Source organism: Ambystoma mexicanum, chromosome 6p (assembly GCF_040938575.1).
Source record: "Ambystoma mexicanum isolate Mex_15411 chromosome 6p, UKY_AmexF1_1, whole genome shotgun sequence".
NCBI classification, from domain to species: domain Eukaryota; kingdom Metazoa; phylum Chordata; class Amphibia; order Caudata; family Ambystomatidae; genus Ambystoma; species Ambystoma mexicanum.
Genome location: NC_090935.1, coordinates 4,693,028 through 4,765,116, shown reverse-complemented (window position 1 = coordinate 4,765,116; position 72,089 = coordinate 4,693,028). Strand labels below are relative to the sequence as shown.

The window sequence follows — 72,089 nt, the reverse complement described above, 5'->3', positions numbered from 1 at the left end:
TTAATGGGATGACCCCCCCCGAAACCTTTCAAAGACCAGGTCGACTTCCCTCCTGAGGAACAAAAGGACAGACGCTGCTGCTGCAGTGTGCCATGGGCACGGGCCATCTCAGTGTCGGTCTTGATGGCCTGGAGAGATTCATCTACAGCCTTCACGAAAAGATTGTCTCTGAACGGCATGTCCAGGACCCTCGTCTGGACCTCTTGCCTAAAGTTGGTGGCCTTGAGCCAGCCACAACGATGAAGGCATACCCTGTTATCCATCGGGCAGAAACATGGGCCTCATTACGAGTTTGGAGGTAGCCACGGAGCTATTAGCTCCTTGGCTGCCTCCAAACCGGGCTCCATTACCGGGTTCCTGCAATGGGGACTTACCGGGTCATTCCAACATAGGAGGACCCAGTAAGTCCTCCTTGCAGGAACCATGCCCCATTCCCATGTGAGCCCCCATAGGGCTCAATGGGAATGGGGAGGGAGGTAACAACGGGCACATTACAAGTGTCCCATTGTTACCACCCTCTTCCCCTCGCGGGACCCAGAAAAGACGTCTGATTTAACCAGATGTCTGATCCAGGTCCTGCAAAGGGAACCTCGTAATATGCGCTCCCGTAATGAAGGGGGCCGGTCCCGTACCGGCCCCCTTCATTACGGGAGCGCAAGCCTCGTAATGAGGCCCCGTGTGTCCGCAATGCCCAGGTCCGACACTACCTAGCCTTCCTGAAGAATTTCCATTGCCTCTATCCGTTTGTCCTCAGGGAGGAAATCCAGGATGGGAGCCAGCTGGTACCAAAGCTCCCGGTCGTACCTGGCCACGATTGCTAAAGCGTTGGCTGCCTTCGTTGCAGCTGAGTAGAGGACCTTTCTACCCACTGAATCCAATTTCTTCCCCTCGCTGTCCAAGGGCGCAGACGTCATCTAGGAGTGGTACCGACAGGATGGTCTTCCTTTTCGCATCCCGGTGTTGATAAAGGAAGCCCTCTTCTTTTCCTCCGGGGTGAGCTGGAAATGTTCTGATGCCTTGGCGATCATGGAATGAAATGAACCCACCTCATCTGGCGGAGAAGCTCTTAGAGGTGGAGAGATGCCGCCGCCGTCGTTGGTGTCTGGCGTCACCGTATCCCTAGGGGGGGAAGGGCAGTGGCGGCCGGAGCCGAGGCATAGGATGTCTCCTCCTTTTCTTATGCAATGGCGGCCCACGTGTCAATGGGTCATCGCCGGAGGGGCCGGTGGAGGTGCTGTCGGCATCCTTCTCTGAATCTCCGACACCAGTGTGTGGAGGGTCAAGAGAATGTCATGTGACAGATCTCTGGGAGGTGCTCGGGGAGTAGGGTCACTGGGCCCAGGGACCCTGTCCTTGTCCCCACAGACGTCTTCGTCATCTTCAACGTCTCTGTCGGGCATCTCAACGTTTTTGTCATTGTCATCCCCACCCTCTCCGGGATCGTGTGGACGCAAACTATGTCCTCCTCATCGGAAGAAGAGATATCTGTGCCCTGGAGCTCTTCCATGCCCCCCCTTTTTTAGTTCCTGAGTGGTCGGTCTTGAACTAAGGACCGGCATCCGGAGTCTTTTCTACTGGTTTGGTCAAAGCCTCCTGCCTGGGAGGAAGAGCCACTCAGATCGCCACCAGGGCACACTGGACCAGGTCAGCCCCTTTCGCCTTTGCAAGGGAGGCCACCACTAACTCGATAGTGGAGGACGACGTAGCTTGGGTCACCTGGGCCTTCGCAGGCCGGTCGGCCATCTTGTCCTGCTTGGCCGTCTCCGGTTTCTCCTGCCGTTTCCCCGTGGTAGCAGACTTTGGGCCTCATTACCACCCAGGCGGTAAGTTACCGCCTGGGTCGTACCTTTACCACCATGGCGTAAACTACGTTTACGCCATGGTGGTTGGCGGACTTACCGCCCCATTCCGAGGTTGGCGGGGCGGTAAGTCCCCATTTACCCTTCCCCATTCCCATTTTCGCCCCATAGGGCATAATGGGAGTGGGGAAGGCGTTAATTATGCCACCGTAAATTACGGTGGCGTAATTAACAACAAGGTCCCTTAGCGCCATGGATTTTAACACCTGCTAAAAGCAGGTGTTAAATCCGCCATGGCGCTAAGGGACCTCGGAATCAGGCGGTAAGGGTCGGCGCTGTTTACGCCGCCGTAAACCCCTTACCGCCTGGGTCCTAATGAGGCCCTTTCTCTTCGACGATGACCTGGAGCAGTGACTGAGGCCGATGGGGACGATGATCGCGCTCTGGCCGTCGTGGGAACCTCTTGGGCGACGACCCCGACGGCAGCAGACTCTCCGTGCTTATCCTCATCTTTGGCCCCTACGGGTGGAGCGCCCTCACAGGATTTAGAAGCCCGCTCTGACTGGCTGGATCCACTTAGGGTAGAGGCCCTGGTTTGAAGCAACGCCGCCAGTTTGGCGTGTCGATCCTTCACTGTGCACTTGGGAAAGGCACAGCAGATCTTGCAATCTTCCTCCTTGTGCTTCGTGGTGAATACAATAAAGGCACTGGGAATGCTTGTCATCCACGAAAACATTCCTCTTACCACAGCTGGTGCAGAGCTTGAAGAGGGATCCTTTGTTCTCCTCTGCCATGGTCTGGCATGCAGTGTAGGCCCGATGGCCTGCTGGAAACTTTGAAGAGAAACACTCAATGATTGTGCCCTTGAGAGCCGATGAAAGATGCCGACAAACGGATCCCTGTTAGTCGGATGAAGAAACGATAGAGCACACAGGCTTGATCGAACAATAATAGGAATGTCGTAGCAAAAAAGCGCGAAAAACACAGAAAGGTCTAAGAGCGCAACACAAGGACTCCCAACACTTGGACGTGCAGTAAAAATCTGAAGATGGCTGCCAGAGGAGTACGTGTATTTTGGGGGTGCGCGGGAAGTTCTACACACGATTGGCCTTGGGCGAGCGGGGTATGTGTATTTCGGGGGTGCGCAGGAAGTTTTACACACGATTGGCCCTTTGCGAGCGGGGTACGTGTATTTCGGGGGTGCGCGGGAAGTTTGCGAGCGGGGTACGTGTATTTCTGGGGTGCGCGGGAAGTTTGCGAGTGGGGTACGTGTATTTCGGGGGTGCGCGAGAAGTTTCACATGCAATTGGCCCTGTGCGAGTTGGGTACGTGTATTTCGGGAGTGCGCGGGAAGTTTTACACGCGATTGGCCATGTGTGAGTGGGCTACGTGTATTTTGGGGGTGCGCGGGAAGTTCTACACGCGATTGGCCTTGGTCGAGTGGGATACGTGTATTCTGAGGGGTGCCTGGGGAGTTTCACACACGATAGGCCTTGGGCGAGTGGGGTACGTGTATTACTGGGGTGCGTGGGGAGTTTCACACGCGATAGATCTTGGGCGAGCGGGGTACGTGTATTCCTGGGGTGCGCGGGAACTTTCACACGCAATTTCGCTGTCTGAGCGGGGTACGTGTATTCTGAGGGGTGCACGGGAACTTTCACAAGTGAATTCACTTGCAGAGCGGGGTACGTGTATCCTGTAGGATGTGCAGGGTGTTACACATGTGAATTGCCAGTGTAGGTCCTCCCAGGTGTGCCCTCGACCTCTCCCCAGCCCGTGCAGGCAGCCCACACCACAGGGGACTACCCTGCACCCCTGAACATGTCCCGCAGGCAGCCCATCCACCATGGGCATGCCCCCCAGGCAGCCCACATGTCACCTTGCACTAGTGATCACCGACTCATGTCCCTCAGCACCCCCACCCACCCAGCATTGAGGGGCACCTGCCAGCAGGCCCCGACCCATGTCCCTCAGCACCCCCACCCACCCAGCATTGAGAGGCACCTGCCAGCAGGCCCCGACTCATGTCCCTCAGCACCCCACCCACCCAGCATTGAGGGGCACCTGCCAGCAGGCCCCGACTCATGTCCCTCAGCACCCCCAACCACCCAGCATTGAGAGGCACCTGCCAGCAGGCCCCGACTCATGTCCCTCAGCACCCCACCCACCCAGCATTGAGGGGCACCTGCCAGCAGGCCCTGACTCATGTCCCTCAGCACCCCCAACCACCCAGCATTGAGGGGCACCTGCCAGCAGGCTCCGACTCATGACCCTCAGCACCCCCAACCACCCAGCATTGAGGGGCACCTGCCAGCAGGCCCCGACTCATGTCCCTCAGCACCCCCAACCACCCAGCATTGAGGGGCACCTGCCAGCAGGCCCCGACTCATGTCCCTCAGCACCCCCACCCACCCAGCATTGAGGGGCACCTGCCAGCAGGCCCCGACTCATGTCCCTCAGCACCCCCACCCACCCAGCATTGAGAGGCACCTGCCAGCAGGCCCCGACTCATGTCCCTCAGCACCCCCACCCACCCAGCACTGAAGGGCACCTGCCAGCAGGCCCCGACTCATGTCCCCCCAACATGTCATAAAGATGCACAATCATGGGCCTCATGTGCACCAAAATCCCACAGCACGCCACCCCAGTCTTGAGAGGCAATCAAGTCCCCAATCCACCCCACACTGAAATGGCTATTCCATGACACAAACCAAAAGTCAACTATGTACATCAAAACACACACACACTGGGTGCAAGTGATTGTCTAAATCTACTTTTTCACATGCAGTAACCCAATGAGCGAATACCACACATGGAAGTAAGAAACAAAAATGTATTATGAACAAAATGAATGAAATGAAATGAAAGCATAAAACATATTTCAAACGATGAAATGAAATGTATGTCCGAAACAGAATAAAAAAACATATGAAGAACCAATCCAAAGTGATGAAAAAAAACATGTGTCCAATCTCACGGTCCACCAAATGAAATCCAAAGGAAACGTAAATTGAAAAATCCATTGATCCATGGTGATAAAATAAAATAAAATCCTCACATGATCCACTGTTCAACTATGTACACCGAGTTCATCCAGGGTCCATGAGCCCAACAAAAGAAATGAAACCTATCCAAAAAACTACCTAAGAAAAGAACTATATACAAATGTGTGGGGCATAGTCCAAACACCCCAAATCAAAGGAAAACGAAAATGAAACCTAACACTAAAAACTATATACAATGGTGACGGGCTAGTCCGACGGCTCATTTTCCGATTTCCCGGGCCACGGCATCATCAAACTCCTGTTCAATGTCCTGGAGGCGGTCCTCTTCCATGGCCCGAGGGTTCGCAGGGACGATGCCATGTTGACCTCCAACTCCCTGCGAATTGCCTCGGGGCACTCGGCCCACCTTAGTGCCCTCCGCATGGAGTTCTCCGCCCTGACCATTGTGAGCCGTGCCTCTTCCGCCCGCCGCCGCTCTGCATCTATGGCCTGGCCCAACCGCTGCCACACGGAAGACACTTCCAATCCTGGGTCCTCCTGACCTCTGGCCGATGTCTGCTCCTCGGATGTTGAAGGCCCCGAGCCATCATGGCTCCCACCTTGTTGCTGCTGTGTCCTGTGCCCTGGCTCTTGCTGCCTGCACGTCCTCATCCGGCTGGTGTGCAGTTGTTGTGGTGGCCACCCTTGCTGGATGTCTGATACCCGACTGTGGCAGTGATGTGTCCTCCACCAGCCTGGCCGCTGGGTCAGAGGCAGCTCCATAGGGTACCCAGGTGATACATGGGTGGGAAGATGGCATGGAGGACGACTGGCGCATAGGGGGTTCAGGTGAGGAGGGGATCGGAAGAAGGTCCAGAGTATGGAGGAATCCAGCCCTGGTGGTCCGTCCCAGTAGGTCAACGCGGTCAACGATGCATCCGAGATGACCTGCAGTGTCTTCACAAAAACACTGCAGGTCACCTCGCATGCCCCGTTGACGCAACGCTATCCCAGCCAGGACAGGCTCAACTCGGTCCCGGATTGCCACGTCCGCAGGGAGAGGAAGGCCAGTTGTTGTGCACTCATCCCCTCCCTGAAAACGGGTCTGGACGTAGGCATCCCTGCTGGTGCGGGATTATGCAGTCACAGGATCGGGGACAGGATTACACACAGGCACCTCGGCGGAGGCCTGTGCTGCCTCCTGTCCCTGCCCTTGCACTGCACCACTAGCACCAGTACAATCCCCACCTCCAGACCCCGTGTGTGTCCATTCCACGGCCTCCTCCTCCTCCACAAAACCCCCCACCAACCTGGATGACTCCGTGCCATCTTCCTGCATCGGACCCTGTGGGATCTCAGCTGCCCCTCCTGCTGCCGAGGAGTCCACCTCTGACCTCCGCCTCTTGGACCTTCCCTCGGCAGCTGTGGCCTGGAACGCGGCACCAGACTCCTCACTCCCCGACGAGATGACAACCTGGGAGGGGAGCCGGGCCTTGCTTCTCCGGCTGGTGGTGCGAACCCTACCGCCTTGCTCCACAGCACCCTCTCTGCCCTCTTCATCAGTTGACACTGCAGACAGGGAGAGATAGGACACAGGCATCAGGGCACTGTACAATGGACTGATACACACATGACAGTTGTACATGAGTGGCAGTGTCAAACTTCAGACAAGGCATCACACTCCCCAACACACATGTCATTTCAACTCACACACTTTAGCAAATCAACAGGAATATCGCACCAGGCAGCACCATCCATACACATACAACAGCACGAGCAGCCGAAGGTGAGCCTGACGTCACATGCAACACGGGGAGCGCATAACACATGCACACACACCACCAGACTGACATGCATCTGTACATCTCCACCACTACAGTGACAATGTCATCATCCATGTCACATCTGGCAATCAGCCTTCTACATGTCAGTGTCACATGCATCCATGTTGCATCACAGTTGCACACTTGTCAAATACATCCACATGCACATGTGAATAGTGCAGATACATGCAGCATGAACCAGCATCCATGTGTGACACCACAACCATGCCACAGTACATACTCATAATTCATTACATGTGTGCACCCACACATACATTTGCACAGCATGCTTACCAACACATACACCATCGATGTGACTCACACTTGATAGGAATCACATGTGGCAGGTTCATGTCCCTGTACATACGCAGCCATACATGTCCCTACAAAGACATTCGTGCAACCTGCACACTCCTGGCACACCACAACACGCACAGCGTCCGATCAGTATGCATGTACACTTACCACTCGACTCCAGACGGGTCTGCCCCTCAAGGACCTGGACGTGGAGCTCTGGGGGTATGCATTCCAGGACTCTCATCTGGTTGTCGGTCAGGTGGACCCAGCACCCCGTGGCATCCGCTGCCTTCAAGAGGCGCCGGGCCTTGTTGAGTGTCCTCCTGAAGTCCTCCCAGCGCTTCCGGACATGTTTGATCTCGCAGACTGCCACCCCCTCCTAGTTGATGGCAGTCACGATGTCCATCCAGTTCCTCTTCCGTCCTTCAATGTCAGCGCGCAAACTTCCAAAGAGGGCATCATACTGCCGCAGGACTTGCTCCACCAGGACACCAACTTCACTGGCACTGAAGCTGGTGGCCCTCTGCCTCTCTGCCTGGAGGTTGCCAGTGGTGCCAGATGGTGTAGTGTCCGACATGGCAAGCCCAGAGGCAGGTGTGGGTGGGCAACTGGGTCCTGGGGCTGGGCTGTGGAGCGATGGTATTTATTTATTTATGTATTTATTTATTTAATATTTGTAGTGCGCCGGTAGCTCGCGAGCCTCGGGGCGCAGAGATAGGAACACGATAGACAGACTGACAGTGAGACGAACATATGAAGACGGGAGGGAAATACAAGGATTACTCCGGCTGAGGTTTGAACATGTGGAGTATTATTTGAAGATGTGGGTTTTTAGAGATTTGCGGAAACGGATGTAGTTAGGCTCTAATCTTAGGTGGTCCGTGAGGTTGTTCCAAAGGTTGGCAGCAAGGGTCAGAAAGGCTCTGCCTAGGCCGCTTTTAAGTTTATGTGGGGCTATAGCAATTTTGCCGAGTAGGGATGATCTCAGTGTTCTGTTTGGGACGTATGAACTGATCCTCGTTTTTAGGTATGTTGGTGCTTTTCCGTGGATGCATTTATGGACGATAGTTAGGGTCTTAAAGTGCACCCTATCTTCAATTTTAAGCCAGTGTAGCTCCCTTCTGGAGTTGCTGATGTGTTCTGTCCTAGATTTAAGTTTGACGGTTCTTACTGCGTTGTTCTGTATAACTTGGTAGCTTTGTAGGCACCGTTTGGAGGCCCCCAGAAGTAGGGCATTGCCATAGTCGAGTCGTGACAAGATGGTGGCTCTAGCTATGGTCGCGCAATTATCTTCTGATATGAAGGGTCTGATGGCTTTTATTAGACGGAGGTGGTAGGCACAGTTTTTCTTAACGTATAGTGCTTGGGCCTCTGCCCCTAAGGATGCTTCAAGCAGCATACCGAGGGTTTTGACCTTGCCTAATACTGGAATGGGTGTGTCTTTGATCTGAAAGGATGCATAGGATGTGGGTAGCTTAGCTCGGGCGTGTGATGAGCCAAAAATCATGAGCTCCGTTTTTTTCCCATTAAGGCACATCCAGTTGGAGTCCATCCATTGCTCTACATAACTATAAATCATGTTGAGTTGCTCACTGTCCTTTTGATAATCGCCACTTAGCTCAAATACCAGCTGCGTATCATCAGCGTAGTTAGTGAAGTAGGTGTTGATATGGTCAAGAACTAGGCATAAGTACCTCAGGTAGATGTTAAACAGCAGTGGTGACATGCTTGCCCCTTGGGGGACTCCACAGAGGATTTCTTTTTCCAGTGAGAACTTGTCCCCCCAGTGCACCCTGGATATTCTATTTTTTTTAAGAATGCCAGTCGGGAGTCTTCTGGTCCAGCAGGGGTGGTCACAGCAACTGCACCCGTGGCTGACGTGCAGGCACCAAATAGCAGGGAACGTGGGCAGCAGGCAGGCAGGCAGCAGCAGATGGCAGGTGGGAGCGTGCTCGGGGCTCTGAGGGGCAGGAATATGGCCTTCTGGGCAGGAGCGTGGTCTCCCGTGTGTTTTCGCGTGGCCAGCTTGATACAGAGTGATTTAGCACGTGCAAAAAGTGCACATCAGCGTGAAATCCGAGGAAAGGCCCTTAGCGTGTAAGCGCATCTGTGATGTTATGCGCGCGGGCGTTTCCCTCGTGACATGTGCATAGTGGTTCAGCCCGTGAAAAAACTGCACGTCTGCGTGTGAATGCGTGTAATCCGAGGAAAGGGCCTACGCGCGTAAGTGACGCGACGCGTGCGGGCGTTTCACTCAGCACGGGTTAAAGGTGAGCGGGGCCAGCAGTTCGCTGTACGTGTCTTTCATGGAGACTGACGTGTGTGTTGCTACTTCGTGTTGTTTCGCGTGCCATCACAACTTCACAGCGGATCAAGGATGTATCTCTTTTTTTGGCGGGGGTATTGGCTACGCGTGTTTTTCATCATCGCCCTAGTCTGACGGTGAGTCGCGCACGCTATTTGTCCCACTGCGGGTGCCCCTGTGTATCGCGTACCCATTTTCAAGGTCATAGTATCCTGCGTGTCCCACGCGTATGCGTTTTTCGTGTTACTGGGTGCCACCGCGTACTGCGGGAGCCACGCACGTAGGCTGCAGGGGTTGCGTGCACGGTTTTACTGCAGTTTTGGGGGGCCTGAGCGTTGTGTGACCCGTCACCTCATCACCGGGGTCACATACAGCCTTGCAGGTGCAGGGGTGCTGTTAACATCTTGCATCCCACCCCCTTCACCCCAATTGCCCAGGACAATTGTGGTGTACACCTCCCATTGGCACTCCTCCATCTGTGCTGGCACTACTCCATCTGTGCCATGGTTGGGAGGCCACCAAAGGTGAGGGGCGCCTCAGCTGGGCATCCTCCTAGTGGCAGGCGTGGACAGGGATGTGGCTGGGGTGACCAGGGAGTAGGGGGACTCCAGGGTGGCCACAGAGGGGAAGAGGCAGGGGTGCACCACTTGTGCACGATGTTGTGCCATGTGTCGGTGTAGTCATGCCACCACACCCTGTGGTTCCGGGAGATGCAGCTTCTGCATCTGGCACTGGCGCCCGTGTGACCTGGCAGTCCGTTTCATCGACTGCCATGGGCCCAAGGGTAGTGGTAGCTGCAGGTGCAGCTGTGGAGACCACCGCCCCAGGCTCAGGGTCTGCCAGCGCAGGCTGCGTTGGCACTTGAGGAGTCCTTGTTAGATTTCCAACAGGGCAGGAGAGAAACCGTAGGTGCACGCAGGGCTGCCCTGACCGAGACACGTGTCCCTGGGTCAGTAATGTCATCTGCTGCCCCGACCAGCGGGGTGTTGGCAAGTACAGGGGCAGATGCAGTCAACAACACCCCGGTTGTGAGTCTGCCAACCAGGACAGTCGCGGTCAATGACCCTGCCACAGCGGATGTTGCTGTGCAGGGTCCATTAGAGGGCACCCAGCTGCCACTGACGCAAGTCAGGCCTTTGGTCGTCCCTCCACCTGCCACTCCCTTGGCACAATCCACCGGTGCCACTGGCCATACTGATCAGGGTGGCATTTGCCAGCCAGGGTCTGCGCCACAATCCAGGAAGAGGAAGGTTACACCTGCAGCACAGGCTGGGACCCCACACACAGCCACGACCTCCTGCATGTTGAGGAAGAAGCCTTTCTGAAACCAGGAACTGGACTTTCTCGTGGACTATGTGCGGGACCACAGCCGTGACTTGCTAGTGGGGCCTAATTGTCAGACTTCGGCTGTCCACCGTGATACCCACTGCGCGAAGGCAAAGCGTGCCTCAAATTACAACTTGACTCTGGTTACTGGCAGTGGGCCTGCACCTGAGGAGGAAGACCTCACTCCGCACAAGTCACTCGTTGCGAAGTTCATACCACCTGAATCGGTTGAAGGAGTGGGAGAGATGCCGGACTTTGATGCCCAGTCCAGTGAGTGTTGCTGCAAGTTTGTTGAGGACAGGTGTGTTTTACTTGTGTGATGTGTTGTGCATGACTGCCACTACATGCATTGCAGGGAGCCTAAGTGGTTGTCATGCACTTTATCTGTATATATTGTATATTGATTGTCTGTTTTTATGCTGTTTCATGATGGATTCAGTACCATATGTTACGTGATTTGATATGTAAACAATAAAGATTAATTGATTTTATTATCCTTGACCTGGCCTATCCCCTCATTTGGGCTCCCATACGATGGTTACTTATTTTGCTTCTTGTCTAATTGCTCTAGTTACTCCCCAGGGTTTACGCGGTAGGGGATGCCTATCCTTGTTCAAATGACTGCCACTACATGTCATGTGTACATGGTTCTGATGTGCAAGTAATGCAATGCTTCTGTGATGCATGGCTGCTCTGCAGGATGGTGGACATGTGGAGCAGACGGGGACTGTCTGCATCAACACTATTGCACCCTACTCACATGCTGGTCACCAGGATGCCCCTCCGGTCCATGTTCCAGCTCACTGGCCCTTCTGCATGTAGCCTGGGGTGACCTTCCTCTCAGCCCTGGGACTATGTCATAGCATGACTGATGTGCATGTGTCCTCTGCCTGCATGCGGGTACTCCACATAGGCATGGTCCCTTGCCCCTCCACCCCCCTCTGCACCCCAATTTCACCTTTGCACTGTTCTGCTTCAATTTTGCCATTGAGTACTTGCCTGTTCATGCATCCTGTGTACATGTTAACTTCCACCAGCCAATCTGCCAGACATATGTTGTGTGGTACATCCTTTGTACTTGATGCAGGGTGTCTCACTTGGACTGTGCAGAGGTCAGATGCCCCGCAAGGACATTTCATGCTCCATGTGGATTCCATGCATGCCCCTATGTGTCCTTGACTCGATGATCATTGTAGTACGTTTCCAGGGTGACCTACATTGCATGGCATTTCATCAGCCTTCCCATGGCCACTGTGAATCAGTCCGGCGTCGCACACAGGTTTAGGGTGTGACAGTCTGTGTGGGTCACATGCCTCAGCCTGTTTCATGGCCAATGACTCTGTCCAACTGGTGTAGTGTCTTCTTCACACGTGGGTGTACTCCTGAGGTTTCATCATGTGTCCTGCTTACTGTCCCATCGTCATCTGCTGTGTTGTCACTTGACTCACATGATGCAATTGATGCTATTCAACACTCCTCTCTGTCAATACACAGGTGTATGGTCATCCTTTTGATACCATGCAAGGCATCCCTGCATTTGCACTTGGGGGGAGGGGTGGTTTGCTTGTAGCCATTCTACCCATTGAATGCACATTGCACGTGATGGCTGAAGTTGACCTTGCACTGCCTTCACATTTTCTGATACACATCATGAAGTACTTGTACATGTGGATAGTGAGTAATGTACAAATGTGCTGCACTGCATCGACCCACTTCAGAGCGATATAACACCCTTCTACATGCCTAATCACAGAAGCAATGTCAAGTTGACCCAGCATGCATGGCAGGTTCTCTTTTGTGTGTGACATATCTGCTTCGTGTGTTTGGTGTCTGTGTGATGTCTATGTGTGTGTGTGTGTGTGTTGTGTGCTTCTAACATGTTTACTGACCTTTTTTCTCTCTACTTTTCAGATGATGACACAATGGAGCCAGAGGATGGTGTTGTCATGCCAGGCACAGGCTTGTTATCACTGCAACCCAGCACAAGTGGGGGTAGTGGGGTGGTAGGCCACGAAAACCCACATGTGTACAGTCCATCTTGTCTTTGGCTGGCAATGAGTCCAGCTCTGATGACCACTCTGACGTCCATGTCGAGTTGGATGTGCATCAGGTCCATATGTCAGGCAGGTCCATATGTCAGGGGTGAGTGATTCTGATGTGGGCACTCCTCTGTCCGTGACACCTGCACTGAGGAGTCAGACAGTCTTGGAACCTCCGCCTCTGGTGGATCGGGACGCAGGGTCACCCTCCACACCAGTCACTGATGTGCTTGGGCCATCACGTCGACGGGGGCATGTAGTCGTGCAGCCGCGGGCGGTGCCAACACAACAAGGACACCCGGTCCTAGGGTCCCGCAGATGTCAAGCCCAGCAACGCGGTTACCGCGCGCAACCGCTGTATACTGAGTGGGAGAAAGACATGACTGCCAATTCTGAACGCCAGGGGGCAGCAATGGAGAACATCGCTATGAGCATGGAGCGTGTGGCCCAATCTGTGCTCCCCCCTGCTAGGCAGGTGCTTCTCCAGCAACAGGCGGCACAGTCCACGGCCCGCTCACTCAGGCTGTGCATGGCGGCCTCATACAGGGCATGCCAGGCTGAAATGTTGTCTCTGCGTGAATCAATTGCTGCTCATGCAGAGGCACACATGGAGGCCCTGAGGGAGGAGTATGCTTCCCTCAGATCCACTCTGGGTGTCCTTCTCATGTCCCAGGGGGAGTGGTCAGAGGAGAGGTTTACGCATCTTGAGCGTACCATCTTGGCTGAGCTACATACTTGCCGGGAGGTGCATCAGTTGTCCAGCCAGGCCTTGCAGGAGGAACTCTGTGTTACACTTGTTACCTTGCAAGAGGAAGAACGTGTATCACGTGAAGTTCTGCATGCAGACCTACGTGTCATCGCCACACAGAACCAGGCTCACCCGTCTGGCAGACTTGCTGCCGATGAGGGGCAAGCTGCGGCTAGGCGTGGTCAGGCTCCTGTGACAAGTCCTCCTTTCCAGGAAGAGCCAGACTCGGACGGCGAGGTATCTCCCACATAAGTCGGGCTGTGCAGGCGTTGAGCCCATGGAGGTTTTTCTTTCCTCAACATCATCGCATGTGGGTGTTGACCAGCACCCTGTACCTCCCCCCTCCTAGGTGCCTCCCCCCCCCTGGGTTGTATGTGGCCATTTTTGATTTTTCTTTTAGTTTAGTTAGTTAAGTTTCTATTTGATAGTTAGTTTAATTAGGTCATGTAGGTTTTTGATAGTTAGTGTAATTAGTTAATATAGTTTAAAATTGCTTGTCTGTTGTGCTTTCATGTGATGGTGTGATGCTTTGTGGCTTTTGAAAGCATCCACTGTCTGATCCAGCTGGTCCCTTCAAGCTTGTCTTGTGTATGTGTTTGCAGCTTGGGGTCCAGACTCACACATGCCACACCTGCGTCCCTTATCCATGGGCTTGCAAGTATGGTTCGGTGTTACAGCCTATTACACAAGGGCTTTGGACTGTCATATCTGTGGCATGTCTGCTGCTGTACTACTTGTGTTGACACCCCTAGTGGGGATGATAGGGGTGATTTTGACCACAGTTCTTCCTTTACTAGATGGGTGGTTTCATTTTTCATGTGTGCATTAATTGCTATACATTGTGTAGTGTGTTTCTTATCTTTGCTGTACATGTGCTTGATGCAATTCATGCTGTAGACAGTGGCTGACACTCTTTGGCTGGGAAAGTTGCACTGATGGAGTGATTTCTGATGTACGTCTCTGACATGGTCCACTCATGACATGCCTGAGGAGACACACAGGGAAATTTCATGCATTAATCATGTGTTTTTTGCCCTTTCTGCAGGGGGATGAGACTCCAGACCACCTTTCCCAGCAGACATGGCCCATTGGATGTCTGGAAGGTGGCCACATTCGGTGGTGCAGACATGCACATGTGTGTGCAGGCAGAGCCACAGGGATTGCGCTCATACATCATATAGAAGCGGACGTGTTTCAAGGAACTCCAGGAAAGGTGAGCAGCACAAGGGGGCCACACCGCAGCCAACCGTCCACCAGGACCGTTGCAGATGCATGCTAAGTAGCACCACTGACGGTGAGCTTGAACAGATATTGGTGTTGAAGCGCACAGTACAGCTAAGATGCGTTGGTAAGTAATGGATAGTTGATGGGAAAGTTGTCAGGGGCACATGCAGGGGCAGTGGCACATATCCTCTGGTCCAACATGGTCCATTGAGGCAGTTGTATTAGCCATGTAGCGTTCCAAGACAGGGAAAGAAGCAGTTCACAGGGACAGACAGCGAGGGACAGACTCGTGTGCAGTGAATTTCATTTACAGGTTTGAATTGCCACATGCACTTTATTTAGGTTATGCTGGAACACGACTTGTTCTGAAGTCGTACCTTGCTAAATGCGTCTGGATGCTTACCCAGGGAACATTGGATGCTGTGTCAATCTTGACACATTGGTCTTACATTTGCCACACACCCACTGGCGCATTACTTACTGCATTGACTGTGTATGAATCATCAGGGGGGAATCTTACATATGGGTACGAAGCACCACACCTGTGTGCGTGTGCGTGCGTGCGTGCGTGCGTGCTGGGCACGCACAGATTAGTGACTCTGGCTCTCTTTGCAGAATTGAACTGCTCATGTTAGCGGACCTGAGAGTGCGCAGGCAGGAGGCCAGCACTCACCCCAGAGATAAGTTTCTCTTTGACTTCAATTTTAGTAATTTTGTACTATGTGCATGATGTACACGTTTGGTCTGATTGTGTATGTGTTAATGTGATTATTATGTTTTTGTACATTCCCTACTTTCCCTTGTCAATCCTACTCCCCTCTCCTGCCCTCATTCCGGTTATCCAGTATACCAATGCCTGTCCCGACTGCGTATCCCTGACCCTCCTTCCCCACCATGGTCTCAGAGGCCTGTGTGAGTTTGACCTTGCAGGCATCCAGACCACAGTGGGGGTGGTTGGTTTGTGCCACTCCTGCGCCTGTACACGGGAGCTGTGACAGTACACATCAGTTCATGGTGCATCATTCGATATTATGTACCACACATGTTACACATCCTGTTGTGACATTGTTTTACTGTGCTACCTTGGTTGTTCCATCATTGTGCTAGTACTTGGACTTTGTGATGTACTGCTACTTCAAGTCATCTACTGGAGGCTCTTCTGGTTTGTTTTGCTGACTGCAGGCTTTTTGCTTGGCTTATGTGTTGGCAAGTCAAGGTGGCCTCTGAGGGTGATGGACACTTTTTACACGCAAGTTGGAAGATGGAGACAAAGGGGAAGGGTGATCCTGTGGCCAGGTGAACTTCAAGGATGAAGGCTTCATACCCCATGTGCAGTTTTTCAGTGGGTCATGGTGATATGTGAGGGAGGGGGGTATTTTGTTGTTGGACAGTTGCCTTGCCCCACAGTGTGATGGGCACCCCGACATTGTAATTGTGGTATCCTATGTACATGATGTGTTCTGCTGATCAATGGCTATTCATGTGTTGTGTTTACCTTTCAGGTGTGAGGGTATAGTTGTGGTTTGACATGCTGGGGTGTACACATGGGCAATGTTCACATGTGATGAGGACACTGATGGTCACTTGATTGCACATGCATGTATTGAGTGCATGTCCCTACTGACACACACACTCGCAATATGATCCACAACATGTACAACCACCCTTCCGTGTCCACATGTGCACACAGTTAGCCTTCTGGGGACCACTGTGTCTCTACAGCACATGATCTATGATCATCTGTGGATCCTGTACATGCATGATTTGTTTTTTTCTTTAGTTTGTCATTTTCATGTGATGCTCAGGGTGTGCATCACACACAATGACTGGTCACTATGCTGTGTGCTGAGCAGTGTGTTGCAGGAGATGGACACAGCACACATATTATGCAGTGTTTATTTTGCCGTGCACAATGTGCATGGGAACAGGCATTCATTGTTATGTTCAAGCTACAACTGTTGGTATGCATGTGGGTATGACTTGCTTTGTGTGGGAGGTTGTTGGTCAGTCATTTCATCTGATTCCATGTCAGGCATCATTGTCTGACGCCACTTTGCATTTTTCACATGTCAATGTGTACATTATTGTTATTGTGTTGGTGTTTTGCTATTGCTTGCCATGTCATGTTGTGGTTTTGGTGGCTTTGTGTGACATACCAGTGATTGTCATGGCCTGTTTTGCAAGTCTGTGTGATACACACCTTGCATGTGTACCTTTTGGTCACACAGGATTGGTTAGGTTTGAGTAGCTAGGGATGCACACAATGTGGCACTTCCATGGCAACATTCTCAGGGTGGTAAAGTTGTGACAGTTGACTGTCTCTTTGTCATCATCGATTGTCACCTGGTATGTGCCAGGCCTGTGTGCACTCCACAGGGGTGGGAGTTTAGGTGAAAAATGTGGCCACAAGCTGGGTCCGGGCTGCCTCGCCACTTGCCCTATCCCCTCCCATGGGCAGCGCCTGTGCCTGTGGTTGGGGATGTGGGGGCACTACCATGTCCACCGGTACGCCTTGCCGTGTTGCAACATTGTGTAGGACACATGCTGCCACAATGATCCTGCACACTACTGGGGGTGCATAGAGTAGCTGCCCGCCAGAGCGGTCAAGGGAGCGGAAGCATGACTTGAGCAATCTGAATGTGCGTTCCACTATGGCCCTGGTTGCAATATGGGCAGCGTTGTATCTTACCTGGGGTGGTGTGGTGGGGTTCCGGATTGGCGTCATAATGTGGTTGCTCAGAGGGTAGGCACTGTCCCCTGGAGAGGTGATAATGGTTGTGATTATTGAGGTTTGTGTATTTGCCTGTGTGTGACATGCATGCATGTGCACAGGCATTTGTACTCACCTAGGAGCCATGTATCGCCATGCTGCCCAGCTTCCAGGGCCCGGCTCAGGGCGGACATTCTGTATATGAAACTGTCATGGGTGGAGCCAGGGTAGTTTGCATAGACAGAGGTGATGATTCCCTTGGCATCGCATACCACCTGTACGTTGATGGAATGCCAGTGCTTGCGGTTTTGGTAGATGTGCTCAGTGGCCCTAGGTGGACGTAGGGCCACATGGGTGCAATCTATGGCACCAAGCACTTTGGGGAAGTGTGCCACCCTGTAAAAGTCCTGGACAAGGGCCTGCCTTTCTGCGGGTGTTCTGGGCATGTATATGTGCCTGCGGACTAAGGGGTGCACAGTCATGATTGCCATCACCTGGTGTAGGCAGCGTGACTGCGTGGCCTGTGAGACCCCACCCCCACTATGGCAGTAGTCCACTGAAATGACCCAGTGGCCAAAAAATGCAGGACATTGAGCACCTTCTCCAAGGGGCTCAATGCTTTGAAGCAGAGGGTGGGTGATGTAAGGTCATATTCCCACTCCCTGACCAGGTCTAGGATGATACGAGGTGGAAACCTATACCTGCCGTAGGTCTGGTCGTCAGGCATCCCAAAAAGGCTTGTCCGGGGGGGAAAAAATGCGGGCCCTGGCTATTCTCCTCCTCCTGCGGTGTCCCACGATCAGTGCTACGACAAATGGGGCATTCATCGTAGCGGTATGTACGTGTTTGTTGTTTGTGCGCGCTTTTATACTGTGCGTGGGGCCGCTTCCGCCTGCCTTCCTGTGGCGGACGTGTTGACGCCTGTGCACGTCTTTTAGCGTGCGCTTGTTTCCCGTATTCAAATCCATGAATATGAGTTGTTTCCATGCGTGTGGGCGTTCCGTGTATTTCCCTGCAGTACTTCCCCAGTTACGCCTTATTTTTCACGCGTTGTTCCCCATTCCGTGCATTACGCTCCATGTCCCGCCCCCTTTTTGGTATATGCGCGGATGTTGTGCGCTTTCCCTGGGCACGTCGCGCACAGCGTTCTGGATGTAGCAATGACGTGTGCGCCCGTGTGCGTCACGCACGGGTTTGGCGCACATCCCGAGAAAAACACGCGCAGAGACTTCCATGAATCGCATATGTGCACTTCCTTTTTCACGCTTGCGCCTGCTTGCGCCACTTTTTTTTTCGGCACACATTTGTTCCATGAATCGGCCCCTAACTGCCTACATATAAATACCACCGATTGACAAATCTATTTGTGTTGGTCCATGTTAGTGAAAGTTAAAAAATACATTAAAAAATACTTGCCACACAATCAAAGCAGATGAAACAAATGATAATAAACACCATCTACTAGCAGTAACTACTATAACTAACACACACAACACTGCAAATAAACCTTAAAACATACAAACATTTAATAACACTAACTTTTATATCACCCACACCCCAGCCATGTGCACAGGCAGAGTTCTGTCCAAAATGAATATAAAAAAGAGGACTATATACCAATAAAACTACTAAAACGGATGACATTTTCCCCACAAAATATCACAGTCCGCTACACAAAAAGAAAAGTAACAATAACCAATAAAGAACAATGAAACAGACAGAAATCTATTTTTCCCCACCGAGCATCTTTCAGAGCTGCAGCTTTTCGACGCAGCTACTGATCTTGTTTTTTATCCATGGCACATTTTACTTCAAGCCCCAAATCAAACTAAATTGACTTTCAAACCTTCAAATTAAATAGGTGAACTGAGCATATAAATGAACACACAAATACAATTCTGTACTGTGTCGTCCACATACAAATATGATTATTTCACTGAAACTTATATTTATAGACGCGACTTTAAATATACCTGCAGTTCCAGCCACAACAAATAAAACACAGAATAATATTGATGTGCCTACGCACATGCTTTTCATAGAGGCGGTTATACAAAAGCGCCTCCTAGACGTTTGCTGATAATCGCGGCTAATCCCAAAAACTATGGATTCAAAATTGCATTTCCACTCCACCAAACTCCAAACACTGTCCCCAACATGCCTCCCAGGCCCTCTCCCCTCCTCATAATCCTCCTCCACTGCCCTAGTCTATTACAATCCCCCACTCAATCCATATAAGATGCCATACCACCCAAAATCTCAGATAGCTGCGGCTACCACAGATCCACAAACACACGTGTCATTTTCTCCAATATAGCTGCGGCTGCAGAGGGGTTTGGGGGGGCGTAGGTATCTACACAAGTATAGCAATGCTGCACGCTGGGTGGCTGCTGTATTGCCACAAATAATATCAACAGTGCCATCACCCAATTAGAAACTCCAACACATCATACATACCCTGCTCATGGAAACTACTAGAAATTCAAACTGGGAATCATTGTCCTGGAAACAGAGAAATACTACAGATATCATTCTTGGTTTGAAAATGGTGCAGCGGATTAGAGACAGTTGGTTTTGCTTCTGGGCTTTTTGTGAGAAACTAAATATTAACATAGACCTAGGTTTGAGAGATTTTCCAATTAAATGGTTTGGATTGCGGGGAATGCATTGGTTCCAGGTTTTTCCAACATTGGTAAGTCTGAGAAGTACAGGGCACCCAGACGTCATACTAATTCACTGTGGAGGCAATGATTTGGGGAATGTATGAGGGGTATCTCTTACTTTAATGATAAAACAAGACATGGGAAAACTAATGGAACTATTTCTTCACACCATCTTTACATGTTCCATTCTCACTCAAAGAAAGAAGCAGGTTGGCACCTTCTGTGCCACCTGAGGTTAGACACAAACACCAGAGAACCCGGAAGAACATGGCATCACCATAGTCCAGTTGGGGTTATAGCATCTGACCTCAGAGTATGAAGGTTAAGAAAAAGGAGGTTACTCTGAGGCAATATGCCCCAATGTGGCAGGTCGCCCCTGTCGGTAATGGCGCACCCCCAAGCCCCCAAGTTAAGGGCCTGAAGGAAGTGAGGGGCCCTTAACAAGGGCTATAGTACTGTTACCCACAGGGTTGCCTTGCCGCAGAGGGTCATATCTCAATTAGCACCCGTGTAGTTATCTACGTGGGTGGCAATGGGGTCTTAAAAAAAAGAAACAAACATACCTTTAATGCACGGCTCGACACTGCACAGAGCAGTAGGTTATTAAGTCTGTTGATGACAGCACTCCACGGTGCAATGGTACGTTTTTTAGCACCCAGAGTGAGATGATAGGGGGAGCGGGAAAGGAAAGAGGGCGCTGTCTGTCCAAGCTGCTTGGAATACAGGCTTCTATCACACAATACAGACCACATTCCGAGCATCCTCATTCATCAGCGCCCCTCCCAGGGGGCTAATTAACAATTTAATGTGGAAATAAACAGCTTCCAACCGCAGCATTTGAGAAAGACGTGACAGCTCACAGTCAATTTTCACACCCATGTAGATGACATGAGCACAAAGTTCAGAAGAGGGCCCGGGAATCGTGCAAAGGGCCCGGTGCAACCCCAACAACCAATATACACATATCTTTGCTGAGCTCCCAAAAAGGCATAACAGGATCCAACTGTTGTGATCATAGAGTATGAAGCTGCAGGAGTAGATTAGTCGGGCCAAGAGTAGAACATACCATGTTTAGGTTAGAGGATAAGGCAGAACCCTGGGGTACGCCACATCCTGCTAAGCAAAAACTCTGAAATCAAATGAGGCCTCATAGCTGCTTATGGTTAAGTAACCTGGAAGGATTGTAAAAAGTGGAGTAGGCTGAGTCCCTGATACAGGCATCTCCTAGACAAATGATTTAAAAGGTCAAACAAAACCGAAAATTCCAAGAGAATACTAAAGGTTTTGTCGTCTGTCCACTTGGGATTGGGATTACCCCAGCTAGTAAGAGCTCTGCCCTTTGCCCCGAGTTGAGCTCAGAGAAAGGTCTAGCACTCTTTATATGTGACAGAGGAACCTATCAGCCACTGAACTGGAACGCAGAGGACGTCTCCCCTAGCCCAGTACAGTGCAATATTAAGCTCTTGCTACAATGTTTTCAATTTAAAGTACATTGGCTTCAAAGTGTATTTTGCTAGAAAACTCACTGGCCCTCATTACGACCCTGGCGGAGTTCGTGGTGCAATATGCACCATGGAGCACGGCGGAAAGCTGCCGATACCGCCATGGGGGTTGGCGGATTTACCGCCCCATGCCGACCTTGGCGGGGCGGTAAATCCCCAATCCCCATTTTGCCCTTCCCCATTCCCATTTTTGCCCCATAGGGTATAATGGGAGTGGGGAAGGCGTTAATTACGCCACCGTAAAATACGGTGGCGTAATTAACAACAAGGTCCCGTAGCGCCATGGATTTCTCCGCCTGGTAAAACCAGGCGGAAAACGGCTCCATGGCGCTACGGGAACTCGTAGTAGGGCGGACGGGTCCGCCGCGAATACCGCTGGCGTAGACCCACTCCGCCAGGGTCGTAATGAGGGCCACTGTCATAGCAATATCAATGTACAAACCTCAAGTCTGATAGCTTACTCACGGTTTCTGTAACTGTGCCACCTCACTTCTGGTGTTGCTCTCTAATGCAGCCATAGAGAGACGCAAAACAGAAAGACTTTGAGCAGAGAGGACAAAATGCATTACCCTAGACAGTGCTGTTGATTAGCATGTACTGTACCAACGTATCGCAGAGTCAAGAATGACCAACTGTGTGTAAATTAAGTACTTTATTTACATATATAAACCCTCATTTCATTTTTGCTAAATCAAAACATGTTCCAACATATTTTTCATCTTCAAATGCCCCTCAATTGGTCTCGCTAATTCCACATAGAATTCAAACACATTTGTTTGGTAGTTAACAAGGTAGTTCTCTCAATTGACAGCAATACTCCGAATGCCTGTCAAATAGCCCAGCGAGTAGAGCGATCACTTTGGTGTCTGTGAAGAGCCTGCTTATGCAGGTTCGAATCCTAGCAGGACCAAACTCAGCCTTTCATCCTTCCGAGGTCGATAAATGAGCACCACACACCGTAAGCAGTGCTCAGATACCTGAGGGTTCGTAGCGCTATATAATTGCCAAATTATTATTATTAATCATGGGGCTTCAATCACAGTTCCAACACATAAACCAACGTGGGCTTAATTCATATTTCCATTGCCAAAAGCCCTGTCCAGCCTTATCCTTCCTGCTAAGGAAAAAGCCCAACACTTCTAAAGTCATGATCACAGTGCTCCGTTCACTAAAATAGTCTGGAGCAATATTGAGTAAAATGGCAGCACATTTCCAAAGGCAAATAACAATGCTGAAGTCTCTAAAGTAATACCTGGTATAGGGACTCCAGTCTATTCTAAACCAAACCAAATCGATAAAGCAATCATACGCATTTCAATATATCGCAATATCCTATGGTAAGCAAGACATCACTGCACCAGAAAACCAAAGGACCAGAAGTGTTTCATGCTAGTCAATCATGCTGAAACCCATCGCATTATAAGGGTCTTCTGGGCACATCTGAGGTTTCTCGCCTGTATGTTTTCTCTTGTGATCAATAAGCTGTACCTTCCTAACAAATCCTTTTCCACATTGAGTGCACTCATGAGGTTTCTCACCTGTATGTGTTCTCTGATGGCAAGTAAGCGCTCCCTTCTGAGCAAACCCTATCCCACATTCAGTGCACTCATGAGGTTTCTCACCTGTATGTGTTCTCTGGTGTACAATAAGATATCCCTTCTGAGCAAATGCTTTCCAACATTCAGTGCACTCATGAGGTTTTTCACCTGTATGTGTTCTCTGATGACTAATAAGATGAGCCTTACGGGTAAACCCTTTACCACATTCAGTACACACATGAGGTTTCTCACCTGTATGTGTTCTCTGGTGTGCAATAAGTGGTCGCTTGTGAGCAAACCCCTTCCCACATTCAATGCACTCATGAGGTTTCTCACCTGTATGTGTTCTCTGGTGTACAATAAGTGGTCCCTTATGAGCAAACCCTTTCCCACATTCAATGCACTCATGAGGTTTCTCACCTGTATGTGTTCTCTGATGACTAATAAGATGAGCCTTACAAGTAAACCCTTTACCACATTCAGTGCACACATGAGGTTTCTCACCTGTATGTGTTCTCTGGTGTACAATAAGTTTACTCTTCTGAGCAAACCCTTTCCCACATTCAGAGCACACATGAGGTTTCTCACCTGTATGTGTTCTCTGGTGACGAATAAGTTGTTTCTTCTGAGCAAACCCTTTCTCACATTCAGAACACTCATGAGGTTTCTCACCTGTATGTGTTCTCTGATGGATAGCAAGCTCTCCCTGGTGAGCAAACCCTTTCCCACATTCGGTGCACTCATAAGGTTTCTCACCTGTATGCGTTCTCTGGTGGCTAGCAAGATGTGCCTTCAGAGCAAAGCCTTTCCCACATTCAGTGCACTCATGAGGTTTCTCACCTGTATGTGTTCTCTGGTGTACAATAAGTTGGTCCTTACGAGCAAACCCTTTCCCACATTCAGTGCACACATGGGGTTTCTCACCTGTATGTGTTCTCTGGTGTACAATAAGTTGTACCTTCTGAACAAACCCTTTCCCACATTCAGTGCACACATGAGGTTTCTCACCTGTATGTGTTCTCTGGTGTAAAATAAGTTGTGCCTTCTGAGCAAACCCTTTCCCACATTCAATGCACACATGAGATTTCTCACCTGTGTGTGTTCTCTGGTGGCGAGAAAGATGTCCCTTCTGCGCAAACCCTTTCCCACATTCAATGCACTCATAAGGTTTGTCGCCTGTATGTGTTCTCTGGTGGATAGTAAGATCGCCCGTTTTAGCAAACCCTTTCCCACATTCAGTGCACTCATGAGGTTTCTCACCTGTATGCACTTGTTGGCAGATAAGTGCATCATGCACATGGACATTATTCCCACATTCAGTGCACTGATGAGGATGTTTACCTATGTCCTCATGTGGGCAACATGTATCTTCTTGACCCGTCAACATTCTCCACATTCTGAGCACGTGTATGGGTTTCTCACCAGTTTATTTTTCCAGGTGCTTAATAAGAGGACCCTTTCCACTGAACCTTTTATCAAATTCAGAGCATAGATGAGCTTTCTTGTCTGTAGATAATTGAATTTACTGGGGTTTCCAAAAATTCTTTAAACAAACTAAGCTTACATTCAGAATGTGTATGACATAACACTCATATGTGTTCTCTCAGGAACAATAGGCAATAGATCAAGCCTTGTCTTACTGCACATCAAGCACTGGTGCTATCATTAGCCTGTAATGCTTGTTTGAAGCTTTACACTTTATTAGTCCTGAGAATTTAACAGTCACTGTTGTTGTATTTTTTGGGGCCATCAATCACCTATTGAAATAAAACGAGAAGCACATCATTAGTTTCAAATTGTTCACAATTGCAGGCATTACATGTTACAGGCAGACTGGTTCTCAGTAATATTGGTGTGCATTTGTTTATTACTCAGGTACTAATTTACAAGACATTGAATACTAGGGTTCCATATATTGGGTGATTGCACCCTAATAGATGCAACTGACTAAAACCTGATAAACTCCTTAAGATTGACATAAAGCACATGCTTGTATCAGAGGCCGATAGAAGAACAAGTTACTTACCCCTGGTAATGTTCTTTCGACTCGATGTTCCTCCCACTTATTCCTCATCTTTAATATTTCCAATATCCAGCTTTGCTGCTTCGGAAATGAAATTTCAGCAAGGGACGTTGTGCTTCGATGCCTGTCGACTCGATGTCCCTCTGAGGCCTCCGTCTAAATGTCGACGTCACTGCAGGTATATGTAGCACTTGCAGCGCCAGTTGGCCTCAGTTCCGTTTTTAGGAGTGGAGAATTTACCTTGAGTTCGACGGTTACTCCTCCTAAGAGAGTGTAGACTGCAACCGCAAGGGAATCCTACTGCGTGTCGGTTGGGAGGGGAGATAAAGGAATATGTGGGAGGAACATCCAGTCGAAAGAACGTTACCAGGGATAAGTAACTTGTTCTTCAAATGGATTGTGTCCTCCAGTTTATTCCTTATCTTTGATACACTCCCAAAGCAGTTTACATAATTTGGGGGAGGGAGTAGAATTTAGAATGGAATTAGTATTCTATGAATGTGTATGCACAGAATGTAACACTGCTTTTCCTAATGCAGAATCTTGACCCACGGAAGAGTCTAAACTGGAATGTTTCGTGAAGGTGTGCACAGACTACCATGTGGCAGCTGCACATATATCTCTTATCAGAACGTAGGTGTTCTGGAGGATCTTCACCTGTCAGTTTGTAGCATTCCAATATTGTTAGTATAATCCATCTGGATAGAGTTTTCTTGGTAATAGCCAATCCTAATTTGTGACCTGAATAGCCCACAAATAACTGGTCATCCTGTCTTAATCTTGCCAATCTGGAGATGTAAAATGTAAAAGCTCAGTGCACATCTAGGATCAAGCCTGTGAAGTCTTTCCTGGAGGAGGATAAAAAGATGGTAACGTAATCTTCTGAGTAAGATGAAACTCAGACAATTTTGGGGAGAAAAGTTGGTTTCACTTTTAGTGTTACCTTGGGCCTCATTACACGGTAGGTGGTAGCCATGGCGCTATTAGCGCCATGGCTACCCCCTTACCGCATTCCGGATCTGTGTTCCCGGAATAGGAACTTACCGGGTCATTCCGACCTTGGAGGACCCGCTAAGTCCCCATTCCGGAAACCATTCCCCATTCCCATTTGAGCCCCCATAGGGCTCAATGGGGATGGAGCTAATAACGGGCCCGCTGTTAGCGGGCCCGTTATTAGCTCTGAAGTTCCTCAACGGGTCCCTTCCATAACGCCTGGTAAAACCAGGCGTTAGGGACGGGACCCGCTAAGGGACCTCGTAGTAGTGCGGTAAGCGATTACTGGTGCCCTTACCGGTGCCGGTAATTCCTTACCGCCTACCGTGTAATGAGGCCCCTTGTCTTTATAAAAGACAGTTTGAGGAGGCTTGCAGGATAAAGCCTGTAGCTCACACACCCTTCAGGCTGATGGTATTGTCACTAAAAAGATGTTTTTTAGAGTTAGAAGTCTCAAGGGACAAGAGTGTAGGAGCTTCCATCAAAAGGTTTAACACCAAGTTAAGATCCCACAGTTGTACTTGAAACGGGATTGGAGGGAAAACATTAGTTAGTCCCTGTAAGAATTGTACTATCAAAGGAATCTTAAAGTAAGAGACTTCCCCGGAAGTGCGCTTATAAATAGAAAGCGCGGCCAGATATCCCTTGATGGTACCAACCAGGAGCCCCAGATTGGCCAGATGTAATAGAAAGGATAACACCATCAGTGTATTACATGATAAAGGGTCAACATTCGCATCTCTAAACCAGTTGTAAAACTTATTCCAGTGGCAACGTTATAAAGATTTGGTTGCTGGCATTCTGGCCGAAAGCAAAATCTCCATTATGTCATGCTGGAGGTCCAAATCTTTGTATCTCAGCCTTTCATAAACCATGTGTGAAGGCTCAGCATTCTGATATCCAGATAGAGAACCTAACCCTCCTCTCGCGAGAGAAGGTCCTCTCTCAGTGGAAGGCGTATTGGAGGGCAGAGGGACATGTTCAGAAGGTACGGGTACCACGTCCTCATGGCCCACTCTGGGACCACTAGGATCATGGATTTCCTGAGCTTTTTCAACCTCTTGATTTCGTGAGGAATGACATGGACTGGGGGAAACGCGTACAGTAGTGGAAATTCTCAGTCCACCACAAACACGTCTCCTAGAGCTCCTCTTGAGGGAAATTCCCTTGAGCAGTAAAGCTCGCACTTCCGGTTGGCACTGGTCACGAACAGATCCACTAGAGGAGTTCCCCAAAGCGTGAAGATCTCTTGAAGGACTTCCTGAGCTAGTTCCCACTCGTGGGAGACAGTGCTCAGCTTGCTCAGAGCGCCCGCCATCGTGTTATTCTCTCCGTCTAGGTGAACTGCCAACAGAGAGATTCCTTCTTGTATTGCCCAGAACCAGAGCTGCATTGCCTCTCAGGCACAGTGGTAGTGACCCTACACCTCTCCTGTTGAGGTAGTACATGGCCACTGTGTTGTCCGTCATTATCAGGACATTCTTTCCCCATACAGATGGCAGGAAGGCCTTCAGCACCAGTCTGATTGCCCTCAACTCTAAAAAGGTTGATATGTAGTTTGGATTCCGATATGTAGTTTGGGCTCCACACCCCGTGAGTGAGGCATCCGTTACTACTGTTATCTCTGGCCATGTTTGACAAAAAGGTTCTCCTTTCAAGATGTTCTCCCAAGAGGCCCACCACTGAAGATCCAGAGCAACTTTGTTTGGGATTTGTAGGAGGTCTGACATCCTTCCTGAGAGTTGTGTCCACTGGGTCCAGAGAGCCCATTAGAGAGATATCATTCTCAGGCAAGCCTCTGGCACCAGAAAAATGCAGGATGCCATGAGGCCGAGCAACCTTAAAAAAATCGAAGGCTGGAAGATGCTGGACATTCTGGAATTGGTCACCATCTGCAGAATGTCTTGAGCCCTCACCTCTGGCGGTGAGACTTTTCCCAGGGATGCATCCAGGATTGATCCGATGAACTGGAGTCTTTGAGATGGTATCATGTGGGACTTCTTGAAGTTGAGGGAGAAGCCCAGTCTGTGAAGGGAGTGGCAGGTATAGCTGCGATGTTTCAGGGCTTGTTCTGAGGAGCTGGCCCTGATCAGCCAATCGTATAGGTAGGGGTAAACGTGAATTCCTGCTCTCGTAAGACTTGCTGCCATAACTACCATCAGTTTGGTGAAAACCCTCAGGGGTGAGGTCAGCCCGAATGGCAGAACTTGAAACTGATAATGAGAACCGCCAACAGCGAACCTCAGGTACTTCCTGCGCTTAGGATGGATCGGCACATGAAAGCAAGCATCTATAGAAAGGTCCAATGATACCAACCAATCCTGAAGCTGGAGGGCCTGAAGGATCTGAGAAAGGGTTACCATCTTGAACTTGTCCTTCCTGAGGAACTTTCTTAAGTCCAAGATGGGTCTCAATGCTCTGTCCTTTTTGGGGATTAGAATATACAGGGAGTACCAACCCTTGTTCCTCGCCGCTACAGGTACTGGATCTATAGCGCTTTTCTAGCAGGGTTAAAATCTCCTGCATAAGGAGCGGATCTGGAACTTTCAAAGAGTTGTTCCCGGTGGATGACTGAGGTTTTTGCAGAAAAGGGAGGCAGTAACCCTGGACAACTGTTTCCAAAGTCCATGCATCTGAAGTAATAGCCTGCCCTTCTGTCAGATGCTGTGACAATCTGCCTCCTACTGAAGTCTTGTGTGTCAAGTCTTCAGAGAGGTTTTGGGGCGGCTGACGCAGTGGCTGAAGGTAAGGCAGCCGCTGCTGTTGCGGTCTTAGTACCTCTTCCCCGTCCACCATGGGGGAATCTTCTGTCCTCTTTGGGCTGGTTGTCCTCTGCCTCTTCCAAATGTGGAGTAGTGATGAAAGGACCTACAGGGGTAGGTCCTTTCCAGGGCGTTCCTGTGGGGCGGTTTGGAATTTGCCTTATTGCAGCCCCAAGGGATTTTGCTACTGTCCTGGAAGTTTGCATCTTCTCCCCACTTTCATCAGCTTTGTTTCAAAATAAATGAGTGCTGCCAAAGGGCATGTTGAGCAGCTTGGATTTTATGTCTGAGACAAATCCTGACTTTCTCAACAAGGCATATCTGCGCATCACTGTACTTGCCGCCATAGCTCGGCTGATGCAGTCAACAGAGTGGAGACCAGTCTGGAGGGATTCGCACATTGCATCTTTCCCACCCTTGACAATGTTTAGAAATCCATCTCGCTCTTCCCCTTCGAGGATATGGTCAGCCGCCATGGAACGCACTACCAAAGGGTGTGTGTGACCCTTGCTAGCGTGCACGTAGCATTGGGCAACTTCAAGGCCATACTCCCAGCCGAAAAATCCTTTTTGACCATGGCGTCGTAACGTTTGTCTGCTCTATCCTGTGGTATCGTAGGATAGGCATTTTGTATACTCGTGGATGTGGCTGCCTGAACAACCAGATTTTCTGTTGTTGGGTGCTTGGAGAGATAAAAAGGGTCAGAGCTGGAAACTTTGTACTTAGCTGTCAGCTTTTTATTAGCAGCTAGAATAACCTCTGGTGTGTCCTAATTATTAGTCACACGCCTCTGGAAAGCTTGATGAAAAGGGACAATTGGGTCCTCCTGTGGCCCCTTGTCCAAGATATCTGTGAGATCATCTTGTTCAAAGGCTAGTGTAGGTCTTGACCACCCCATGTATTCCATGACCCCTGACGTCAGTTGGACCCCTGACGTCAGTTGTCTGCATGTCACCTCAGCGTGGTCACCAGGGTCTGCTCTGCCAAATTCAACCTCTGGAGAGGTGTCTATCCCACTAGCGTCATCAAGGCATTCTTGCAAGTTCTTCATGCGTGAATCCTCTGACATCAATGCTTCAGGCACTGATGGAGTTCCATACTGTAACCAAAAGGGTCTCTCTTCAACAGAGGATTCCTCTGCCTCTTCATAAATTGAAGAGAGGGATTTAACGAAATCTGAGCATGGCACAGGAGTTGACATGATATTTTTGTAGTCACAGGAGCCGAAAATGTCGAAATAGTCGATGTCGACAATTGCGTCAATGGGTTTTGACGGTAGCGTCAATGGCTTTAATGGTTGCGTTGATGACTTCGACACAAGGCGTTGATTGCTTTTCCACAGTTATCGGTGCTGATGGCGTCGATGATGCATCTTTCAGTTCTGTTGAAATCAAATCCTTTGGCGTCGATGACGACGAAGGCTTAGCCTTCGAGGGGGCTTTTTCTCGACTCGAGGGATGGTCTCGCTGATGAGGAGACTTGGCCGTTGGGTCCGAGGATGCAAAACCCATAACATTCGGAGTCTAAACTCTTCCCACTGGGCCGCAGAACTATATTTTGTGGGACAAACGACCCGTTCCGGTGAACTAGAAAACGAGGAAGATGGCGTTATATGGCGCTTTTTCTTTCTTTGTCTCGAAGTCGACGAATGGTGTGAAACACTTTGTGAACGGGAATCTTTGGACTTTTTTTGGAGAGGAGAAACTGTTCGACTCGTCAGAGGTTTTTTCTTTTGGCGGGGTCGAAGGTGATTTTTGGGCCTTACCTTCTGCAAACTTCCCTCTATGCTCTCTCGGGGCTTTGGCCGTCATAGATAGGCAGTCCTGGCACTCCGAAGACGGACGAGTCGATGCTAGGCACCACAGGCAGATCATGTGAGGGTCCATCATGGACATCTTTGCCCCGCAGTCACAGCATTTTTTGAAGCCGGATCGAGGAGTGGCCGATGCTGAAGACAAAGCCATTTTACGTCGGAATTTCAAGAAATATAGAAATTGTCGAAGAAGATTTCGAAGTATTCCGGTCAGGAACGAGGCGTACTGCATCTGAAATGTAAGCGCAAAAAAACAGAACTGAGGCCATTCGGCGATGCGCGTGCTACATATACCTGCGGTGACATCGAGATGGAGGCCTCCGAGGGACATCGTGTCGACAGGCATCGAATGTTAGCCAGTGCCACTTATAGATATAACTGTGAATATTAGCTTGAGCCGGGTATGGACGGGATTGTGAATGTTAGCCAGTGCTACATTTAGATAGAAATGTGGAGATATTCACGTGCCACATCAAGAAAGAATTTGGAACTTAGCATGTATCACATCTAGATAGCAAGGCCGCTAACCAACCCACTAACAATCGCACCCTTCTGCATAGATCTCTCAAACTCTAACAAAACACAACCACACCCCAAAAGCACTGCAAACCGCACAAACTTCACTACACTGCAACAACAAAACAAAATCACACATAGACTTGCACAACAGAACACAATTGCTACCAACCAAAAAGCACACCTAAGATAAGTGGAAGGTGCTAAGCGAACTGGAGCTGCCAACAGCACATCACTGCTCCCTTGCACTGTTCCCGCACGGTTCCACTAACTTACCCAACCCCCTTTCCTTTTCATATCCGCCAGAGCACCAGGGGACCACTCAGGTGGTGATAGTGCGTGGTACAAATATCCTTTAACATTAACTACCAAAATGAAAGAAAGCTTTCTCACATATGATTTCTACCACAATAAAATCCATGACTTCCAACTGCAAACCCCTGAAGGTAATATCTGTTAATTCTTGGGGGAGCTTAGGGGTCGACTGCTACAAGAAGGCACAAGTGGGTATTTAACCCCAGATTCTTTTGGTAGCAATTTGCAGATGTTATTCGGCCAACACAGACTCGTAACAGCTTGCCTTCTCGATGTTAATCCGGTGCCTAAAGCTTGCTCGGGTCCTCAACAGAGTGCTGGACCCCAGAAGCGAAGGGAGCCCACAAGGTGTCCAAGAACCACAGTGGGGCTATTTGTGAGTAGCTGAAACCGCGAAGTGCTGCTGATCTGAATTGCGCCCATTGCTGGCGCCGACCTAAGAACTGTAGTGCAGGAGACCCCAGGCGTCCTCCCTCTTGTCCCCATGACTGAGGCCCAGGAACAACAAGATCTGCAGGAACTACAACAGGAACAGAAGCCAGCTGGAACCTTTTCTTTAGACTCAATGTACTGTGAACTAAGGGGTACTTAGCTCTTGTGTGTGTAGCTTGCTTGCTCTCAGTTGAGACTTGCCTTTGCTGCCTTTTGCACAGTTGCTTGCAGCTTTGCCCTTCACAAGCCTCCCAGCTTGTGGTCCAACAGTGATTTCTTTTTCAACAAAAACTCTCTTTAACATTGTGCAAGACTTTAGTGTGAATCTTCAAGAAGTGCCTCAGCTCTCCTAGACTTTGCTCAATTGACATTGGCTGTCCTGGCTCCCTGAAAGACTCTACTTACCCTCTGACTTTGGGCCTCATTACGACCCTGGCGGATATTTTCCGCCAGGGCCGTGACTTTACCACCATGGCGTAAACTGCGTTTACGCCATGGTGGTAGGCGGACTTACCGCCCCATTCCGACCTTGGCGGGGCGGTAAGTCCCCAATCCCCATTTACCCTTCCCCATTTTTGCCCCATAGGGCATAATGGGAGTGGGGAAGGTGTTAATTACGCCACCGTAAATTACGGTGGCGTAATTAACAACAAGGTCCCTTAGCACCAAGATTTTAACGCCTGCAAAAAGCAGGCGTTAAAATCACCATGGCGCTAAGGGACCTCGTAGTAAGGCGGAAAGGGTCGGCGGCGTTTACGCCGGCGTAAACCCCTTTCCGCCAGGGTCGTAATGAGGCCCTTTGTGTTTAACTGTCCCTCCAAAAAGTCATACATACCTTACCTGGGAAAGGGTTAATCTACTTTGCATTGGGGGATTGAAAAGTGCTTACCTGTTTGAGAAACTTATTAACCTTTGTTTCGTTCCTTAACCTTTTCCTTTTGACACCAAACTCAGTATTGCTCTAAATGTACCTGTGCGGTATCAATGTCCACAGTGTCCTAACTACTGAAGTCACCCCAGGGTGTAGGAAGTGTCTGTGTGCCATCCCAAAAGGGGATCTGCTTATTTACTGAAACTGTGTATGTGTATTTTTGAAGTATATTTAAGTGTTGCACATCTGCTCCCTTCTAATGAAGGCATATTTAAAACGGACTGTTAAATTAATAAATAGTTATTTTGTCAAGAAACCTTGAGTATAAGTGATATTTGAATACATGTCACTGTGAATCTCTATGTTACAACCCTACAGCTCACATTGTCCCCTCCTGAGATAAGTCTGGCTGCTCAGTCACTCTACCAACTTGTGTAGTACAGGCGGATACCAAAGGTTGGGTTAACTATTGCCAAGAGGACAAGGTTGGTGTAGTCTCCCACAGGGTTACTGCAATTAAACAACCAAAATCCACAGGTTCTACACAATGCGGTCGAAGCAAAGGCCCTAGTCTACAACCTGTATATCTATATTGATTTAATGATAATACAGTTGGTCAGTACAAAACATATTTTAATTTTATTGTTCTTGTATTATACAAAACACATGATAAAAACTATAAAACAAATAATAAAACATATTCCATATACCAATCTTTGTCAGAGCAAAAAAGATCCAGTTGTTTTTAGACATATTAGACATATACTTCCCAAGTCATGTATTTTTCTTTGAGACAAACATGAGTGAGGTTAGTAGCATACGTGAGTGGCTACTGCCGAAACAATGTATGGGCATGTGTTCTCACAGTGTTTTGGTCTACACCAGTTCGTGTTTCAAGTTTCGAAGGGAGTCCCAGTGTGACCCAACCTAATTCCTAGGCTCCTTGAAAGCCATCTTCGGGACACTTAATACATTTTGACGGTGCATTTCTGTCACATTTCTTCATGTGCACATGCTCGTACATGTGGAAGGTCTGTTGAAACTGACCATTCTAATGTGTATTATTGTATTCTGTTGACATAGGAGCCTTTTCAGCTCGCTGACCTATAATTTCTTTCTGTCGCATGAAACAATACATTGCGTGTCCCAATAGAGGTGACACTCAGTTTATTTATGAGCTATTAATTAGCATTCATATTTGGCTTATACATCTCCACTTCTACCTTACTTTTAACATCATCTCTTTTTTTCTGATGCATATTGTTTTAATGAGACTAGGCTTTATAAATATCTACACATATTCTGTACATTCGCATAGTTCAATGACGACAATTAAATTTAAGCCGCAATTACCTGTGTACGTGTTATTTTCCAATTTCCAAATATATGGATGTGAACGTCCACGCACGCCGATTCCTATTCTTTTTTCAAACGACCAGAAACATAAGCCAATTGTGGCACACGTGTTTTCCATGTTTTCATCTTGCATACATTAAATTTTACTTAAGCATGCGATACCAAAGTCGTACCACACCTTTATTGCATTTGACTATTAAATTAATTAGCAGATAATTACCTTGCAGATAGCTGTTTTCAATGCTTGATTCGTTTGATCCTTTCTTTTTTCTTTTGCTTGTACGTTGTATTTCGGTTTACCCCTCTACGTGGTGTTATTCCGGCCACCCGGTCTGATCGTGCTTTTTACCTATCATAACAAATCAAATATATGTTGTGCTGCAGTATTTAATTTCTTCCACGATCTAGCTGTTATTTGACATTAGTTATTATAAAACTACTTCTTTTACATTATTACGGACAATTACTGGAAACGCTGAAAGTTAAGATTTTTTGTAATTGAGGACACCGTGGTCCTCATTACGAGTTTGGAGGTAGCCATGCCGTTCTTAGCGGCATGGCTTTCTCCAAACTCGTGTCCCGGTCCCGAAAAAAGGGAATTACCGGGCCATTGGGCCTCATTACACGGTAGGCGGTAAGGGTTAACAGTCACCGGTAATTGTAACCGTGACCGTTAACCCTTACTGCCTGATTACGAGGTCCCTTTGCGGGTTGGTACTTTAATGCCTGCTTTTTAGCAGGCGTTAAAAACCAACCCGCAAAGGGACCAGGGTGCTACTTACGGTACCGCAATTTGCGGTACCGTAATTAGCACCTTCCCCATTCCCATTATGCCCTATGGGGCAAAAATGGGAATGGGGAAGGGCAATGGGGGAAGGGGGAATTACCGCCCCGCCAACCTTGGAATAGGGCGGTAATTCCCCTTTCCTCCAAGGCAGTACCGGTATTTTACCAGCATGGACCAAGATGCTAGTAGCACCTTGGTCCACCGCCTACCGTGTAATGAGGCCCATTCTGACTTTTGCGGGCCTGGAAATTCCCTTTTCTCGGGACCCAGACCCGGTACATCCCCATTCCCATTCGAGCTCCCATAGGGCTCAATGGGAATGGGGAGGATGCTAACAACGGACTCGTTAATGACGGGTCTGTTGTTAGCATCGGTCTGCTCGCGGGTGGCGGTATGCACGTCTGGTCTGGCCCAGACGTGCATTCCGCCACCCGCGAGCAAACTCGTAATGTGGCGGCCCGGAATGAACGGTGCCGGTCCCTTACCGGCACCTTTCATTCTGCGACCGCCAGCCTCATAATAAGGCCCAATGAAGTTTGTTTAGGAGGCCGGAGTGTGTGACAGACACATAAGAGTAGATTTTTAAGGGTTGGGTGAAACAAAGTTGATGATAGAGACATATTTATTTTTCAAAGGAAACTCATCCAGCTTTCTATCACAGGTGGACAACGAGGGACCTATATAACTCAGAAAATTGGCAGTACATGAGCCTATGAGCAGAGAGAAGGGTCAAGGGACCTAACCAGATGCCCATGAACAAATGTTTCTGATGTGCAGTTTTGACAGCAGACAGACTTTCAGTGAAAAATTCCCATATCCTTGAATCCTCGAAGAAGTGGCTGAATGCCCTCATGCTCATAACGTTGAGAAAAAGACATTCAAAATTGAAAAACAATGGACCAAAGGGCCTATGCACTGAAAGACCCAGACATTTGCTGAAAGGCAGCCTAAAAAGGACCAAAACAACCAGACACAGGCGATCTATGGAGTCCAAGCCAAGATGAGTCGGATGGAAGAGATGTTCGTCCATGACGGATGATAAGGACAAGGAACATGTGGATGTGGAGCAAGGACATTTTGTGAAATGGGAGTGGCAGAAAGAATGTGGAGTATAAGCCACAATGTGAACCACGTGTACAGAAAATGGGCTGGCAGGTTACCTCAAAGCGTGACTCATAGTGGCTGTAAAATTATATGAGGCATATAGTTAGTTTAAAATTAACTGGGTCCTTGAGGTGGGACTCAAGTAAAAGTAAACAAAGGTAGTCTTTAAGGACACATACAGGTTTAGACTAGGAGGGTATAATGTGTTTGTACTGACGTTGTAAAAATGTTTTAAGATACATCCAGGCTGAAATAAATTGTTTTACAGGAAAGAGTGATTAGGTCAGAGATGTGTAGGTACACTGAAAATTGAGGAGGGTGGACATGGGGGTAGTGATATGTATTGAGTAAGTGACTAAATACAATTTCCGAGGGGAGAGTGTACAGGAGGTGGTCCTACCCCTCTCAAACTGAATGTATTGGAGATAGACCCCCTCCCCTCAAACCAAATGTTGATAACTTGTCGGATCGATCGATGACTAACACTGTGAAAATCAGAAATATAGTGACTTCAAGAAAAGCGCTTTGAAGAAGCGATCTATTTTGTGGGGTCAGAATGTCATGCACAGTAGAGGATATGTCAAGTAGTACATGTTTATCATAAGTTACTAAAAATCTAGATTAAAAATTGAGCAGGTACCAAGTTTTGGGTACAAATAAGTGGGTCAGGCATTTCGTAATTGGTCGGCCATTTTTGAGTGAGACAAAGTCAGGCAAATTATCAATCAAACTCTAAGATGGATGCTAGATACAAAATGGTCAATTTTTGCTAACTCATGATGGCATCAATGGATAACTGTTTTTAGAAGGTCATGCAAAGTCCACTGGTGTAGAATGAGCTAAGTAAAACCTGTTTAGACTGGATCTGAGTGACAACTAAGACAACCAAGCAGGGATTGGAAAAGGGGTTGTCTTTAAATACCAAAGCCAATCAGGATCTCTTATGATGATCATTGCATTACCTCACTTTTTAAAAGAGTATATAAGAAAATGAAAACTGAGGGGATTTAGGAGTTGAAGACTGTTCTTTGGTGTGCTGTATCCTGTGTCCTGCTCTGCTGAAAAGAATAAAACGGATGTCTCTTGAAGTCCAGTCGGAGTGGCCTGATGTGCTTCAGCCTCACTTTCCTGCTTCCTGGGTGCCAAGACCAAGAGAGGGTGTTGGATGGAACCCTCAATTCAATTCTCCTTTTCTTATATTCCCTGAACCTTTTAAGGTATTGGGTCAGTGGGCCTCATTACGACCTTGGCGGGGATCATGGTGCAATTTGCACCATGGTCCATGGCGCTAACCCGCCGATACCGCCATGGAGGTTGGCGGATTTACCACCCCATGCCGACCTTGGCGGAGCGGTAAATCCCCAATCCCCATTTTACCCTTCCCCATTCCCATTCCTGCCCCATAGGGTATAATGGGAGTGGGGAAGGAGTTAATTACGCCACCGTAGAGTACGGTGGCGTAATTAACGACGAGGTTTCTTACCGCCATGGATTTTACCGCCTGCAAAACGCAGGCGTAAAACCCTCCATGGCGGTAAAAAAACTCGTAGTATGGCGGAGAGGTACGCCATGCACTACGCTGGCGTAATACCCTCTCCGCCAGGGTCGTAATGAGGGCCAGTGTCTTGCCAAACCTGGCAATCAAAGCAGACTTCATGCACTCATACTGACCCCTTTCTTCCACACTCAGTTTCAGAATACAGTCATAACTAGTCTGAGGCACTCTGCTTAACAAACACTTAGACAAATCTCTTTTATCAACATCATGGACTCCACAAGCCATTTCAAACGCTTCAATCCATTGGGGGATATCAGAACCCTCCACATACACACCAAGCAAATCTTTCATAAACTTGGTGGCAGTGGACCTCAACTGGTTTGGCTGAAGTCTCCACTCTAGCTTTCTCTAGCTGGATTCTCTGACATTCAGTGTGCTTGTCTTTGAGTTCAAGATCCCTATTCTTGAGTATCACTTGCTGTGCCAACTCCTCTTTCTTAAGTTCAGCTTCAGTTTCCAACTTTTTATATTCAAAGGCCAATTTCATCCTCAATAATTCAAGTTCCAAGGAATTCCTTGAAGAAACAATGCTGGGTTTCGGAATAGAGGCAGCAGGAGTGGTGGCACTCCCAGAAACAGATTCAGTAACAAACCCAGGGGCCGAGGGGCCTCAATGGTTGCACCCCCCCCCCTTCACCAAGAGTTTCACAATCAGTCTGGTAGTCCACCAGGACAGCTATCAGCTCAGGCCTAGACTTATCTTAAAAGTCTAACTCCCTGGCTTCACAAGCACTCTGGAAAGCCTCTGAGCTCATCCTAGTCAATTTACCATTTGCAATAGATTCCATTGCTTGTAATGTAGTTATCTAAAACACAACTAAACCTCAAATTCACAAAGTGTGGATATTTTTTAAGTGGCAAGGTTACACATCGATTCTTAAAATCATAAGCATGCCACCAGTGTAAAGATTTTTTTACTCCTGCCCTCTATATGGCAGAATAGAAGCACAGAGCACCCCAGCCAAGTTTCTCTATTCAGTAACGTGGACAAGCAATCAAGGCTTAAGCTCTTAGGAGGCGATGCAGGCTGGTTCTTAAATACAGTGTAGTCACCAAGCACCCGCAAACGAATGTCCGCACACAATGTTAGTGATAACACAGTTCTTTATACAAATAAGGTTTCAGTTCTACATACAATCACAATAATACACTTTGTGCTCAGGCAATTCAATATATACAGTCTCTATGTGGTACCACAATTACTCTTTGATTCCATTAAAATGCATCATACCGTTTCAAATGGCATACAAATCAAATAGCAACAGGTATCATAGACTTTGGAAGGAAAGCAAAGGGTTAAACAATTTTGCAAAATACTGGGCCCCTACCACCAGGCACAGTTCTGTGTGAGGATCCCCCACTTGGGCAACCTGTAAATAATGCAATTTAACAAGCCCAGTCCATATATTGTTCAATATAGTCTTGGTTCCCTCTAAAAAGGTTCTACTACCCCAATGTACCTGGTTTAGCAGAGGTCGTCGTCGGGTTGTCGACGGATCCTTCTTGAGTGAACTCCCTTTAAGGCAAGAGCCACAGATCATCGAGATACCTCAAAGAAAAGGTGAACGATGGTGTCGAGGCAGCAGCTTCAGTCCTGGCGTTGCTCGTCGACGATCTGTCATGGACCTGCGAGTCAATGAAGAACTTTGCCCAGCAAGGGTGTCGGGTCGTCTGCATCTTTGTGGTCTTCGGGTGGCGGGAAACCCACCTGCGGATTCTCCTCTGTTCGTCAGTGACCTTGACTTTCTCCGGCGGGACAAAGCGGTCGACAGTGATTAGCAAGGGAGTTCTTGATTCAAGTATTCTTAGGCAATGGAGCGTTGTGGCTCTGGTCGTCAGCAGAACGGAGACAAGCTTTCCCCGCTTCTGGGCAACACAGCTTCGACGGGCTTCTAGCGGTTACGGCGCTCCTCTGAACCACGGTCGACGATGGTGGATGGACTATCCTGGTGCTTCACTTCAGTTTCCTTGGGGTTCGCTGTCTCCGATCGAAGCCTTTCGAGGACTGACTTCCAGGAATCCTTGGTGAAGATGAGCTGGTTCGCGATGGTCCCTCATAGTTCAGGAAGAGGTCTCCTAGCCAGGTCTTCTCTTGGATCAGTTCCTTGAAGGCATAGCAGCTTTCAGATTGCGTCACAGGAAAACAGCAGTTAACCTTCATCTTCCAGCTCGGTCTCGATAATAAGCATCAAGTTTTGACTTCAGCTTCTGAACGATTTGCATCAGTGAGAGGTCCCCATATATACTGTTTGGTCTCTCATTCACTCTGCTGGGTCAGACCCAGGCAACCAATCATTCAGACGGGCATTCATGCAGGCAGGCACCCAATCGGGCTCATAGTACATTCAGGCCATTCTTCTCCACTCAGGAATGTGGATTGGGACAAGTACCCAGTCTTATTCATTGTGTTATATACCCAAAACCAGACACCCATAACATGACGTGCATATTGGTCACACAATCCATTCACCCAGGTCCCACCCCAAGGATGTAGCCACAACATACAGTCATTGGGAAGGCTCCAGTCAGTCTAGCCTGGTCTTCCCCACAATACCATATATGGAACTTCCACCCAACAGCCAGTCAGGGGGAAGGGACAGAGTCAGGGCTTCCCAGGACTTTGGGAAAACAAGGTAACAGGCAATAGAAAGCAAGAGGCCAGAGGGGCCATCTTGTCTCCTATCAGGAATCAACTCACTTCAATGGCAGGGCTTGGGTATCCCAAAATGGAGGATACTCAGAGCACCTGTAGAATTCAGCATGGAGCTGCCACCAGGCCATACCCTGCTCTGTGGGCTACACACAGGGGCCCAAAAACATATACTAGGGGTACAGAGTTGTACACCCACCCATGGGTGCCATATGGGTATCCAAAGGGTCTGTTCATCATGACCAAAAAGAGAAAGAGCTGCACTGCCAGGAGTCCCACATGGACTCCTGGGCAGAAACCAATACAGAACACACATGGAAAAGGAGTACAGGACAAGGAGGCCCTGTCCCTCCAATGCATTTCCAGCATCAAATGCTCCCCCATTGTTTCCTACCCTGGTTACTAGGTCCAAACACCCTCCGCTCCACACTGTACCTAAAACTGATTGATCTGTGCCCCACTGTTTACTCCTCTGGTTGCTAGGTCCACATGTCCTCCACTCCACACTCTACCTGAAACTGGGTGATCTAGTCCCCACTATTTCCTCCCCTGGTTACTAGGTCCACACATCTCCCGCTCCCCACTTTACCTGAGACTGGGTGATCTAGTCCCCACTATTTCCTCCCCTGTTTACTAAGTCCACACACCCTCCACTCCATACTCTACCCGAGACTGGTGGATCAGCTCCCCTTGTTTCCTAACCTGGTTACTAGGTCCACATGCCCTCCGCTCCCCTCTCTACCTGAGACTGGGTGATCTGCTCCCCAGTGTTTCCTCCCATGGTTACTAGGTTCACACACTCTGCTCCCAACTCTTCTTGAGACTGGGGGATCTGCTCCCCACTGTTTTCTCTTCTGGTTACTAGGTCCACATATCCTCCCCTCCCCACTCTACCTGACACTGGGTGATCTGCGTCCCACAGTTTCCTCTCCTGGTAACTAGGTCCAGACACCCTCCACTCCCCACTCTACCTGAGATTGGGTGATCTGCACCTCACAGTTTCCTCCACTGGTTGCTAGGTCCATGCGCCCTCCGCTCCACACTCTACCTGATACTGAGTGATCTGGTCCCCACTATTTCCTCCCCTGGGTACTAGGACCACACACCCTCTGCTCCCCACACTTCCGAGACAGGGTGATCTGCTCTCCACAGTTTCCTCCCCTGGTTACTAGGTCCACACACATCCCCGCTGCCTACTGTACTTGAGACTGAGTGCTCTGCTCGCCACTGTTTCCTACCCTGGTTACTAGGTCCACACACCCTCCACTCCACACTCTACCCGACATTGGGTGATCTGCTCCTCACTGTTTCCTCCCCTGGTTACTAGGTCTACATGCCTTCTGCTCCCCACTCTACCGGACACTGGGTGATCAGCGCCCCACGGTTTCATTCCCTGGTTACTAGGTCCAAACATCCCCTGTTCCCCACTCTACCTGAGACAGGGTGATCTGCGTCCCACTGTTTCCTCCTCTGGTTACTAGGTCCATACACCATCCAATCCCCACTCTACCTGACACTGGGTGATCTGTGCCCCACTATTTCTTCCTCTGGTTACTAGGTCTACACGCCCTCTGCTCCACACTCTAGCTGAGATTGGGTAATCTGCTCGCCACCATTTACTTCTCTGGTTACTAGGCCCACACGCCCTCTGCTCTACACTCTACCTGAGACTGGGTGATCTGCTACCCACTGTTTCCTCCCCTGGTTAATAGGTCCACACGCCCACTGCTCTACACTCTACTTGAGACTGGATGATCTGCGCCCCACCGTTTCCTCCTCTAGTTACTAGGTCCACACACCCTCCGCTTCTGACAATACCCGATCCTGGGTGATCTGCTCCCCACTGTTTCCTCCCCTAGTTACTAGGTCCACACACCCACAACTCCACACTCTACCTGAGACTGGGAGATCTTCGCCCAACGTTTTCTTCCCCTGGTTATTACGTCTGCTTGCCCTCCACTTCCCACTCTACCTGAGACTGGGTGATCTGCACCCCACAGTTTCCTCCCCTGGTTACTAGGTCCACACATCCCCCACTCCCCACTCTACCTGAGGCTGGGTGATCTGCGCCCGATTGTTTCCTCCTCTGGTTACTAGATCCACACGCCCTCTGCTCTCCACTCTACTGGACACTGGGTGATCTGCTCCCCACTGTTTCCTCCCCTGGTTACTAGGTCCACACATCCCCCACTCCCCACTCTACCTGAGGCTGGGTGATCTGCGCCCGATTGTTTCCTCCTCTGGTTACTAGGTCCACACGCCCTCTGCTCTCCACTCTACCGGACACTGGGTGATCTGCTCCCCACTGTTTCCTCCCCTGGTTACTAGGTCCACACATCCTGCTCCCCACTCTACCTGACACTGGGTGATCTGTGTTCCACTGTTTCCTCCCCTGGTTACTTGGTCCAGACACCCTCTGCTCCCTACTCTACCTTCCCCTCCTTGGTTGCTACTTCACTGAACACTTGTTTTTCCGCTTCCCTCGCCACTTTTCTTCTTTCCCCCTCCTCTGGTGTTACCTCACAGCACACTTGTTTTTCTCCTTCCCTCGCCGTGTTCTTCTTTCCCCGCCTCTGGTGTTACCTCACAGCACACTTGTTTTTCTGCTTCTCTCGCAGTGTTCAGCCCCCTATGATTATAAAGTGCTCCGTTACTTTCTGAAGCTAGTTCTGCATTCAGCAAGTGCCATCATAATAAAGAAAAAACATTTGAGAATTGTTGGTGATAGTTGGTTACTGGCGATAGCGGATTGTAGGTTAGACTGAAACAGTTCCACCGCTTAAACACTGTTACCTCAAAATGGACTCCAGAGGCAGAGGAAGCCTTTGCAAAGATAACATAATTTTTACCTGAAGCTCTTGCTTTGAAACTTTCAGATTATAAAGTGATTTACTTTGTATTGTCATGAGAAAGAAGGATTTGCTTTGGCAGTGCTTACTCAGTATCATGGTATCCATTACAGTCCTGTGCTTAAAACTGAACAGAACTAGCTCCAGTAGCTGCTGGAATGCCGCTGCGTCTGTGAACTGTTGCTGCAGCGGCACCCACTGCTGAAATGCCGCTGTGTAGGTCCTGTAGCTGCTGGAATGCCGCTGTGTCTGAGATCTGTTGCTGCAGCGGCATCAGCAGTAGAGCGGAGTGTGTGCACTGTGTGAGGATCTCCTCTAAAGGTAGCAGTACCACATGCAGTGGTTTACCTACTATTGAAAATAAAGCCTCAGCACATGTCTGTTTTGCCCAATGTCAGCCGTAAGGTGTGTGTCCTACCCACACCACCAGCCTGAATGTTCCCCTTACCCTCAGCACAGCCCCACACAAACCTTATTCTTTGTGCAGAGAGCACCTAGGTTTTGCACTCAGTGTCCAGGAACATACAGTACTTAAGAATGATGTAGTTGTCAGGCTATGTACTTCAAAGATGATCACTTGTTGTTGAACTGACTATAGTGTTGACACATATATAATAGATCTCATTCATATATTGCACATCACAAAGAAGACATTGCTTTGCAAGTGCTCACTTGTGGAACACAACTTGAAAACCATGGCTCTCTTCTTGATTTATAAACTTTGCTTTTATTAGCATTGTAGGAGATAAAACAACACAATAGGCACCACCACAACCAACATCATGCCTTATTACCAACACCCACTCCACCCACCACTCCCCTGCCACCATTGGCAATTGGTAGGATCCTGAGTACTACTTCGTATACACAAGGAGAGATTGTACATAGCTTTGTAATGCCTACTCTATCACCTTAACAATCCCATATTTCAATATTATCACACAATCACCCCTGCCCCAAACCTGCTTATTGTTTCAAACCTCCCTAGAACTTCCTTGAAATGGGCGAAATAATCTCCACCTCTTGAGCATTCTCGGGTCTGCTTGTAATACCTCCCATGGGTCGGCTCCCCCCAGGGCCTCCGCCTTTTACATCTGCTGGCAATCCATCTTTGCCCCTCCTAATCCTCTCCTCCTACATCTTCCCAATTGACTATCAAAGGTTCCCATTCCTCCCTGAAGAGACTCAATTTATCATTTACCACTGCCGTCAGTTTATCCATAAGCATTGTATCCCGTACTTCCTGCTCCCATTCCCTCTGTGAAGTAAGTCTCCCACTCTTGCAGCGCTACGCTATGGCTACTCGTCCCACTCTAAGCATCGCTTCCCACAATCTAGTAACCTGTGTTCCTCGCTACCCCTTGCTGGTACGCTCAACAGCAGCTGGAGGGGCTCTAGACTCACCTGAACCCAATTTAACAACTTGTTCCAATAAATACGGACCTTATGGCAGTGCCACCTCATGTGTGACAGCGAACCCACCTGTCTACCACCCCGTGGGCACAACGGGGAGACTGCTGCAAACATTCTTGAAAGCTTTAATGGGTCCATATGCCATCCCTGCAATTCCTTGTAACTGTTGTCCATCGTAGAGGTGAAGAGATTCCAATGAACGGTGACTTGAAAAATCTTTGCTCATTTCTCCTCCGTGACCTCCCTGCCCGCAAGCTCCACCCAATACCTCTGTGACCTCCCTGCCTGCAAGCTCCACCCAATACCTCCGTGACCTCCCTGCCCGCAAGCTCCACCCAATACCTCTTAAGTAAAGGTCTGTCTCCCAGACAAGCAGATGTATTCACATGGCATCTGCTCTGTGTCTCCTACGTCTATACTACAGCCCGTACACCTGCCTCGTACCAGCTATCATTAGACCGGGTCCTGTGCCTATGCTGGCGTAGATGTACGTGCTCTGTCCTACGTCTATACTACAGCCCGTACACCTGCCTCGTACCTGCTATTATTTGACTGGGTCCTGTGCCTATGCTGGGGTAGATGTACCTGCTCTGTGTCCACCATCTATACTACAGCCTGTACACCTGCCTTGTACCTGCTATTATTAGACCGGGTCCTGTGCCTATGCTGGGGTAGATGTACCCGCTCTGTGCCCTACATCTATACTACAGCCCGTACACCTGCCTCATACCTGCTATCATTAGACCGGGTCCTGTGCCTATGCTGGGGTAGATGTACCCGCTCTGTGCCCTACATCTATACTACAGCCCGTACACCTGCCTCGTACCTGCTATCATTAGACCGGGTCCTGTGCCTATGCTGGGGTAGATGTACGTGCTCTGTGTCCTCCATCTATACTACAGCCCGTACAACTGTCTCGTACCTGCTATCATTAAACCGGGTCCTCTGCCTATGCTGGGATAGATGTACCTGCTCTGTGCCCTACGTCTATACTGCAGCCCGTACACCAGCCTCGTACCTGCTATTATTAGACCAGGTCCTGTACCTATGATGGGGTAGATGTACCTGCTCTGTGCCCTACATCTATACTACAGCCCGTACACCTGCCTCGTACCTGCTATCATTAGACCGGGTCCTGTGCCTATGCTGGGGTAGATGTACGTGCTCTGTCCTACGTCTATACTACAGCTCGCACACCAGACTCGTACCTGCTATTATTAGACTGGGTCCTGTGCCTATGCTGGCTTAGATGTACGTGCTCTGTCCTACGTCTATACTACAGCCTGTACACCTGCCTCGTACCTGCTATCATTAGACCGGGTCCTGTGCCTATGCTGGGGTAGATGTACGTGCTCTGTCCTACGTCTATACTACAGCTTGCACACCAGCATCGTACTTGCTATTATTAGACTGGGTCCTGCGCCTATGCTGGGGTAGATGTACGTGCTGTGTCCTATATCTATACTACAGCCCATACACCTGTCTCGCACCTGCTATTATTAGACCGGGTCCTCTGCCTATGCTGGGATAGATGTACCTGCTCTGTGTCCTATATCTATACTACAGCCCATACACCTGCCTTGTACCTGCTATTATTAGACTGGGTCCTGTGCCTATGCTGGGGTAGATGTACGTGCTCTGTGTCCTATATCTATACTACAGCCCATACACCTGTCTCGTACCTGCTATCATTAGACCGGGTCCTCTGCCTATGCTGGGATAGATGTACCTGCTCTGTGCCCTACGTCTATACTGCAGCACGTACACCTGCCTCGTACCTGCTATCATTAGACCGGGTCCTGTGCCTATGCTGGCGTAGATGTACATGCTCTGTCCTACGTCTATACTACAGCCCGTACACCTGCCTCGTACCTGCTACTGTTAGACTGGGTCCTGTGCCTATGCTGGGTAGATGTACGTGCTCTGTCTTACGTCTATACTACAGCTCGCAAACCAGCCTCGTACTTGCTATTATTAGACTGGGTCCTGTGCCTATGCTGGGGTAGATGTACGTACTCTGTGTCCTATATCTATACTACAGCCCGTACACCTGCCTCGTACCTGCTACTATTAGACTGGGTCCTGTGACTATACTGGGGTAGATGTACGTGCTCTGTCCTACGTCTATACTACAGCTAGCACACCAGCCTCGTACTTGCTATCATTAGACGGGGTCCTCTGCCTATGCTGGGGTAGATGTACGTGCTGTGTCCTATATCTATACTACAGCCCATACACCTGTCTCGTACCTGCTATCATTAGACCGGGTCCTCTGCCTATGCTGGGATAGAGGTACCTGCTCTGTGCCCTACATCTATACTACAGCCCGTACACCTGCCTCGTACCTGCTATCATTAGACCGGGTCCTGTGCTTATGCTGCCGTAGATGGACGTGCTCTGTCCTATGTCTATACTACAGCTCGCACACCAGCCTCATACCTGCTATCATTAGACTGAGTCCTAAGCCTATGCTGGGATGTACCTGCTCTGTGTCCTACATCTAGGAACCAGTCTGTACACCTGCCTCGTACCTGCTATCATTAGACTGGGTCCTAAGCCTATGCTGGGATGTACCTGCTCTGTGTCCTACATCTAGGATGCAGTCTGTACACCTGCCTCGTACCTGCTATCATTAGACTGGGTCCTGTGCCTATGCTGGGGTATATTTACCCACTCTGTGTCATACATCTATACTACAGCCCGTACACCTGCCTCGTACCTGCTATCATTAGACCGGGTCCTGTGCTTATGCTGGCGTAGATGTACGTGCTCTGTCCTACGTTTATACTACAGCCCGTACACCTGCCGCGTACCTGCTATTATTAGACTGGGTCCTGTGCCTATGCTGGGGTAGATGTACGTGCTCTGTGTCCTATATCTATACTACAGCCCATACACCTGTCTCGTACCTATCATTAAACCGGGTCCTCTGCCTATGCTGGGATAGATGTACCTGCTCTGTGCCCTACGTCTATACTACAGCCCATTCACCTGCCTCGTACCTGCTATTATTAGACCGGGTCCTGTGCCTATGCTGGCGTAGATGTACGTGCTCTGTCCTACGTATATACTACAGCCCGTACACCTGCCTCGTACCTGCTACTGTTAGACTGGGTCCTGTGCCTATGCTGGCGTAGATGTACGTACTCTGTGTCCTATATCTATACTACAGCCCGTACACCTGCCTCGTACCTGCTATTATTGGACTGGGTCCTGTGCCTATGCTGGGGTAGATGTACGTGCTCTGTCCTACATCTATTCTACAGCCGTACACCTGCCTCGTACCTGCTACTATTAGACTGGGTGCTGTGCCTATGCTGGGGTAGATGTACGTGCTCTGTCCTACGTCTATACTACAGCTCGCACACCAGCCTCGTACTTGCTATTATTAGACTGGGTCCTGTGCCTATGCTGGGGTAGATGTACGTGCTGTGTCCTATATCTATACTACAGCCCATACACCTGTCTCGTACCTGCTATTATTAGACCGGGTCCTCTGCCTATGCTGGGATAGATGTACCTGCTCTGTGCCCTACATCTATACTACAGCCCGTACACCTGCCTCGTACCTTCTATCATTAGACCGGGTCCTGTGCTTATGCTGGCGTAGATGTAAGTGCTCTGTCCTACGTCTATACTACAGACCGTACACCTGCCGCGTACCTGCTATTATTAGACTGGGTCCTGTGCCTATGCTGGGGTAGATGTATGTGCTCTGTCCTACGTCTATACTACAGCTCGGACACCAGCCTCATACCTGCTATCATTAGACTGAGTCCTAAGCCTATGCTGGGATGTACCTGCTCTGTGTCCTACATCTAGGATGCAGTCTGTACAACTGCCTCGTACCTGCTATCATTAGACTGGGTCCTGTGCCTATGCTGGGGTATATGTACCCACTCTGTGTCATACATCTATACTACAGCCCGTACATCTGCCTCGTACCTGCTATCATTAGACCGGGTCCTGTGCTTATGCTGGCGTAGATGTACGTGCTCTGTCCTACGTCTATACTACAGCCCGTACACCTGCCGCGTACTTGCTATTATTAGACTGGGTCCTGTGCCTATGCTGGGGTAGATGTACGTGCTCTTTCCTACGTCTATACTACAGCTCGCACACCAACCTCGTACCTGCTATCATTAGACCGAGTCCTAAGCCTATGCTGGGATGTACCTGCTCTGTGTCCTACATCTAGGATGCAGTCTGTACATCTGCCTCGTACCTGCTATCATTAGACTGGGTCCTGTGCCTATGCTGGGGTATATGTACCCACTCTGTGTCATACATCTATACTGCAGCCCGTACACCTGCCTCGTACCTGCTATTATTAGACCGGGTCCTGTGCCTGTGCTGGGATAGATGTACCTGCTCTGTGCCCTACATCTATACTACAGCCCATACACCTATCTCGTACCTGCTATTATTAGACCGGGTCCTGTGCCTATGCTGGGGTAGATGTACCTGCTCTGTGCCCTACATCTACACTACAGCCCGTACACGTGCCTCATACCTGCTATTATTAGACCGGGTCCTGTGCCTATGCTGGGGTAGATGTACCTGCTCTGTGCCCTACATCTATACTACAGCCCATACACCTATCTCGTACCTGCTATTATTAGACCGGGTCCTGTGCCTATGCTGGGGTAGATGTATCCGCTCTGTGTCATACATCCAGGATGCAGTCTGTACACCTGCCTCATACCTGTTATTATTACACCGGGTCCTGTGCCTATGCTGGGGTAGATGTACAAGTTATGTGTCTTACATCTATACTAAAGGCCGTACGCAAGCCTCATAGCTGCTATTATTAGACCGGATCCTGGGACTATGCTGGGGTAGAAGTACCCGTTATGTGTCTTACATCTATACCAAAGCCCATACGCAAGCCTCGTAGCTGCTATTATTAGACCAGGTCCTGTGCCTATGCTGGGGTAGATGTACCTGTTATGTGTCTTTCATCTATACTAAAGCCCGTTCACAAGCCTCGTAGCTGCTATTATTAGACCGGGTCCTGTGCCTATGCTGGGGTAGTCGTTTCCGTTATGTGTCTTACATCTATACTAAAGCCTGTACACAAGCCTCGTAGCTGCTATTATTAGACCGGGTCCTTTGCCTATGCTGGCGTAGATATACCCGTTATGTGTCTTACATCTATACTAAAGCTCACATGCAAGCCTCGTAGCTACTATTATTAGACCGGGTCCTGTGCCTATGCTGGGGTAGATGTACCCACATCTATACTAAAGCCTGTACAAAAGCCTCGTAGCTGCTATTATTAGACTGGGTCCTGTGCCTATGCTGGGGTAGATGTACCCGTTATGTGTCTTACATCTATACTAAAGCCTGTACACAAGCCTCGTAGCTGCTATTATTAGACCGGGTCCTGTGCCTATGCTGGGGTAGATGTACCCGTTATGTGTCTTAAATCTATACTAAAGCCCGTACACAAGCCTCGTAGCTGCTATTATTAGACCGGGTGCTGCGCCTATGCTGGGGTAGATGTAGCCATTGGCCCTCATTAGGACCCCAGCGTTACCCAATGGCGCTATTAGCGCCATGGTTAACGCCGGTAACTTACCGACTCCGCCATGGTGAAATGGGGAATTACCACCCCATTCCAAGGTTGGCGGGGTGGTAATTCCCCATTCACCATTGGCCCTTCCCAATTCCCATTTTTGTCCCATAGGGCTCAATGGGAATGGGGAAGGCGGTAAGTACGGTACCGCAAATTGCGGTACCGTAATTACCTTCAAGGTCCCTTTGCGGGTCCCTACTTTGACGGCTGGTCCAGACCAGCTGTTAAGGTCGGGAGCGGCAAAGGGACCTCGTAGTAAGGCGTTAAGGGGTTAACGGTGCTGCAACCTTTTACGGCGCTGTTAACCCCTTAACGCCAGGGTCCTAATGAGGGCCATTATGTGTCTTACATCTATACTAAAGCCCGCACGCAAGCCTCGTAGCTGCTATTATTAGACTGGGTCCTGTGCCTATGCAGGGTTAGATGTACCCGTTATGTGTCTTAAATCTATACTAAAGCCTGTACACAAGCCTCGTAGCTGCTATTATTAGACCGGGTGCTGCGCCTATGCTGGGGTAGATGTACCCGTTATGTGTCTTACATCTATACTAAAGCCCGCACGCAAGCCTCGTAGCTGCTATTATTAGACTAGGTCCTGTGCCTATGCTGGGGTAGATGTATGCTGGGGTAGATGTACCCATTATGTGTCTTACATCCATACTAAAGCCCGTACACAAACCTCGTAGCTGCTATTATTAGACCGGGTCCTGTGCCTATGCTGGGGTAGATGTACCCGTTATGTGTCTTACATACATACTAAAGCCTGTACGCAAGCCTCGTACTTGCTATTATTAGACTGGGTCCTGTGCCTATGCTGGGGTAGATGCACCTGCTCTGTGTCCTGTATCTATACTACAGCCTGTACACCAGCCTTGTGCCTGCTATTATTAGACTGGGTCCTGTGCCTATGCTGGGGTAGATGTACGTGCTCTGTGTCCTATAGTTATACCACGGCCCATACACCTGTCTCGTGCCTGCTATTATTAGACCGGGTCCTCTGCCTATGCTGGGATAGATGTACCTGCTCTGTGCCCTACGTCTATACTGCAGCCCATACACCTGTCTCGTACCTGCTATTATTAGACCAGGTCCTGTGCCTATGCTGGGGTAGATGTACCTGCTCTGTGCCCTACATCTATACTACAGCCCGTACACCTGCCTCGTACCTGCTATCATTAGACCGGGTCCTGTGCCTATGCTGGGGTAGATGTACGTGCTCTGTCCTACGTCTATACTACAGCCCATACACCTGCCTCGTACCTGCTATTATTAGACTCGGTCCTGTGCCTATGCTGGGGTAGATGTACCTGCTCTGTGTCCTATATCTATACTACAGCCCATACACCTGTCTCGTACCTGGTATCATTAGACCGGGTCCTCTGCCTATGCTGGGATAGATGTACCTGCTCTGTGCCCTACGTCTATACTGCAGCCAGTACACCTGCCTCGTACCTGCTATTATTAGACCAGGTCCTGTGCCTATGCTGGGGTAGATGTACGTGCTCTGTCCTACGTCTATACTACAGCTCGCACACCAGCCTCGTACCTGCTATTATTAGACTCGGTCCTGTGCCTATGCTGGGGTAGATGTACGTGCTCTGTGTTCTATATCTATACTACAGCCCATACACCTGTCTCGTACCTGGTATCATTAGACCGGGTCCTCTGCCTATGCTGGGATAGATGTACCTGCTCTGTGCCCTACGTCTATACTGCAGCCAGTACACCAGCCTCGTACCTGCTATTATTAGACCAGGTCCTGTGCCTATGCTGGGGTAGATGTACCTGCTCTGTGCCCTACATCTATACTACAGCCCGTACACCTGCCTCGTACCTGCTATTATTAGACCAGGTCCAGTGCCTATTCTAGGGTAGATGCACCTGCTCTGTGTCCTACGTCTATACTACAGCCTGTACACCTGCCTCATTCCTGCTATTATTGGACTGGGTCCTGTGCCTATGCTGGGGTAGATGCATCTGCTCTGTGTCCTACATCTATACTTCAGCCCGTACAACTGCTGCATACCTATCAATAGAACAGGTCCTGTACCTATGCTGGAACACAAACACTGGGCCTCATTATAAGTTTGCCGGTCCGGTAACAACGGTACCAGTAAGCTTGCCAGTACCGTTGTTACTGGACCAGAATACTGCTGGTTTTGCTCGCAGGTGCCTTCCTGCCCGCCAGGTCTGACCTGGCGGGCGTACCGGCACCCGCGAGCAGAGCATGTCGGATGCAGCGGCACCATTCACGAATGGTGCCGGTGCATCCGACCTCCCCATTCCCATTGAGCCCTATGAGCCCTCATTACAATACCGGCAGTAGCCGTGCCGATATAACAGGCACGGCTGCTGCTGTTTTAATTTTATTTCCACCGCCCATGAATGGGCAATTACCAGGTCATAACGGCCCGACAGACCCGGTAATTACCCATTCACGGGCGCCGGAAAAAAATGCTCCCCATTCCCATTCGGCCCCATAGGGCTCAATGGGAATGGGGAGGTCGAATGCACCGGCACCATTTGTGAATGGTGCCGGTGCATCCGACATGCTCTGTTCGCGGGTTGCGGTATGCCCGCCAGGTCAGACCTGGCGGGCGGGAATACACCCGCGAGCAGAACTCGTAGTTTGCCGGTCTGGTAACAACGGTACCGGCAAGCTTAACGGTACCATTGTTACCAGACCGGCTAACTTATAATGAGACCCATTGTGTTATTATTATGTTGCAATTGAAAAGCCATCTTTTCATTATACTGGGCCTCATCACAAGTTGGATGGAGCAGTAAAATGCAGCGGTAACACAATTACCACTGCATTTACTGCTACACACAATCTCGTGTTGGGCAGAAAATGGGAGTTTTACTTCCAGGTTTTTGCTGGAGGTAAAAATCACCATTTTCCACCAGTATTCAGCACTAATTGGACAATGAACCCAAAGGGAATGGGGATTAACCTCTTCCCCGCAAATTGCGATTAGGCCAAATTGCTATCGACCGAATTGTGGTAACCCTAATTGCGTTGGGCGGTATCCCGGCACAATTAGCACACGGATACTGCCGTACTCATGATGAGGCCCTCTATGTCCAGCATAGACGAGGGGGGATTCAAGGGAGCTAGTTTTGATTACTGCCAGGTCATCTTATGAAGCTATGGGTTGTGACAGAGGTGGCGTGGACGGGACAACTGCGATTCTTGGATATCTACAGTTCTTTAGCTGGGGTGGAAAGGCGCATTTGTGTGCATCTGCCCCTAAAAAAATGTTTATAAAACATGACTTTTTAATCACTGTATATGGATAATGTACTTTGCAAGGCACCCTTTTACCTCCACTGAAAATCTTGCTGAAGGGGCTGCGATGTCTTCTCACCTCAGTGCAACATTGGACCACTTTGGACACATTTTCTAGGGCCACTTTTGGTTCTTGTAGTCTGTGCTTCTTACTGTTGCTGAACAGGAGGACACACCAGCCCTGGGGAATGTAAACATCATCATATGATTAATTCATCTACAAGAAGAAAGATCTAAATGAAATACTCCAAGCATGTACAGAGCATCCAGAGAAAATATAGAATGGAAATGTCCACATAGGGAGCTGTCTCCTCACTCCCCTCTATCACATGCACAGGGAGCTGCCTCCTCCCCCTCCATCACATGCACAGGGAGCTGCCTCCTCCCCCACCATCACATGCAGTGGGGGCTGCCCCCTCCCTCCTCCATCAGATGCACAGGGAGCTGCCTCTCCACATCACATGCACAGGGAGCTGCCTCCTCCCCCTCCATCACATGCAGAGGGAGCTGCCCCCTCCCCCCTCCATCACATGCAGAGGGAGCTGCCCCCTCCCCCTCCCTCACATGCACAGGGATCTGCCTCCTCCCCTCGATCACATGCACAGGGAGCTGCCTCCCCCTCCATCACATGCACAGGGAGCTGCCGCCCCCCCCTCCATCACATGCACAGGGAGCTGCCGCCCCCCCTCCATCACATGCACAGGGAGCTGCCTCCCCCTCCATCACATGCACAGGGAGCTGCCGCCCCCCCTCCATCACATGCACAGGGAGCTGCCTCTCCACATCACATGCACAGGGAGCTGCCTCCTCCCCCTCCATCACATGCACAGGGATCTGCCTCCTCCCCCTCCATCACATGCACAGGGAGCTGCCTCCTCCCCCTCCATCACATGCACAGGGAGCTGCCTCCCCCCCTCCACATGCACAGGGCGCTGCCACCTCCCGTCCATCACATGCACAGGGAGCTGCTCCCCCCCCTCCATCACATGCACAGGGAGCTGCCTCCCCCCTCCATCACATGCACAGGGAGCTGCCTCCCCCTCCATCACATGCACAGGGAGCTGCCGCCCCCCCTCCATCACATGCACAGGGAGCTGCCGCCCCCCCTCCATCACATGCACAGGGAGCTGCCTCTCCACATCACATGCACAGGGATCTGCCTCCTCCCCCTCCATCACATGCACAGGGATCTGCCTCCTCCCCCTCCATCACATGCACAGGGAGCTGCCTCCTCCCCCTCCATCACATGCACAGGGAGCTGCCTCCCCCCCTCCACATGCACAGGGAGCTGCCACCTCCCGTCCATCACATGCACAGGGAGCTGCTCCCCCCCCTCCATCACATGCACAGGGAGCTGCCTCCCCCCTCCATCACATGCTCAGGGAGCTGCCTCTTCCCCCTTCCATCACATGTTCAGGGAGATGCCTCCTCCCCTCACTCACATGCACAGAGAGCTGACTCCACCCCCTCCATCAGATGCATAGGGAGCTGCCTCCCCCCAACACATGCACAGGGAACTGCATCCTCTCCCCCCATCACATGCACAGGGAGCTGCATCCTCTCCCCCCATCACATGCACAGGGAGCTGCATCCTCTCCCCCCATCACATGCACAGGGAGCTGCACCCTCTCCCCCATCACATGCACTGGGAGCTGCATCCTCTCCCCCATCACATGCACAGGGAGCTGCATCCTCTCCCCCCCATCACATGCACTGGGAGCTGCATCCTCTCCCCCCATCACATGCATAGGGAGCTGCATCCTCTCCCCCCATCACATGCACAGGGAGCTGCATCCTCTCCCCCCATCACATGCATAGGGAGCTGCCTCCCCCCAACACATGCACAGGGAACTGCCCCCCTCAATCGCATGCACTGGGAGCTGCCCCACCCCCCCTCGCCCGCCCCCATCACATGCAGAGGAGAAGAGGTTATGAGAAGCAGAGACAAGATCTCGCCTGCCACTCACCTGCAGGAGATGATGCCATAATCACTGCTTCATGGCTCACACAACATGGGGTGTAAAGGGGGGAGGGTGCAGGTTGTCCCCAGGACACATCCCCCTCAGAGTCTAGCAGAGCCGCCGAAAATGCCCGAGCTGCGGCCAAAGCGGGCTACAGACATGCGCAGTGCAGAGACACGGGCAGCAGCGCATGCGCAGTGCAGAGACACGGGCAGCAGCGCATGCGCAGTGCAGAGACACGGGCAACAGCGCATGCGTAGTGCAGAGACACGCCCAGCAGCGCATGCGCAGTGCAGAGATACGGATTACCAGAGACTGCGTAGTGCAGGACACAATCAACAGCACATGCGCAATGTAGAGACACGGATTAACAGAGAAGCGTAGTGCAAAGATACTGATTTAAGAAGCATGCGTAGTGCAGAGACAGCTGCGACATAGCATACCGAAACACATCAACAGCGCACCGGTAGTGCAGAGATCTAATCATCGGAGCATGCGCATTGCGAAGATACTGATCATGAATGCGTGCGCAGAAGGAGGCACTAAGTCACCAATACAACACTATAATGCTTTATCTGCCGACTAAAAGAAAACACTACTGCAAAGCTAAAGATAGCCACTTCTTTTTCATGAATATTAAATGTTATTTCGATAACTTATGATTAATTCACTGCTTTGACTAACATTTTCATATTGTTTTAGAGTCTTAGGGCCTCATTACGACCCAGGCGGTAAGTTACCGCCTGGGCCGTGACTTTACCACCATGGCGTAAACTACGTTTACGCCATGGTGGTTGGCGGACTTACCGCCCCATTCCGACCTTGGCGGGGCGGTAAGTCCCCAATCCCCATTTACCCTTCCCCATTCCCATTTTTGCCCCATAGGGCATAATGGGAGTGGGGAAGGCGTTAATTACGCCACCGTAAATTACGGTGGCGTAATTAACTCCATGGTCCCTTAGCGCCATGGATTTTAACACCTGCTAAAAGCAGGTGTTAAGTCCGCCATGGCGCTAAGGGACCTCGTACTCAGGTGGTAAGGGTCGGCGCTGTTTACGCCGCCGTAAAATGGGGATTGGGGACTTACCGCCCCGCCAAGGTCGGAATGGGGCGGTAAGTCCGCCAACCACCATGGCGTAAACGTAGTTTACGCCATGGTGGTAATGTCACGGCCCAGGCGGTAACTTACCGCCTGGGTCGTAATGAGGCCCAAGGAGTGCTCCATCTGCAAACGCATCGGGCACTTCTCCATAGTGTGTCGATGGAGAAACAAGAAAGTCACCAGCCTCACCACAGATCGAACGGTGGTAAGAGAATCCTCCTCAGAGGATGAAGGAAGACCCACAGTCATTATGGTGAACAGCACACGGGCCAGGAGGGAGAAGCCCCATTGCCTAATCAAAATCGATGGAAAAGAGACAAGAGTCATGGCAGAATCCGGGTCAGATCTCACGATTTTACCCCTGCGCACATACAAAGAAATGGTGGGAAAGGAGAAAGTGCAAGTTCTCACCACGCGACACAAGCCCACTGTGTTTGGAGGGGCGTCAGTTGAACTGTTAGGTTACATCAATGGAAAAGTCGAATTCAAAGGGAGAGAAACCACCACCCGAGTCTATTTCAGTCACGAAGGTCCAGCGGTTTTGGGTTGGGACGACCAAGACAAGTTAAAAATCAAACTAGACCCCAGTACAGAAGATCAGGTCCTGTCTGTCAGTACAAGGAACGGGTCAATTGTCAAGAGCGATTATCCAACACTTTTCTCGGAGGAGCCGGGGCACATCAAAAATGTTCTTCACAAAATTGTGCTCAAAAGAAATGCGGTCCCAGTCAAACACTGGGTGAGACCAGTACCAGCCACAGCAAGAGACACCCTAAAGCAACAGCTGGACAAAATGAAAACGGAAGGGGTAATAGAAGAAATTGAAGCGTCCGAATGGCTGAGCCCAGTCGTCCTCATAAAGAAACCCCAATCACAAGAATTAAGGGTATGCATAGACCTGCGCAGTTTAAACCTAGAAGTCATTACGGACAACTACCCGCTCCCGAGCATTAATGAACTCATTTTACTAATGAAAGAAGCCAAAATATTCTCTAAACTAGACATGAGAAACGCATACCACCAAATACAGCTGCACGATGAATCAAAACCCCTTACGACATTCATCACTCCTTTTGGTACATACCAATTCACCAAAATGCCTTTCGGGCTGTCGTCAGCTCCATCTGCCTTCCAACGCATGATGGATGTCCTGCTACGGAAAGTTAAAAACGTGGTATATTTCCAGGATGACATCCTGGTATATGCTAGAGATGAACAGACGCACAATGCCACGCCCAAATTAGTTCTCAACAAGTTACAAGAAGCAGGAGTGCGCCTACGCCACGAAAAATGTTCATTCGGGGTGAAAGAAGTCGAATACTTAGGGTACAAGATATCGGAGAAAGGGATCAGTCCCAAACAGAACCTCCTGCAGGCCATCACCAAAGCTCCGGAACCCACCACTAAAGAAGAGGTGAGGTCATTTTTAGGATTGGCCGAATACTATGCAAAATTCATACCCAGGTTTTCAGAAATCACCACACCTCTCCGAGATCTGCTTAAGAAAGGGTCGGAATTCACGTGGCGAGAGCCCCAGAAGAGGGCAACGGAAACCATAAAACAGCACATAGTGAAAGCCCCATGTCTTCAACCTTTTAACCCAGAGTGGGAAACAGTAATCACAACAGACGCCAGTGCGTACAGACTAGGGGCAGTGCTAACGCAGAAGAAAGGTGACACCGAACATGTAGTGGCCTTTGCCTCAAAGGCACTGTCAGAGGCAGAACAGAACTATTCCACCATTGAAAAAGAAATGCTAGCATGCGCATGGGCGGTCGAACATTTCCGAACATACGTGTGGGGCACAAAGTTTAAGCTGGTGACAGATCACAAGCCACTCATCCACATGCTCAGTCCAGGAGGCACCAAGGCATCAACGCCCAGACTAGCCCGCATCGCAGCTAAACTACAGGAGTACACATTTGAAATCCAGCACATCTCAGGCTGAAAAAACTCCCAGGCCGACTGCATGTCGAGGCTGCCGGAGGGCAAAGAGGAGGCTACCACGTTCCTACATGGGGAATGCATAGTTGCATCTATCACAGACCTAACGGCACCAGAGTACCTGGAACTCAGCGAAAGACATTGGGAAGAAGAAGATGGGAAAGACCCCACCATGGCAAAGATTCGCGGATGTATCAGGGAAGGGTGGCCCGATGAAAAAACGCTGCCCGAAGGAATGAGACCATATTGGAAAGTGCAAGATGAGTTGTCGGAAACAGAAGGGATAATCTTAAAGACAGACCAAATCATCCCCCCAACAGGAATGAGACGCACTATACTCTGTAGGGCCCATGCGGGACATTTGGGGAACACGATGACACGTCGCAGGGTGAGAGAAGCCTACTGGTGGCCGTTCATGGATCAAGAAGTTCGTGCTATGATAGAACGCTGCCACGAATGCCTGAATAGCGACAAAAGACTTAAGGTTCGCCAGGCACCCCTCATACCCACCGAGATACCAGAAGCAGTATGGTCCAAAGTGGGCATCGACTTCATAGGGCCCCTGGAGGCGATGGCGACAGAACACAGATACGGCATAGTACTTGTCGACTATCTATCCAAGTGGGTGGAAGCAGAGTTTGTACCAAACATAACTACTGAGACGGTCATAGAAGTACTCACAGAAATTTTTCAAAGGGAAGGCCTCCCCAAAGAGGTCGTCACAGACAATGGGGTACAACTAGTTTCCAAAGACATGGAAGAATTTTAAAAAAGGAATCACATTAAACAAAAGAAAGCGGCCCTTTATCACCCTCAAGCCAATGGACTCGTCGAGAGGGCGAATAGATTCATAAAGGGCGCCATCCAACTGGCCACAGCTTCCGGCATGGACCCACTCAAAACCACCAAAGAAGCCATAGCGGCCCACAGGCTCACGCCAAATGGAATTACACAAGTGTCCCCGTTCAAAATGTTGAGAGGGAGGAGTGCTGCATCAACGCTCATCCCACCATGGCTGTCGAAAGTAAGGGAAGACGAAGCAGTGAACATGGCGGAAGTAGTATGGCGCATTGAGAAAAACAAGTCACGCATGAAATCGTGGAGCGACGAAAGAAGGCGGACAAAGCAAGCGCCCGACATAGGAAAAGGGGACTGGGTGAAAATAAAATTACCAAGAAAAGATCAAACCACAGGATCCCGGTATAGTCAGCCTATAAAAGTAACTCACAAAGGGACCAATCATGTCCGTACAGAAGACGGGCGCGCATGGAACTTTGAGAGAGTAGCATTGTACCAGCGGAGGCAAGAAAAGGCGAGAACCCCAGAGACACCACATGTAGAAGCCGAAAAGGACTATGGGGGAAACGACGAACGAGAACCCGAAGGAAACGACGGAGAAAGAGAAGAAACCGAGAAAGAACCAGAAGAACCATATCTAAACCCAGAACCTGAGCAGCAGGGACTTTGCCCTGGAACTGGTGAGAGACCCCGAAGGGAACACAGAAGACCGGTGAGATACAATGACTATGTATTACCCTGAACTCGTTCTGCATTGAAGATGGGAGGTGTGTAGAGCGATCGCGAGAGCCCCGCTCTCGCGAGACCTCGCCAGCAAACACGGCTCCGCCCCCGCGCGCTACACGCGCATTACGGGACGAGCTCTAGACGCGAGCAGAGGCGTCTCCCCGGCTCCTCCGAGCACGGGACCTTAAAGCCTCTTATTCATGCATCCTGAGGAATCCTTAACCTCAGCAGGGTTAGGCCCGTTGGCCATTGTTGTTGCAGCTTAAATTCATTATTGCACTACAGCTTAAATAAACCACTGGTGCAATTCAAGTACGGCTCCTGTCTTCACTTGAGGGGGGGCAATATACTACACACGTCCAACCCCTGTGCTCTTGCCGACGTCATCACAACTCAGGAGAACACACGGCTGAGCAGAACACTTGACTAACCGTCACACTGGCCACCTATATGCCTCCTGTGCGCCAAAAAAGTTGCTGCACCCCAATCCTCTGCACACGCCTCATGTACCTCAGACTCTTCAACTAAAGTGTGGCAATTCGTTTTGGCAACCACTACTTGTACACGCCTTGTGTAGGCAACCTTGGAGGGAAATTTTGAATTTGTTGACATGGAGTTACGTAACCACTCCTCATTCGGTGACAAGAGTGTCGCCCTTTGTATCCTAGAAAGGGAAGGAGCCAGGAACAAAGTTGTGACCTGGTTGGTTGGGTGTGGCTAAAGTGGTTCATGTGGATAGGGCTCAAATAATGAGACTCATCAATGCTAGTCAGGAGAAAAATATAGCTGACTTCAATGCACTTGAAAAAGTGAAGGAACGAGAGTGGAAAGTTGGGGAGAGTGTGTATGTGAAAAATCCCAGGTTGGTGAGCAAATGTTGTGTAAGTAAGTACTTAGAACCTAAGAAGATATCTGCTGTCAAGAAGTCGGTGGTGATTTTGGAAGGTGGTGAGGTATGGTCAAAAGGAAGAATTGCGAAAGTACATGGTGTGAATGAAAGTGTGAGAAAGACAGACAAGCGAGTTAATATCGGCAGTGAAGAAAATGTTGTGAGGAATGGGAGTTATGATACTCCGGGCAAATTGAGGTCTAAACCTGCCTGGATGAAGGATTATGGGCCTCATTACGACCCAGGCAGTAAGTTACCGCCTGGGCCGTGACTTTACCACCATGGCGTAAACTACGTTTACGCCATGGTGGTAGGCGGACTTACCGCCCCATTCCAACCTTGGCGGGGCGGTAAATCCCCATTTTCCCTTCCCCATTCCCATTTTGCCCCATAGGGCATAATGGGAGTGGGGAAGGCGTTAATTACGCCACCGTAAATTATAGTGGCGTAATTAACTCCATGGTCCCTTAGCGCCATGGATTTTAACACCTGCTAAAAGCAGGTGTTAAAACCTCCATGGCGCTAAGGGACCTCGTACTCAGGTGGTAAGGGTCGGCGCTGTTTACGCCGCCGTAAAACCCTTACCGCCTGGGTCGTACCTTTACCACCATGGCGTAAACTACGTATACGCCATGGTGGTTGGCGGACTTACCGCGCCATTCCGAGGTCAGCGGGGCGGTAAGTGCCCAATCCCCATTTACCCTTCCCCATTCCCATTTTTGCCCCATAGGGCATAATGGGAGTGGGGAAGGAGTTAATTACGCCACCGTAAATTACGGTGGCGTAATTAACAACATGGTCCCTTAGCGCCATGGATTTTAACACCTGCTAAAAGCAGGTGTTAAATCCGCCATGGCGCTAAGGGACCTCGGAATCAGGCGGTAAGGGTCGGCGCTGTTTACGCTGCCGTAAACCCCTTACCGCCTGAGTTGTAATGAGGCCCAATGGGCCTCATTATGACCCAGGCGGTAAGTTACCGCCTGGGCCGTGACTTTACCACCATGGCGTAAACTACGTTTACACCATGGTGGTAGGCGGACTTACCGCCCCATTCCGAGGTCGGCGGGGCGGTAAGTCCCCAATCCCCATTTACCCTTCCCCATTCCCATTTTTGCCCCATAGGGCATAATGGGAGTGGGGAAGGCGTTAATTACGCCACCGTAAATTACGGTGGCGTAATTAACAACATGGTCCTTTAGCGCCATGGATTTTAACACCTGCTAAAAGCAGGTGTTAAATCCGCCATGGCGCTAAGGGACCTCGTACTCAGGCGGTAAGGGTCGGCGCTGTTTATGGCGCCGTAAACCCCTTACCGCCTGAGTTGTAATGAGGGCCTATGGGCCTCATTACGACCCTGGCGGTAAGGGGTTTACGCCAGCGTTAGCTGCGCCGACCCCTTACCGCCAATTACGAGTTCCCTTAGCGCCATGGCGCTTTTAACACCTGCTTTTAGCGGGTGTTGAAATCCATGGCGCTAAGGGACCATGGAGTTAATTACGCCACCGTAATTTACGGTGGCGTAATTAACGCCTTCCCCACTCCCATTATGCCCTATGGGGCAAAAATGGAAATGGGGAAGGGTAAATGGGGATTGGGGACTTACCGCCCCGCCAAGGTCGGAATGGGGCGGTAAGTCCGCCAACCACCATGGCGTAAACGTAGTTTACGCCATGGTGGTAATGTCACGGCCCAGGCGGTAACTTACCGCCTGGGTCGTAATGAGACCCTATGGGCCTCATTACGACCCTGGCGGTAAGGGGTTAACGCCAGCGTTAGCTGCGCCGACCCCTTACCGCCAATTACGAGGTCCCTTAGCGCCATGGTGCTTTTAACACCTGCTTTTAGCAGGTGTTAAAATCCATGGCGCTAAGGGACCATGGAGTTAATTACACCACCGTAATTTACGGTGGCGTAATTAACGCCTTCCCCACTCCCATTATGCCCTATGGGGCAAAAATGGGAATGGGGAAGGGTAAATGGGGATTGGGGACTTACCGCCCCGCCGACCTCGGAATGGGGCGGTAAGTCCGCCAACCACCATGGCGTAAACGTAGTTTACGCCATGGTGGTAAAGTCACGGCCCAGGCGGTAACTTACCGCCTGGGTCGTAATGAGGCCCTATGTGTCTTAAGTAGTTTCATTAGTTGTGTTTAAGATATACTTATAACTATTTTTGGTCAGTTTCACAGTTGTTCTTTCGTGTTTTGTTTTAGATCTGTTTTATTTTGTATTTGTTCAAATTGTATATCAATGTGGGAGATTTTTTTTTTCTTTTACGAGGGGGAAGATATGTGGAGACTGGTGTGTGTTTTGTCCGCGCGCCGTCACGCGAGCTCTGCCTCTTTGTTTGGATTCGGTGCACAAGGGTTCGCGTGACGGCAGCGGCGGTTGAAAGGGCTGGGTTGTGCCGTGTTATTCCGGCGGGCTCGTTATTTAATAAACTAAAAGAAGTTACCTCAATCAGCCTCCGTTCATCTTTTACACTACTCTTCAAGGTCTCCAAGCGAGCGCCTTCTCATGTGTTGATACCGAAGGAGCATTATTCAGCAACTAGCCCCCGCCAGGACAGGGGGCGCTAAGAATTCCCAGGGGTGTGCAACCTCCGGGAGCTGAAGGAGGCGATGCCAGGCTGAGCCAACTTACAACCAAAGAGCAACCCATAACCGTAACAATCACATCCGGGATGGGTGGCACAGGGGTGTCGCCATCACTGGGCCCACCAAACAACCTCACCTCGCTTACCTCCAATATCTACAGCCTGAGATATGGCAACAGCACCCCTCAGGTACAGCACCATGTGGGATTCCTACCCTTCAGCATTTACCTCACCCACACAAGGTAGCCATCTTGAAATCAGCCTCACTGGGGAAGGTGACCACACTCTACATCATGACAATACTGTTATTTCAGCCACAGCTTGCCTTTCAGCCAGTAGAAAGGAGATAGAATTGTCATCTGGACAGAACTGCATGGATTGGCTTGCATCACATCTGGACAGAACTGTGAATAATGGCCTGTATGGTGCAAATGGAACTGTTGATAGCATGTGCATCAGCACCTGTGCTGGAGAGTGGCACTGCATGGTGCAATTGGAACTGTTGCTAGCACGCCATCAGCACCTGTGGTGGATAGGCACTGTATGGTGCAATTGGAACCGTTGCTAGCTTGCTGGCTCGAGTACAGACTCTTGAAACACTGTGGTTCACCACAGTGGTGACCAAACTAGTTTGCTGCACGTTGGAAGATTTGGAAGCTGACAAAGCACCATTTGATCCTGTCAGCAGTAGAGTAAAGTTAGAGTCAAGCGTATCCAGCTTGTTTGTGTTACCCTGCATAACATCCTTAATATTATCATAAAGACTGAGCAGTGATTCCAATACAAGATGTAGAGCCGAGATGGATGCTGCCCCCAAGGAATCCATCTGCGATACAAGTGCTGAATCTCGTCTCATCGCAGTGTTACAGGGGTAAAAAGGTCTGTGTTCAATGGCTGCTTGAGAATTGATCTTAGCTTGTTAGGTAATGAGTTCACAGAATTTCCCACAAGGTGACTGGAGGACAGACCAGTTTGTTCCAATGTGAGGTTCCTCCCCTGGTTGGGTTGTTCTGAAGCCTCTGTTTGTTATGCCCCCCCCCCATATTTTTTCCGCATAAGCGTTCGAAGGAATGGTCCAAGACAATGGATTCGCTGAGAGCTTCCGTAGAAGCCAGGTGTGGATCAAAGCTATTTCTTCCATCCCCTATCTCAATTGCTGCCTGGGCAAGCAACTTCTCATTAGTACCAGTAATCGGAACACATCTGGAGAGGTGCTATGATACACTGAAGATGCTGTCTTCTTGAGTGCGGATTGCTTAGCCCCCTCAGTCAAGAACAATGTTTCCGTACATTCCATGAAAGTAGAAGGGGAGGAGGATCTGCCCACTATTTCAGAGAAAAATGGGGGGGGGGTGTGCCCGATCCAGTAGATTCTGCTCCCCTCTCCTCCAATACTGGTAGTGGTCCTAGCGTTTTGGCTACTTCTCCTGCGGGCAAGGGGAGGAGGATCTGCCCACTATTTCAGAGAAAAATGGGGGGGATGTGCCCGATCCAGTAGAGTCTGCTCCCCTCTCCTCCAATACTGGTAGTGGTCCTAGCGTTTTGGCTACTTCTCCTGCGGGCTGAGGGGGCACAATCATTTCAGTACCGCTCCAGTTCTTTCAGTGCTGTCAAGCCTTTTCAGTTATCAGCATTCTGTTGCTGTGCAGTTTGGCAGCCGCCATTTCCGATGCCAGAGGACAAAGGGACGTTTGTTTGTTTGTTTGTTTATTTTATTTATATAGCGCGCCTGACCCAGGGGTATCTGGCGCTTAAGATGATTACGGTTACAGGGATACAGATATGTACAGATATACAGAGATACAGGAGACTCAAGCAAGTGTACATATACAGATGTTACAATGAATAGGGGAAAGGGCTAAATTAAGGCACTGAAATGTGTGGGAAACATACAGTGGTGTACGGGTAGTGGAGAAGACGAACATACATGTGAAGAAAGAAATATATACATGTGAGAGGAAAGGGGTGTGAGTGTGTAAAATGAGTGCTGGTGTAGGTCCTGGTGTGTGAAGTTAGTTTTTGTTAAGTAGCCATGTGATGACATGTCTTCTGAATTCTGTGAAGGACTGAATAGATTTGATGTCCTGTGGAAGTGTATTCCATAATTGGGTGGCTAGAACCGGGAAACTGGTTCCGCCAGCTCTTTTAAGGTTGTATCTGGGAACCACAAGGCAAGAGGTGTTGGTAGATCTTGTAGTTCTAGCTGACAACTTTAGGGAAAATGTGTCCGTGAGATATGGTGGGGCACGGTGGTTTAGAGCTTTATGTGTCAAGCAAAGGGTTTTTACGTTAATTATTTTTTGTATGGAAAGCCATTTGCAATGTTTTCTGATTGCCGAAATGTGCTCTCTTCTGGGAATCTTTAATGCGGATCTGAGCGCATTGTTTTGCAGAATCTGCAACTTGTTAGTTATGGGTGTGTTAGCGCCTAGGTAAAGGCCATTGCAGTAGTCCAATTTGGACTGTATGAGTGCTCTGGACAGTGTGAGGCAACTGTTTGATGACAGTAGAGGTCTGCGGGCCCTGATCAACTTGCCAGTGTAGGCGGTGGCTGAGGCCGTCATGTTGACCTGTTTAGTAAGATTGGAATTGGCATTGAAGTAAAACCCAAGGGATTTTACATGTTTGGCGATAGGTATGTTGTTTCCATCTATGTGGATGCTAGTGTAGTTAGGACTGAGCTTTAGTAGGTTGTTGGATGCACCGACTAGGAGCAACTCCGTCTTATCGTCATTCAGGCAGAGGCCGTGTGTGTTCATCCATGCCTGAATGACGGTGTAGACTTTTTTGATTCGACAGACATCAGTGTCGTTGGCGCCTGATAGTGTTAGGAGTATCTGGGTGTCATCTGCGTAGTTGGTGTAGGTGACACCCAGATGGTCCAGTTTGTAAAGATATTATACAAAGTGGGCGAGACTCATGAACCTTGCAGGACTCCACAGGTGATAGGGATAGGGTCTGCCGCTGCTGAAGGAAAGAAGACGCGCATGGTTCTATTGTCGAGAAAAGAGCAAATCCACATGACAGCGGAGTTCAAAAAGTGAGCTGCTGACGCCAAGTGGTCACATAATATGTGAAGGCGAGCATCCCCTGATAGCACGATCCTCCCCACAATGAGAGACAATAATGGACTCTCCCAAGATGGGAATAAGGCTAAGACAAAGTGCGGATGAGCTTAATGGGAGTTTCTAAGTCAAAAATAGGGCATGCAAAGGACTCTGCAAACTCCGAGAGCGCTCTCTCTGACACTAGCAAAGACAGGCGTATATATTTACAAAACGCGTCATAAGAACCTACACACTATAGGGGGCACATGTTCGTGGGGATTGGGTGGCGACGACTAACTATAGGTGCAGCTGTGACGTGGTGCGCCGTGGTTGGTGGACGTCACTGGTTGCCAATGTGGGCCGGGCAGGTCAGCTGGGCTCATCCGGGTGGTGCTGTTGTGCCAGGCGTGGCCACTGTCATTGATGAACGTCTTCCTTGGCTTTCTGCCCTAAGGGCCACGCACACCCTATTCATTCAATACTGCAATATTATCTTTCCCTGTAAATCCTACAATAGGTTATTCTACAGGTTAATGCAACACAGGAGGAATGCACCTAGAGCGGGGTCCTTTGGTGATACATCAATACATGGTTACCATCAGCCTGTTGGCCGGGTATCATAGGTCACAAGGTTGGGTCTCAGGGCAAGGGGTGAGCTGTTCAAGTTTTCGTGTCTCGTTAGAAGTCATTATGAATGGGTTCCTACAGTCTTGATATAATATTGGGTGTCCTAATTTTACAGGGGCCATTAACCTGAGGTGAGCTGGTGGGTCGTGGAACCTAAGAAAGTGGCGTTTATGGCCAGGGTTTACTGCTGGGTTGTAAATAATTCAGGTGGCTGGTTGCAGCCATGGGAGCTGCGGGGGAAGGTGAATGTTTGAAGCGGCTCCAGCCGAATTGGGGGAGGTGAGGCAGAGCAGCCCGGGCCTCTGTCTTTCATCTGGCAGGCTTCACTGGGGAGGGTGGGGAAGTGGCCTTGGATATGCCCACAATGGTATTTTGCTTGTGTGTTTGCAGGTTATACAAAAAGACATTACGACCGTGGCGGTCCGGAAATAACGGTGGCGGTAAACCCGCCGCCACCGTTGTTTCCGGACCGCCTGATCCCGACCCCTGCAGGCGGGAGGTGATGTTCCCGCCAGGTCTGACCTGGCGGGTTTAACACCGCCCGCCTGCAGGCGGACGAGGAAACACCGGCAGCATTACAAGATGCTGCCGGTGTTTCCATGATCCCGATTCCCATTGAGTCCCATAGGACTCAATGGGAATGGGGATTTACACCATTCCGCCTCCGTGATTCCCGGTAAACCGGGGTTGTGATGCCCCGGTAATTCCGGGAATCACGGAGGCGGAATGGTAATACGAGTCCGGCGTTAACCAGGCGGTTTTACCGCCTCGGTTAACGCCGGACTCGTAATGAGGCCCATAATAATTGATATACTGTACAATACTCATTGAGCTTTTTCTTCAAAGCTTACATGTCTACATCGTTAGTGCCTTTACATGGCCATTTCAAATGTGTTACCTATACCAATGTTGCTATTGTTAACTATATGTTAAGCATTTAACAACCACGACATTTTGTTACACTCTATGCATGCACGATAAGCAAGGTAGTATTAAGGTTGGTGGAGCACGCAGGAACAAATGGCCAATGAGACTGATGGCAGTGACACATGGTGAGCTTGAACACTCGAATACATTCTATGCGTTTTCTTACACAATTTACTTGAGCTCCCAATGCGGTTGCACTTGTTTTCCATTGCACTCTAGCAGTATTAGTTCAGTTATGGCATAGGGCCTTGGAGTACTTTCTTCTAGGAAAAACATATAACATAAAACCCGGGACACTTCTACTATTTGCGCACAGCTACGGGGATATGGGTGTTTCAACCAGAATGCCACATGAACATGAAATAAATTCTGCCATCTTCATGGAGTTTACATATTTTATCAAAAAAGTCATGGAGAGAAGAGTTTCATCACAGGCAGTTTGCATATTAGTATTTGGGGTCTCTACTTTTGTCGGGGGACCATTTTACAGTTCTTTTCCACCCCGGCCCTACTGGCAGGGTCATACTGAGGACAGTGATGCACTGTGGAAGGTGAATGTTACAGTGTTTGCGTCTAGCACTAGCTCATGTCTGTCTGTTCGTGGGAACGGGCTCTCAGCGGATCTGCCAGGGAGCTGCGGCCGTAGGGACAAGTGAGACTCTCCAAGGGTGGGGGCTGTGCTGCGGCGCACAGGAGCTCATGTCATTCTGGTTTCACAAAATGGTTTCCAGGGCCTAGCTTAATACAGCACGTTTGGTCGATGTGTCAGCCAGTAGTCCACCCGCCACCTGGGCCCTGGTGGCAGGGGGAACCCCCGACGAGCCATGGACCCCACAAAGGGGGGGGGTATGCAGGGGAGGGGGGTCTCTTGGACCTATCCACCCATACATATGTTATGGTCAACCAAATCAAAGGCTGCCGATGGGTCTTGGAGGAGTAAGATGACAACTTTACTTTTGTCTTTTAGTTCGTCAATCTATCTTTTGAGGTCAACAAGGGCAGTTTCTGTTCCGTGTTGCGGTCTAAAGCCAGATTGACGTGTTCCTAGTAGTTTATTGGTCTCTAGGTAATCTTGAATTTGTAAATATGCAACTCTATCTAAGATTTTTTGTAAAAAAGGTACTGTAGTGATCGGTCTATAGTTGGTGGGAATAGCCGGATCAAGTGTTTGTTTCTTAAGTAGTGGGAGAACCCAGGATTGTTTCAAGTTAGTTGGGACAAAGTTGTTAGCAAAGGAGCAGTTTATGAATGGGGGAAAACTGTTTAAAAGCAGGCCTCTGGGACTTGGAAAGCAGAGTCGACCACTGGAACGAAACACCCAAAGACGAGCTGAAGGAAGAGGACTGCTGCAACTCCTGACCGACCGGTGAAGCCATGATGCAGGTCCGAATTGCCTAAAACTCCAATCGACAGAGAAGCCCTTCAAGGTTAACTTCTTCCCTTGAGATTGGTGGGAACAACCAACTCGTAAGCCACCTGGACACCATCCCCATCTGGTCGAATTTTCATCAGAGTGCTGCTGAAAACCGGATAGCCAGAGGGAAGGAAACCAGCTCATGGACTTTAAGGCACTCACACCTTAAACCGACATCTTGCTAAGCTTTGGGCCTCATCCGTGGGCAGTGCAGGAACCTCCCAACGTTCTCCTTCTTGTCCCCACGACTGAAGCTCAGGAACAGCGAGATCTGCTCGAACTGCCAGGATCAACTGCCTCAGCTACAGCACTTCTACACTAACAAGGTACTGTGCAAACGCGGTCTGGAAATCTTTTCAGCCATCGTGAAAGTGCGTGAAACTTTCCTCAACTTCAAAGGCTTGTCCTTCCCTAAACATTTGTCAAATTATTTGCCTACCCAAATTCTTCTAAACTCTGTGGCAAAGACTTTACTGTTACTACCAGAACTGTGCTATCCAATACAAAGACCCTGAACCATTGACTTTGGCCCAGGCCTATGAGATGAATTGCTGGTTGTAGTATACTGGATCCCTTTGCCCTGCCTATGAATGCATTTGTACTTTTGATTCTTATAACCTTGTCTTTTTACCCCGTTTAAAAGTATATGAAGTGCCATTTTGCTCCCACTTCAGGAGAGCTAAACTTGTTCATTTACTTACCAGTTGGATTTTTGTGGTATATTAGTGTGTGATATTGAGCTGCTCTTGCTGGTGTAATGTTTTCTAACTGAGTAAACAAATGTATATTAATTTACCAAGAAACCTTGAGTAAGTGTTTGTTTGAATCACTGTATTAGTTGGTCATTTGTGTAACTTGTTCTACTGCTCACTCTCCGGTTCCGGAAAACACCTCAAAACCTTCCTTTTTGCTTCTGCTTTCTCTCCTACCCTCCCTTGCTGAATTCCTGACTGCAATTGCATTGGTTACCTGACCACCCTTTCTGATCTCTGGCCCAGGCCCTGTCCATTACCCACCTGCACTGCCTCCCTGGCAACCCCTGCACTTGGGGACTTTTTTTTCTGCATCCCCTCAGTCCCCCCTACCAGCACTTTCCCCCCATCCCATGAACTTGCACGATCTGAATGACACCTGGACTAGTAGGATCGTTGTCTGTCCTCCCTTTGTTCCCTCCCCCTTGCCTCGTCGCGCCTTGAAACACTTGTGTATAGGCGCATTATAAATGCCATATCATATCATATCATATCACTTTACTCTTGAGATAAGTCTGGCTGCTCAGCCATTGTTACCACTTTACTGTGTAGTACAGGCTTGTACCAAAGGTGAAATTGTGCTTACACTTGTAGTCCTAATTGCATGTAGTGTTCCCAAAGGGTACTGCATGTGATTCTGCCTAACACCTTGACATCACACAAGTGAATAGGCATGTGGAAGGGGAGAACAGGGTTCAGAAGTGTGTGGGTGCAGTGCAGTACACGTGTACTGACTCAACTATCATTGAGAACACAGAGGCAGTATTGTGAATGCCGTGGACTGATGGCAGTGTAATGGCAAGTGCAGTCATTCTGTGTAAAGTGTTTGTAGTGGGTTGTAGGGAGATAGCAAACCCCACACCCAAGGGCGGGTGATGGCATGGAGACAGTGCATGGCTCATAATGGTTGCTCAGAGGATCGTGTCGTAGCAGACAGTGTGGGAAGATGGTAATTGCATTCTTTCAGTCATCTGGGACTACAGCATATGAGGGGAGGACAGAAAGCACAACACATGAGGAAACATCAGAAGTGCCCCCAGACATGAAGAAGCTACAACAGCAGTTGCATAGAGACAGGGAGGCTGTACCAGAGGGAGGCTTCCGGCACAGACGAGAACCCCAAACTTATGGCCATGAGGAGCAAATTACCCTGAGTGAGCAGGAAAGGGATGTTCAAATACCATGAGAAGGAACCAAACACTGGAGATGGAGTTGAATGAATGGCTTGCCCAGGACCAATATGGACTTGCTTAGAATGCACAGAGTCCAGGAATGAACACTCATAGCAACTGTGAGCCTGTGCCATCCGCACAGCCCGAGTGAGATACCCTGCACCAAGGCCAAAGGACGTTCCAGGTCTGGCAGAGTTGCAGAGGGAAGAGTGTATATTCACAGAAATCCTGGTAAAGCCCGTTGCAGTAGTCCACCATAGGAATTACCAGTCCCATGGAGACAGTGAGCTGCTGGGGGATGGAGAGGAAAGGAAGAATGCCTCTGAGGAGGAGCAGCTTGCAGGGTGACCTCACAGAGACGTCAGTCATGTGACGATAGAAGGTGAGTGTTGAGTGGAAGATCATCACAGTCTATCTGCGACCATAGGTTGGAGCAAGAATAGGGCCAAGAGAGGCTGCACAGAGATTGTGATGGAAGGAGGGAGCAGGTGTGGTGATGAGGATTGCCTCCATGTGCAGGACATGGTTTGTATGCAGTCTGCATGACAACAAGCACGTATCAGTCCAACATCACATGGGTCACACATGGCAGTCATGTCAATGTAGCCTGAACTGGCAGACAATAATAACACATCACCCAAGCAACATACACATGGCCTGGACACACACACATCACTGCTCACCGGACATTGTCTCATAATTTGCCAGCCTTCCCACACCTTGGACCTGCTCCACTGCGATGAAATCACCAGCGATCTCCTCATGTGGAGTGAGTTCTTTGTCCTCTGATGGTGTCCCACTGCCAGTCACCAGAGTAGAAGCCGTTAGGGGACCAGGGCGCTAATTAGGGACCAGCTTGTCTTTTGC

General features: G+C 49.5%; 1 protein-coding gene across 4 annotated transcripts; it reads right to left on the bottom strand.

The window, feature by feature from the left end:
* Positions 1-22,059: 22,059 nt before the first annotated feature.
* Positions 22,060-55,373, bottom strand: LOC138511118 (zinc finger protein 615-like). Of its 4 annotated transcripts, none has more exons than XM_069626601.1 (5): positions 55,235-55,373; positions 53,304-53,448; positions 42,658-42,767; positions 34,260-34,388; positions 22,060-24,715 (listed from the first exon to the last, which is right to left on the bottom strand). In XM_069626601.1, exon 5 carries the CDS (start codon positions 24,352-24,354, stop codon positions 22,810-22,812), a length of 1,545 nt encoding a protein of 514 aa, XP_069482702.1. In that variant the 5' UTR covers positions 24,355-24,715; positions 34,260-34,388; positions 42,658-42,767; positions 53,304-53,448; positions 55,235-55,373; the 3' UTR covers positions 22,060-22,809. The 4 variants fall into 4 exon arrangements, with proteins under 4 accessions (XP_069482702.1, XP_069482704.1, XP_069482703.1 ...); XM_069626603.1 differs by having other exon boundaries at positions 53,347-53,448; XM_069626602.1 differs by lacking the exon at positions 42,658-42,767.
* Between the last annotated feature and the right edge of the window lie 16,716 nt (positions 55,374-72,089).

Bases quoted from the DNA above. Each gene is read 5' to 3' on its own strand.
- LOC138511118 (XM_069626601.1), bottom strand. From the start codon at position 24,354: ATGTGGAGAATGTTGACGGGTCAAGAAGATACATGTTGCCCACATGAG.